Genomic DNA, 72,089 nt, shown 5'->3' with positions numbered 1-72,089 from the left:
GTAGCCAGTCAGAACTGATTATAAGGGGTACATATTTGGGGCGCCTGGGTGGCTCAGTCAGTTAAGCATTTGACTTCAGCTCAGGTCATGATCTCATGGTTTGTGGGTTCAAATCCCACACTGGGCTCTGTGCAAAGAGCTCAGAGCTCAGAGCCTGGAGTCTGCTTCGGATTCTGTGTCTCCCTCACTCTCTGTCCCTCCCCTGCTCACACTCTGTCTCCTTCTCTCTCAAAAATAAACATAAAAAATTTTTTTAATTAAAAAAAATAAGCAGTATGTATTTTCTTTAGTTCTGTATAACCCAGGGTAAAAGTATCTGAACACAGCAACCCAGGAATGCAGCGAATGTTCTGATGACTGTTTGCATTGCATTTGTAGCTTATTTTAAAACCAGTGGTCTCTAAAATTTTCTGATCGCTTCTTGAACATGTATCTTCAATATGTGTATAGTATTATGTATAAACTTTATGGATTTGCTTTTTACAACGCATTATATGTATATATATAATGTATACAAAAAGAATTAAAAAACAGGTTACATTAAAATTAATATAAATAGAAATTTTAGCCTTTTCTTCTTCTTCCCTGATGGGTTGTCTTATGTGTCACTTGGGAGCTATGCATCCAGCTTTGGAGATGGCTGTGCTCATCTACATGTGGACAGGGGAAACAGGAAATGAGAGGTCTGAACATCTCTCAAGGAAACATCCTAGTTTCAAAAGGGTGACTGGTTTGGATATGCTTCATTCAACAAGGATAAGTTTTTTGACCTTGTACTTGCCTTACCATACTTACCATACCCATCTTACATGGGTTCCTCCTATTACGAGGGAAGTGGAACAGCAGAATGGAAAAAGAGTTGATAAGGCTTTTGAAATTACAGCTTTGCCATTAATTAACCTGGAGGTTTTGTACAAATAACCTGACCTATTTTAGCCTTGGTTTTCTCTGATGAAGAGGGCTCAAGCCGGAAGAATCTATGATGGGTTCATGAAACACATTCTTTTCCCGACAGTGTACAGTACTGTCAGATGTCTGATGAGAAGTTGGTGGATAAAGAGAGATATTCCTTGGTTGGGAAGAAGGTAGTGTTGGAACGAGGAGACTCCACTGAGCTGCAGACACCTGTGAGTGACTCTTCTGCACAAGTCACTATATTGATGCCAGAATATCATCTACTACATTCCTGACAGAGGGTCATCTAACTTCCAGCCCTTGCTATGGAAAACTCATTTGTTCTTAGAAGTAGACCATTCATCCAATTAAGAAAGATTTGAACTGAACATATTTAATGCTTGAAAACCATGAAACCATACGTAAATGTAGCCTAAAATAATTTATGTTTATAGATGTACAAGGCAACCCTCCAAAACATCCAAAGACACCTGCTATACTCCTCTTAGTCTCTTTACCCTTAAGATATACATGCTTGATTATTGAACAAGTCCTTACATGCAATGATTTGTAGAGCCTTTGTTATCCTCTACTACTCTGGGAATGCTCTGGAATAGGTTTGGGGGTTACTGATGCTCAAAAAGTAACTCCCGGAGTTGGTTTTTCTGAGCATGCACAGGCTCCTGGAGAGCACTGATTTAGGGTGGGAAGCATCCATTCCTACTCCTTCCAAACTACTCACTCCAAGGAGTCTGTTTGAAAGCAGGCAAGGCTTTGAGCCTTTGGAATGGAACCTCATTCTTCACTTGTTTCTAGATGGCTGGCTTGAAGACTAAAATCGTAGTACTGGATATATCTTTAGATTTAACTCCCACTGTGTTTTCTGCCTGACTGGGATCTCTAAAAGCCATATCTTGTCAGTTCTCTTGGATACTGAAAATCATGTTATTCAGTTTGCCCTGATAACCTGGATTCTGACCTCATCTTTGCCCTCAGGACACCCAAGAACATTCTGCTCCGTGTGCCCAAATTCCAGGCCAAATTTCTTAGAATTGCTTGTCTTATGGTCATCTCAGGACTGGAAACAGGCTCTCCTTCTTCCCACTCCCTCCACCTCTAAATGGCTGCACAATTGATTTCACATTTAAAATACACAGGCTTGAGGGGCAACTGGGTGGCTCAGTCGGTTATGCGTCTGACTTTGGCTCAGGTCATGATCTCACTGTTCGTGGGTTCAAGCCCTGCGTTGGGCTCTTTGCTGACAGCTCAAAGCCTGGAGCTGTTTCAGATTCTGTGTTACCCTCTCTCTCTGCCACTCTCCGGCTTGTGCTCTGTCTCTGTCTCTCTCTCAAAAATAAATAGACCTATAAAAAAATAAAATAAAACACACAGGCTTGAATTGTCAGTTTCCCTTATAAGCACATACCTTATTTACTCGCTTGGATGATATATATATTCTGTAGGCAGGAACTAGAGTTTTTTGCATCTTGATATTGCATATAATGCCTAGTGCAAATCCTTGAACATATTATATGCTTATAGTTATTTGTTGAGCTAAAACAATGGCAAGGTATTACTTCTACTTCAAGGGACTTTGGAAAATTATTCGATTTGTTGGATCCATCGCTATATTTATACCTTGAAGAATTTGCATGTTTCCTCTTTGCTGACTCTGTAAGTTGTATGACAGATTAGGTATCCCTTTTAGTTTTGGCTGTCAAGAAAATTATAGCTAAGTTCACTTACCATGTTGGCTCCCTGATCTATTTATCCTCCTCAATGCTAATTTCCCATTTCTGTTTCTATACTACTTTTGTCTTATGCTTTTCTCTCTTACTTTTTAGTATAACATCTTAAATCCTTTTTTGAGCAGGAAGAATATTATAAATACACTTGTATAAAGCTATTTTTAATAGAAATCAAATTATTTATATTTCTTTTCCATTTTGACATTCAGAACGTATTAAATGAAGTGAACTGAAGTTGTAAGAGGCAGAGAAGGTCTAGATGCCTACCCACTAAAGAAATATCCATCTTTTCTACAAAACAAACTAATTGTCATGCTTTTTTTCTTTTGAAAAGCCGTGTAATCTAAGATGAACTGAATAACTGGAACTGAAAATGGGAAAGAGACTTAAAGATTCATGTATTTCAAAAAACACTACCATTTTTTCAGAATAGAGCCATCTGGACAAAGTCCATGTTAATATATGAAAGAAAGACAAGTAATTTCCTTGAAGCATACCTGCATGAAATGCCTTCCAAAATAGAGAAAATATGAATTTGGTGACCAATGAGAAATACTGAACTTAATGTTAAATGACTCTAAGGAACATGGAGTAACTATAAAATAATCAGAAGTTTGGAGAGCTGTTTTTGAAGTTGTTCTCATTGGAGTCCCGTCTCCATATTACTGTAATGCCACGACAAGGTGAAAATGGCAAGCTACATATAATCAGTGCCAGAAATGAGAATATATTTCTTACCCAGGTTTCATAGGAGTTTATTTTATACTACTTATTTGGGGACTTTAATCTGACATTGTTCTCTAATTGACTCAATGGCATGTTTACATACAGGAGACACAAGTGGGAAAGACCTAGTCATTACCCTGTAATAGGGGAGCTCGTGGCCTGGAACTAATCTAATTATACTAGTTGTATTCCCCTCACCTATTCAAATGTCTGATGTGCGGCCCAAGAGAAGTATGGTCATGAGCTATGAAGCATCATCACAGATCCCAGTAGATCAGACATTTTGATTGCCATTCCAGTCTTGGTGCCCGTTGCAATAATTATATTCATCTTGCTTCTGACAGTTAAGTGCTGCCATTTCCCCCCTGCATTCCAGGATCCCACCATCCCCACTGATATACGGAATCCAAATCCACGTAGCATCCACACCATCATCTCCGGACTACAGAAGTCATCTAGAACAGGATTTCTCAAAGATGCAGCTGCCCTTTTCAAATGATTATAGTAACCATCGTTGTGAAGAGAATGTCCTACAGGCCCTGTCCTGGAAAAGATCTAGATGGAGGCCCTTAAACCATATACAATAATTCCATTTTAACATTTTTACCTCCCTGAGCTCTTTTCTTCAATACCATGCCAAAGATGTCCTATCACTCCTATTTCATTTACTGTAGGCCATAATTAAGTGTGCACTTCAAAGAACTTCCCTATGAAACCATGTAGAACTCTTCCATATGTTTTTGCCAAAATATTGAATCTTGAGTCAAGGGTTAGTGGTCCCTCATTAGTAAATTCTCCCCTATCTAGTCCTATATTCTGTGCCCCCATCCCACTCCTCATTGTTGAAATCCACTTCTACACATGTTCCCCTAATTTCTGCCAGGAAATATTTGTGGGTTCTGTAATTCCTTTGATGTACAGGCTATTTTCTTTGGAGCTTACACTTCTCTGCTCAAGCTATGTTAAGACCTGACTCAGCTTGTAGCCAGGAGGTGATGAGGAAGAGGCAAATTTTGTGGAGAACCAGACAAATTTCTGCTGTCATGCTGTTTTGCTTATTCCCTAGTAAAAAGTTCACTTACTTAATATACACTCACAACATGCTCATATTTTATGTCAAATTGTAAAGATATCAACTTAGTAATATTTCAGATATATACTTTTGGCCATGAGAAATTTTTTTGCAGTGGTAATTGTGGAAAATTGATCACAAAACATATGATTCCTAAATAGTAATCTCTTCCAGGAAGTTAAACTAATGATTGTTTAGTAAAAGAATATACTGACAAAACAAAATGATATTATCACTTTCCTAGTCTTTTCAGTGCAATTTTATTCAGAGACTATATTCCTATTGATCAAACGGAAGAAGAAGATAAAGATACTCATTTGGGATTGTTTTCAGCTGTGTTTCCCCAGAGGGGGACCCTAACAGAAGGAATGAAGTAAAACTGGCTTGTTTGGGACCTGTGTTCAGAAACACAGACTATAAGTGAGACTGGCAAGGGAAAAATGCTGATTCAGAGGTACATTGATGAGCAGTAGCCCGGGGCGGGGGGCGGGGGGGGGCAACTGGCACCTGATCCCTGTGCGATATCTGGGAGATGATGTGCATATGGAACCCCTCAGAATGACCTAACCCAAGGAGCAAGGGAGTTGAGGCACTATTCTGCAATTCTCAACTGTCACTGAAGGCTGCCTCTAAGGGCCTTGAGTCCCTAGCACTTCAGGCCATCCCAGGTCACCTTCAAAATGTCCTTAGGTGGAGAGTTAGTTACAAGTGCCTACAGTTCGGCACTGTTGCCTGGATGAAAACGAGTACCGGGGGTTTGAGGCGAGATCTCAATAAATTTCACTTGGACAAATAAGTGATTCCCACATTGTTTAGCATTTAGCTCTCAAAATCACAATTTAACGATATTGGTTGCTCTTTTATCAGTGAAGCACAGAGAAGTGAATAGAAGGATACTTTAATACTGACATGCAAACTCTTCCCCTACCAGATTACAAGTACCAAGAGAGAAAGGAATTTGTTTCCTTTGGTCACTGTGATAGTCCCAGGAGTCAGTAGAACACCCAATTAATATTTTTGACAGCATTCTAATGTCCACTAACATTACTGAAATGGAAAGTTTCTCTCTCTTTTTTTAATTTTCAAAATTACGGTCTAATATTTAAATAAATACTTTCTACAAAGTATTAAGCAGCTAACCAGAGCTTGGTAAAAAGTAAGCACCTAGTAAATGTTAGTAAAATGAATACATGGACCAAAAGATGTCATTTTTAGTTCTGCTATATTTGTTTTAATTAATTCTAATATTTAGCAATTAGAAATATTATATTAAATTTTAATGGGAACTGGGGTACTTGATCTGCTGATAAATACCAGCAGATACAATTCTTTTATAAATGATACATGAGTATTTAATCTGCATATACTTTCTATTATTTTTAGTATATTTAGAATTTCAGATTATCCAGGTTCGGTCTACACTACTGAGTATTTTGGCTTCAGAAATGCAAATACACACACACACACATGCGCGCACACACACACACACACACGCACACACCCTTAGCCATTTTCCTTTATTCTCTCCATAGAGATGTAGAAAATTCTGAGTTCAGAATAATTTATGTTTGTCACTGAATTGTATTAAATAATTTTTTCTTGCAAAACTTTTTCTTAAAGCTTTTCCCCGTAGGTTCTGCAAGTTGGCTTGTATGTAGTGAACATGTATCAGTTGAAAGTGGAGGGGAGTCTAACCCAGAAAAATTTGGGGTAGAGAGGAGAAGCCAACCTGAAATTAAACATGGACTTCACATGATCCACAAAATACAGATCCACGAAAGCTATATTTTCTTTGTTTTGCACCTATTTTAGAGCTTCTGGTATCTTCTTCATCTTAGTTCCTCCCCCCACCCTTTGGCCAAGACTATATCTGTCTATACACAGTTTTATTGGCCTGTGACGTGGCTAATTCCCCTGATTCTTTCCAAATAGGAAAGTAATGAAGCTAATTTGATGTCTGTTACCCTGTTGAAAGGGGGTTCTCTGCGGGATAAGGGTACATAGATTTTTCTCTACTGTTTCCACCCCCCCCCCCCCAAGTATCTACAAATAATTAGCAGATTTAACACTGGCACCTTGAGCTCAAGATTGTTTCCAATTACAAATTAGCTACCTAAAATTATTGATAAGTAACACTTCTGGTGGCACATTTATTGCAAATGTTTGTGGCTGTATTATGCAATATATATATATAGCTTTATAACAAGTTGTTTTGTGAAAAATAACTCAAAATTCAACACAGGATGAATCTCTGTTTCGTGGAGCCCAAAGATTATAATTTTGAGTGCCCTCTCCCGCTCTGTTAGAATACACTGTTATAAATACAAAATTAGGTACAAAAGCAAGTATTTATTTAGAATGAGAAATTACAATGTATTATAAATTTATCAAAAGTAAAAAATCCTACCTAATCACAAAATTTGGAGAAATAGCATAACCTGTTACTATTAACTACTTGACACATACGTATACTATTTTTTCCTACATTTTTGAGTACACACTTTTGCAAGTCTCATCTCACTATAGCTGTGTGATTTAATTTTTAAATTCCTTATTCCTTGGTTGTATTATCAGTTACCTCTATATTTCGTCAAACCATAATATTGATAGTTACTCGATATTCTGTTCTCATCACCCCAATACCTGAATTTTTTGCAGCACGATTCTGTTCACTATCGATTTTGTTGCTTTCTGTATGGTGCCATATCACTTGTGTGTTTTGGTTTTGACTATAAGCTCGCATTTTCTGGAACTTTATCTACGGGAATATTTTAAGACCTCCATTGAAGGTGCATAGATTCAGAGAAAATTTTTGTTTTCTTCTGCATAGTCATCAGAAAACTTAGGACTACTGTAAATTTAATTCTCAGTTCAAGGTTTGATTATTTTTATTTTTACTTTCTTTTTCTCACAAGTAATGTGAGTTTGCATGGATGGCAGCTTGTGTTTCTGACTTCTTAGGGAGGAATTCCCCCCTTGACTTAGCACTAAAGTTAGGACAAGTATGTTATCCCGAGATCCCCTTCAGCATGTGGGCTCCTTTCTAGTTCTCTCTCATATTAAAGGTGAATCTCATTGACATCCTATGTTGTGGGGGCTCCTTATTGGACTCCGCATCTTGCATTGGCCCCGCACTGGGTCTTCTTTGCTTCATTCCCAGGGCTGTCAAAACTCAAGCTCAAGTTCACCAGGGCTCAGCTGATACTGTCAGCATGAAGTGTGTCAGTGGTCTGCTTGCTCTTCTCAAATTTCCCTTTCACTGGTTTTCTACCCTCTGAGCATCACTTATTTCGTTTCCAGAACCGCAATACTTTAAACATGATGTTAAAAATGTCCAGTGTATTTATTGTTCTCAGCTAGAGACAGTTTTTCAGTACTGTGTAAACAGCCATCTCTTTGTGTTTAAAATATGAAGGCTGTGGAACTAGGATGGGTTTTGGGTTCCCCCAGCCCTGTGTTTGGATCCCAATTTCACTAGTTACTTTGCACCAATCACGTCTCCTCTGAATCTGTGTCCTCAAGTTTGAACCAGAGACAGTAATATCATCTATTCCACCTGATTGTTATAATCCTTATTGATAATGTAAAGTACCTAACTCAGTGTCTGACATGTTGAAGATATTCAACAAATGGTAGCTATCACCCTCATCATCCTGATATTACTATGTACGTAATTCCTTACAAGACTTACTGTTACGATCTTACTGTGTGTTTGTACATACAGAAAACATTTTAACATTTTATTGTAAAAATAATATCCGTACTATTTTATATAGTTTATATATAATATATAATGTATGTAATCTCCATACAAGCATGCATACATACATATATAAATTTATCTTAAATGTCTTTGGTTTATGACATACAATCATAGACAATAACTCTGTAAAACAACACTTCCCCAAGTAATATTCCACTACCATTTCCCAGGTCCAAGCCACCTTCAGCCCTCATCTTTATTATTACTACAGCCTCTTACATCACTATTTCTACCCCCACTCTTGGCCACTCTCAATCCATGTTGTATACCTCAATGATAATTACCCTTCTGAAATGTAAGCCTGTTCATTTGACCCCTCTGCTTAATGGCTGTCACTGCCCTTGGGACAACATTAAATTCCTTTACGTGGCTGATGAGGCCCTTTGACACGTGCCCCCACTCCTCCTCTCCAGGCTCCCCTGGTGCCCTGTTTCACCTTCGATGCTTCAACCACGGTGAGGTCTTTCTGGTCCTCAGGCTTCCTTTCACTTCCAGGTCTTGGCACAAGGTTTACTCCTCTTGTCTGGAATATCCTTCCCCCTCATTCGCTTTATGTGGATAATTCCTATTCATTGTATAGGTATCCTCTTAAAGGTTCCATTCTCCAAGAAGCGTTCCCTGAATTCTTGTCCACTGAGTTAAAATTGGGTGCTCCTGCTTCCTATTTCCACGAAACTCCACTCTTCTCATCCCATGACATTGTGTGAGCTTCGTGGGAGCAGAGCCATGTGTATTTTGTGGAACACCAACGCTAGCAAAGAGCCTTCCGCAGTGTGGGTGCTCAAAATCTCAAAATGCATGAAGCACTGAAGCAAAAATCATCACGGCTCTCTGCCTCCAGCCTCATTTCCCACCCCTTCCCACCTCCCGCTGCTCTCCCAAACTACACATAGGTTCGTTCCTCAATGGGGCCACGTGCTCTTTCTCTCCCAGGCTTGGCACAGGCTGTTCCCCGGGACAACACTCTTCTTCTTCCTCCTTACCTTGCTAAGTCCTCCTCAGCCTGCAGCTGTGGGCTTACACGCCCCCTCCTCCAGGACGCCTCGCTCGCCCTCTGCTGCTCTTCGGTTGGATGTTGTGCTTTTGCCTCCTAACACTACCCACAGGTTTATCAACACTTGTTGAGATATTCTTCCTGTTCCCTGTTGCACCTCTATTGCCCATCCCTGTGACTGCCACAGACTCTGTGCACCGTCAATTTTGGTGGAATGAATAAATGAGCGAGTGACTCAGTCTTCTCCTAAACACTTTGTGGAAGAAAACCCTTTAGAAATAGTGGCCTCGGGGTATTTATTTCCTGCGTTTTGAATTCGTGGGCAGACAAAACCATAAACAAAACCTATTTATTTCCTGCATTTTGAATTCGTGGGCAAACAAAACCTAAAAGGAATTTAAATTTGATTTACAGGACATAATATTTCATTCGGAGTGTGAAGTAGTAAATCATAAAAAGATTCCTAAAAACTTTGGATTGGTATCTTGCTTGTAAAACAATTTTGAGCATGTGTCATATTTTTATATGCATGTGTTTATACAAAAACAGGCATTTAAAAAATTATTTATTTATTTTGAGAGAGACAGAGACAGTGTAAGTGGGGAACGGACAGAGAGAGAATCCCAAGCTGGCTCCGTGCTGTCAGCACAGAGCCCAAAGCAGAGCTCGAACTCATGAAACTGAGATCATGACCTACCAAACCCAAGAGTCAGACACAACCTACTGAGCCACCCAGGCGCCCCCAAACACAGGCATTTTTATATACATATGCATACAATATAAAACACAAAAACAAGAATAGGATAAACTATTAAGATAAATACAAATAGAAGTTATCATTTTCCCCCGCACTCCATCTCGAATACAGGCTAGAGATGAACTTAAGGACACTAATGAGACCTTGGTAGGTACATAATTCATAAATTCACAAGAAGAATGACTTAGGTCAGAAACTCTAGGCCTCTATTCAGTATGTGTAAAATCGGAATAATAGCTATTATGTGTGGGTTTTCAGTGATTAAAGAAGGTATTGTATGAGAACATGTTTGGTAGCATGCTAGGCACACAGCAAGTGCTAACTGTTATCCGACTTAAAATATTCCTTCTGACAAATTATTGTTAGATAATTTCAGGTATTCTTAACTTATTTCAGAGGTAACGTGTGTCCATGTACTGCAAAGCTCATTTTCAGTTAGTGAAATATTATATCATGAAGTGGAAATACAACTATTTCATTAACCAATCTTATTATGCTATCAGGAAATAATTGGAATAGTGCAATAATCTTAATTGTGTGACATGAAACATTTTAATTCTTTTGATATGAACTACAAAAATAGAGTACAATGTATGCATTTCCTAAACATATAGATATGAAAATACAGAACTATATTTTATTAGTATATGCAAATATCTGCCTTTTTAAAAAGAATATGGCGATGGAAAAGTTCTTTGGTAAAACTATAACAATATTTTATTTTTAGTCACTGGATGATCTACAAAACTCCTTCTGAGCTAATGGAAAATTAAACTACATGGCAGGCTTATCTATAGATTTTAATATTCCATGGAAAAACCTGTGTAAATAAAATAGAATTTTTAATGCCATCAATTTTTCATTTTGATATAATTTGCTCATGTGGAAGTTTTTTGGAAACACAGCAAAAATATCTGTGTGTATGCAGAAGATACAGGACTTGATTACTCGATTAAAGAGAAAATTTTAATTTGGACATCATGACAACATTGCCTAGTGTTTTATGGTCATCATACTTCTGTATATTAGTCAAGAAAAATTTAAATTGCATTAAAAATGGAAACCTCTCTACAAAAGGTTGCAGGAAAGTTTACAGACATGTGGAACAGAATGTGTGACATAAACACTTATTTATTTATCATTTTTTAATTAAAAAGACTTTTTGTGAGTATCAGTGGGTCCCAGGCACTGTTCTAGGCCCTGGCGGTACAGCAATGACCATAGAAAATCACAGAGCTCACATGAGGAGGCAACTGGTTTCAAACGGTTAACAACACTCAGACAAACATACCATAGCGTCATGTAGTGAAATATACTTTGCAGAAAACCGTATCAGGTAAATGGATAGAGAATCAGGGGTGATGGAGGAAGCTGTTATTACAGGCAGGTTGGTCAGAGAATACTTCTTTGACGAGGAGAAATTTGAGCTGAGACCTAAAGGAAGTGAAGGAACAAGCCATGCAATAACCCAGGCAACGGGGAGAGCAAATGCAAATGTACCTGAGGTGTGAAAGCTCACCTGATAATGTTGAAGGAATAGTAGAGAAATCAGAGTAGCTGGAAGCGAATAAGTGAGCGAAGACTGGTACATGATTTTGCAGAGGTATCTAGGGACTAAATTATGTCAGGCCTTGTAGTCCACGGCTAAGCACTTTACACCTTACTTTAAATGTGATGGGAGATCACCCTTAGGTGATTTTGAGTAAGGGCAGGAAGAAATAAGATGCAGGCTTTAAAAGGATTTCTCTAGGTGTTGCTTGGCCAATATACCAGGGAGGGGGAGAGGAGGAGTAGAAGCAGGGAGACAGCAAGCAGGGAGATAGCATAAGGATTCAGGTAGGAGATATGGTGGCTTGGATTGGGAGGGTGGGGCTGCAGTGGTGGGAAATCTCTGCAGCCACGTCTATGCGTCCAATGCGTGAGTGTCTTTTAGTGGCACAGCCATCAGAATTTGCTTTTGGATTGAACACGAAGTGCAGGAGAAAGGGAAGTCAGACATGTCTCCAATATTCTTGGCCTAAGCGACTGAGTGAATGGCGGGATCATTTGCTGAAATAGCACTGTGAGATTAAAAATTTGGTTTTGGGTATTTTAATATGAGATGTTTCTTAGGCAAAAAAGTAGATAGGTCAGCAAGACAGTTGGATACATGTGTCACGGAATTTCAGAGCCATCCGTGACTCGTTAGTGTTAAAAAACTGGAGACTGTGAGATATCACAAGACTTCCTTTTCTATCACGTTCTTCTTGTAAACACTAAGTAATAATTCACATGATGTGAAAACATATGAAGAGGAAACTTGTACCACTTCCACCATAGAAGAGATAATCACCATTAAAATGTTGATGTTTTTATTTCAAGGCTTTTTTTTTCTGTGCGTGCACATGAAAACACACACACATACACACACAAACTTTTTTTTTAATGTTTATTTATTTTTGAGAGGGACAGAGACAGAACGCAAGTGGGTTAGGGGCAGAGAGAGAGGGAGACACAGATTCCGAAGCAGGCTCCAGGCTCTGCGCTGTCAGCACAGAGCCTGACTTGGGGCTCTAACTCACAAGCTGTGAGATCATGACCTGAGCTGAAGTCGGACGCTCAACCGACTGAGCCACTTAGGTGCCCCAATACACACACAAACTTTAAAAAAAAAAAAGACAAATATAGAAACATGACAGAATGGCAAGGCCATAGTATGCAACAGACATTTAAACATAGGGACTAATAAGTAGAGATCGATATTTTTTGCATTAACTGCTAACTATTACATTGGTAGGAAAATCATCACTTACTTAGCAAATCTCCAATTGGTGGATATTTCAATGATTTCATTTTCTTCCATTAGAATCAGTCATGTAAAAGGATACTATATACATTAAAAATTTTGATGTCAAGTGACAAATTGTCTTCTGCACACTGCGCCAGTATATATATATATTCTTATTCGTCTTATTGGTAGAATATAAAAGTGCCCATTTCCTCCAATACTTTCCAGCATCGTGTTTTATGATTTCTGTCCATTTTACTCAGTGAAAAAATACCATTTCCATATCTTTGGTTAAATACGATTTTTCATTTGAGCCTGGCAAATTAGAAGTTATTCCTTTGTTAATTTGTAGACTTTGTCCTCATTTCCTTGTGACATTTACTTCTTTAGTTTGTTTGCATATCTATGAGAATTTTACACAGTAAAGATACCAATCTTTGGTTGTCATAGATTGTAACTATTCTCCCCACTCTCTCCATCCTTTGTCTTTTATTTTGTACATGGTGTTTTAGTCCGTCAAAGTTTTGTTTGATTGTTTGTTTTTTGTTTTGTTTTGTAATGTTTTTGCTTTTCCTGCTGACAATTTTCTTTTTAAAAAGTTTTTTTATTTTTAAGTAATCTCTGCACCCAATATAGGGCTTCAACTTACAACCCCAAGATCAAGAGTTGCATGCTCTACTGAGGGAGCCAGCCAGGTGCCCCAATGGCCCATCAAAGTTTTATCGTTTGGTGTACCTCAATCTCTCTTTCATACATTTTTTGATTTGATACTGTATTACTTACTGTTTCATTTTTAGTCTTTGGTGTCAAGATTTAGCACTTTCATTAAGCAACATAATAATACCCTGTGGGTCTTTTTTAAAAATTTTTTTTACATTTATTTATTTTTTGAGAGACATAGAGAGACAGAGCACAAGTTGGGGAGGGGCAGAGAGAGAAGGAGACACAGAATCCGAAGCAGGCTCCAGGCTCTGAGCTGTCAGCACAGAGCCCAACGCGGGGTTAGAACTCACAAACTGTGAGATCATGACCTGAGCCGAAGTCGGACACTTAACTGACTGAGCCACCCAGGCACCCCTCTTTCATGGTTTTAGAAGTGCTTTCTTATATAGCATCTCATTTTATCTTCACAATAACTCAGAGAAGTAGGAAGAATAGGCATTATTTTCTCATTCTATTGACGAGGAAGTTGAGACACAGAAAGGGAAGAAACAAACATGAGTTAACACAGCTAGTAGGTGTTCAGACTAGAAAAAGTACATCGACTTCAACTCCTATGTTCTCTCCACATCAGTGAAAGTCTTGTTCAATAACTATGTGTGCAAGACTTCCAGTCTGTGTCCATGTCTTCTAGTCCTATTTTGTCCTTTTAGCACTTAGCAGCAATTGGAGGTACACAGTAGGTACTCACTAAATGCTTCATGGTGGATGCTCTTCATCAGTGAGGACAATGGTTTCACGCTGAGTGAATATCTCACCAATTGGTAATGGCTGCCTCGAAGGCCGTGAGAACCATTCTGCAGTTACATCTGGACTCAGCTAGAAAAGTGTGTTGACTGATGAGTGACATCTGTAGTTGTGTAGTGGAAGGCCACGTATTCATGCTATTGAAGAGAATAATGTTGTGTGCAATTTATGTTTTGCTCTGGAATCCTTATCTGATTTTTAAAGCAGTCTTTCTTCCTAGTGCTTTAATTTATGGCATAAATTTATTCAACTCTAAAAAACTTAGAAGAGATCCACAGTTGTTTCAAAACAATAATTGTGTAAGTTATGCATACTCTGTGTGTATGTGTGTGTGCTATATAATTGAATTCCCTGAGGGAAGGTTCTTGACTTTCTTGTTCACTACTATATCCCCAGAACCTGCATACATTAGGTGCTCAATCAATACTTATTAAATGAATGCATGAAAATCTAATGATTTCCATTTTTCAAAAAAAGCCATGGTTTCTTTATGTGCTGCTTTTCACTGATCGCTACGCTCAATCTATCCTTGCCTAGGAATTAGATGGGCTCTGAAACTATGAGAATAAAATGAGTGAAACAGGACATTTAACTTTAGTGAATTTCCAGAGTTGTCTTATAGAGCCCTGTGATTACATGTATCACAATTTTAAAACTGGTTCCTGACCTATTGATTAAATTAATGCATATGTAGTAGACTCACATAGTTTAGTTTTAGCCTTGGAAGGAGCCTGATAGTTGACTCATTTGCCATTTTCTTCATAAGGATGAGCTGTTTGAGGGTTGTAATACTGTTCTTTATATCACTGGCATATGGCCTGGTACCTCTTTAGGAGAGAAATTCTGTAGTTTAAGTTCATCTTCCTTCAAAAATGGAAGAAGAATTAGTAAATCAATTGGTTAGAGCCACATGTTATTACATGGTTGGATTAAAGGACATTAAAACCCAGCACTGAACTCATACCCTATGTTATTCATATGTCTATATGCACATCTACACCTACACCTACGTCTCGATCTGTATTACATCTGCATCTACGTCATCTATATGTATTTTCTTCCTGTCTCTTTCTTAGGAAAGTCAAGGCCATAAGGTGAATGTTTTTCATTTTCTTCTCTCTTGTTCATTGCAATGAAGTAGTTAGATGGATTCAAGGCCATCCTGTGGCCTGATCATCTCTCTTTCTCTGAAGGCAACTAATACACACCAGACCCCAAATTTAGATTAGAGATAATGGTAGTAATGGAAAATAAAGTGTCCCAATTGGGTCTCCAAATTAAGCGTTTGACGACAGAGTATTGATAATAAATTGACATTTTGCTTTCTGTTCTGCTACTGCCCCTTGAGCGTAGGGTGGTTGATCTAAAATCCTTTAGGGAGGAAAGATGAGTAACAGGGAGTTATTGGGGGCATTCCAATACCGTTGGTTTTCCTTCTTTTTGGCAGCAATGAAACTAGCCTCATCATCTATTATAGCTCACCGTATTCACTACATAAATGTTTGTTGAGGGGTGCCTGGGTGGCTCAGTTGGTTAAGCGCCGGACTTCAGCTCAGCTCATGATCTCACGGTCTGTGAGTTTGAGCCCTGCATTGGGCTCCGTGCTGACAGCTCAGAGCCTGGAGTCTGCTTCGGATTCTGTGTCTCCCTCTCTCTGCCCTTCCCCCCCTCCCCACACACTCTGTCTCTTTGTCTCTGAGCAAAGAATAAACCTTAAAAACAAAATTAAAAAATTAAAAAAATGTTTGTTGAATGAATCAATAGCTCATATCCAGCTTATAACCTGACACTTTCTCCCTTCAAGAATATCTCTCCCAAATGATTGGCCTCTGCCTGAATGGTAAAATATCACCTACGTTAATAAGACTGAAATTTTAAGTTAGAAAGTAAGCGTTCTGTACTCTTTATTTTAGGGGAAAAAATGATCATTGTAGAGCCAGATGGTAGAATTCTCACCTTTAAAAAAAACACAAACAGGAGTTTTAGGAGCCTAGTGAGAAAAATCACATAAGAATAAAAATTAAGGAAGGAAAGTTGTAACCTAAGGGATTATTTTTATGCACTTTAGATATTTCCAATTCTCTAAATGATGATTGAATTTATCAGTCTTCAGTCGCAAGTACATAAATTTTGTAAATGGACAATCAGATAATCTCTAAATTATCAAAGACTGAAAAAATCCCATCCAGCTGCTGAAAGCACCCCAGCCCACGTGGAAAAAATGAAAATAAACATGAGCAAATGAAATGAAAATCACTGGATTAAAGATATGCTTTATTACACTCCATGAGGAAAAATGTGAATGTCTGATACAATTGAGAATAACGTCTATTGACATTGCAGCAGATATTTTATAAGAAATAAAGGACTACAATAGAAATCAAGGAATAAGCAAAGCAGGAATTTTCACATTTTATTTTACCTCACAGTTCCATCTTTCTTCCCCTCTCGCCACCCACCCCCAGTTTGAACACTGTAATTTGGTGATTTCTGTAATCCTTATGACCCATTGAATCACTCTACCAAAAATGTTTAGAGACTTCCATCCATTTGGAATGAAGACAGTGACGATGTGATTTCTATTGTTGGAGAAACGGGGGAAAGGAAGCAAATGAGAAGACACTGGGGAGGAGCCAGGGAGAGGGTATCATGTCCTGGAAGAGAGGCACTTATCAGAAATGGATGAAGGCAAGAGACCATGAACACAAACAGGTGTTTCTTTTCGGCCTCCTTGCCCTGAACTTCCCTCAAAAGAGTTTCCTTCTAAGTAGGATGACTATATAACTTACTGTCAAAACAGAGATACTTTTCCGAATGAGAAGGAGTGCTACATTAATAATTATGCCTGGACAATGGTGTAAATCCAACCTCGCTACACAAACAGGAATGAATGTCCACTCCACACCAGGTTTCCTGTGGCGTGATCTCCACCTTCTGTGATTACTACCTTCATCCTCTCTTGTAGACATTATTACAGTTTGATCAGTGTTCTCAATCACACAGGCTCCCGAAGGGTGGATGCTCTGCCTTTGTTACCTTTGTTCTTCTCATAGCACACAGCCTAATGGGACTGGTATATAAGATGCCACCTTTCCAGAGAAACACCCAAAATCTTTTACTTTGGCTTCTTCTTTGCATTTTTATGACTCTTTCAATGCTCTGTGTTACTGGAGCAAGACACTCAAAGGAGGGGCTCTCCCATCCGTGGGCTGAGAGCTATCTCTGCAAATTCTTCTGCTATTGATGGTATGTTTGCTCTGGACAGGGCTTTCTTCACCAGAAGTCCAAGAGGCAGTTGTGAGCTTATGAAAGACACTAAACCCATTTCGCCTGCCATTGCTTTAGGTAGTTGGGCTCATGTAAGCCTCAGGAAAAATAATGCACCCAATGGGTGAGTCTAGTTTATCAGGATCCTGCACTGAGATTTGAGATCAAAATTCCAGCTGATAATAAATTATTCCTTTACCTAACTTCTATATAAAATAGATCAATATATAGCGAGTCTTTTCGCTTTAGCTTCCTTTCAGTTTCCATTTTAACTATCCTGGTGCTCATAGTGTGATCTTCTGGAATATTCTGCTTTTACCTGCCTAGAATCTTCAGGCAATATCAAAAGTTTCTGAAGGTGTTTTAACTGGTCTGTATCACTTTCTCAGAAGCCTGTAATTCTCCAGCTGGGGGCTATTCACAAATATTTCAGAGACACGGGTAATTCTTTTTATTTACTTCCAGACATCAACTTTTTCTGCTCAGCCATATATCTTTGGTTGTATTTCTTTACTGGTAGACTGAACATTGTTTCCAGCTCTTTGGGGATGCCTTTTCTTTCCATTCTGTTTATTCCATATGCATCTCTCCAATACATGCCATTGATTTTGCTGTTTGTCTTTTTTTAATATTTTTATCTTTACTTTTTAAAATATGAAATATACTTCTATAAGGATGTGTGAGCATATATGCACCTTTTAAAGAATAAGAATAAGAAGTCAAATAATGGGTACCCACTCCAAAGTTCGTTGGCTTAAAATAATAATTATTTGCTCATAATTTTTAAGTCAATAAAAATAGGTTATTTAATTGGGACATTAAGCTCTGATTTTTTTCTGTATAAAACACAATCTTTCTTAAAAGATAAAATATAGTCTTTCTGCGATTCCTCTGGACATTATTCTCAAATACTTTTATTATAATATAAAATACTATTGATGAATGATGTGAACTTTTTTCACAGATGAAAAATTGACATCATAATACCATGGTCTTGCAATAAAACCAAGCCAAAAAAAAAACCAATAAAAACAATGACAAAGTGAATACAAATTGCTTTTTGGTATGATACGTTTAAGCTTTTTTCTTCACTTAAGTTTTCAAAGACAACAGTATATACTCTGATGTGATATTAAGGCTAAAAAACCAAAAACATTTTTGTACACTTTGAAATAATACTGTATAATATTCATGTACTATTGCCTGATTGGATCTTTCACATTCCCCAACTTTCTTTGTTTTTTTTTTTTAATTTTTTTTAACGTTTATTTATTTTTGAGAGAGAGAGAGACAGAGCATGAACAGGGGAAGGGCAGAGAGAGAGGGAGACACAGAATCTGAAACAGGCTCCAGGCTCTGAGCTGTCAGCACAGAGCCCGACGTGGGGCTCGAACTCATGGACCGTGAGATCATGACCTGAGCCGAAGTCGGACGCTTAACCGACCAAGCCACCCAGGCGCCCCACCCCAACTTTCTTTGAATAAGCTCTTAAAAATTGCATTTAACAGTAGAAAAGTTGAAGTCTTTTAAAAGAGTTTTTTTTTTTTAATTTGAGTGTAGTTGACACACAATATTACATTCGTTTCAGGAGTACAACATAGTCAACATAGTGATTCAACTTCTTCATGTGTTATGCTGTGCCCACCACAAGTATAGCTACCATCTGTCACCATGCAACGCTATTACAGTATCATTGACTATGTTCCTTATGCTGTACCTTTTATTCCTGTGACTTATTCATTCCATAACTGGAGGCCTGTAACTCTCCCTCCTCTTCACCCATTTTGCTTATCTTCCCACCCCCTTTCCCTCTGACCACCAGCTTGTTCTCTGATTCTGCTTTTGGTTTGTTTGTTTCTTCATTTGTTTTATTTTGGATTCCTTATATGAGGGAAATCATATAGTATTTGTCTTTCTCAGTCTGACTTATTTCACTTAGCATAATACCCTCTAGGTCCATCAATGTTGTCACAAATGGCAAGATCTCATCCTTTTAAGGTGGTAAAAATTCCTGTGTGTGTGTGTGTGTGTGTGTGTGTGTGTGTGTGTATCTTGGCTGTTGTAAATAATGCTGCACTAAACATAGGGGTGCATATATCTTTCTGAATTACTGTTTTTGTTTTCTTTGGGTAAATGCCCAGTAGTGGAATTATTGAATTATATGGGATATGCATTTTTACTTTTTTTGAGGAAACTTCATACTTTTCCACAGTGGCTGTACCAGTTTACATTCCCACCAACAGTGCACAAGGGTTCCTTTTTCTCCACATTCTTATCAACACTTGTTATTTCTTGTCCTTTTGAATTTAGCCATTCTGAAAAGTGTAAGGTAATATCTCAATGTGGTTTTGATTTGCATTTTCCTGATGAGTAGTGATGTTGAGCATTTTTTTCATGTGTCTGTTGACCATCTGTAGGTCTTCTTTGGAAAAATGTCTAGTTAGGTCCTCTGCCCATTTTTTTAATCAGATTTTTTTTTGGTATTGAGTTGTATAAATTCTTTATACATTTTGGATATTAACCCCTTATCAAATACATTATTTGCAAATATCTTCTCCCATTGCATTTTTGTTTACACATTTTGGATATTAACCCTGTATCTAATATATCATTTGCAAATTGCCTTTTTGTTTTGCTGATGTTTTCCTCCACTGTGCAAAATATTCTTATTTTGATGTAGTCCCAATAGCTTGTTTTTGCTTTTGTTTCTCTTGCCTTAGAAGACATATCTAGACAAATGTTGCTACAGCTGATGTTAAGGAAATTACTGCCTGTGTTCTCATGAAAAGTTGAAAACTATAAGAGCAAAATCAAATAAGACAAAAGCTGCTTAAAGTCTTATTGTCGATGTTCCAAACATCACTTTTTTGCCCTCAGTCCAAAAGTGAATGTTCCATTCTGAAGTTTTTATAATGCACATATTTTCTGCTTCTCTCTAGCTCTCGCTTAAACACACACACACACACACACACACACTGAAAACACTAATGGATTCCACATAGGAGAAATGGTTTAATTGTTTTTTAATAGTAGGATAAAATTAAGAAGATACAAAAGCAGCTTATGTTTTATATATAAGATCCCAAGAGAAATTAAATGGATCCATAATGAGCTGATCACAGGAATTGCCTTCCACACATTAGAAGCTAAGCATCGATAGCTCTCTAGAGTTTTTGAACATAATTAACTAATCCAAATAGAATAGTTGAACTATAATTTTAGGTAATGGTATCTAAACTGAATAAAATATAAACTACATTTCTCTTTAATCATACTAATGTTGATTAAGAAAATATAGATTTGCTAAACAGTTGTGTAACCTGTGAGGGCTCCCATTACAAAAAGAGTGACATCATTTTGCAGAATTATTAATTGCTTCCCTTGATGCATGTAAGTCTTGGCTAACAAGTCATTAACCACTTTGCAAAAACAAGGACAGGGAAAAACAGCAAGACTGAAATCTACACATTTAGTGCCATTGCTAAGAAAATAATTCAGCAATGGAGCTAAAGCATGCCTGAAACTATAAGGCAATAAAAAATACATTTTCAGCAACAAAATTGACTTCACACCACATCTTCAGAAATATAGCATTCAACAAATCCTTTTTCAACTTTCCTATTCTGTTCTACGTTTTAAGGGGTCTTTCTCTCCTCTTGTTTGAGGGTAGTTATATGATACTGTCGTGAAAACCTCCTACTTGGGTCCCTACCTGGGACCTAAGATCCATTTTTCTTCTTATGAGAAACCAATGAACAAGTGGGTGGTGACTATAGCATATTGTTATTCGAAAAGGAGTAAAAGGAAGGAGACCACATACCATCTGATAAGCTGTTGTTCAACGTTCTCTTCGTTTGGAGACAATCCTTATTTTCTTTTTATACTTTTTTGGAAAAATAAGATAAAATTTGCCCATCAGTGTCCTAACGTGACGTGAAGTACAGTGGAACATCTGAAACCTGGACTATCACAAAGGGCCATACTTTTTTTCAGTGAAGATAATAATAGACTCGTACTCTGTACGATGGTCACCCTGGCTTTACTGCACAAAGCCGTCGTTGATTCTGTTGTCTGAACCCACTATTCGAAGAGCATCCTGCTGTGGATTCTAAGACTCCTCAAATAGTTGACATGATCCTCCTCTCAACGGAGGGCAGAAGCTGGGTGGGTTTTAATGATCAGGGTACTACCTGTACTGCACGTGGTAGGAACCGAAAGGAGCATAAAGACTTTGGGCCACTCTTTACCTCTTAGTCTCCTCAGATTTTTCTCCCAGTGTTAATTAAAGGACTCAAAGTACTCTCCTGTCCCAGTTTGGGGAGGCATCTTAAATGTGATAGTTATTAAGGCAAATATACACTGAATTCTTATCTGGTAAATAGGAAGAAGAATGTAGTATACCACAACGGAATAAAATGATCCGAAACCGATTGTATGTGCGATTGTATTTTGCCTTGAATGCACAATGATTTTGTCCTCATTTCTGTAAATGGCATAATAACACAAAAGTTCTTGGGATAGGTGTTCAAAGGGAGAAATTATCTAAACCAGAATTATGGGCATATCCTCTCTACGAGGCTCTACGTCTTATGTATGGTGGTGATAGAAAAACAATGAAAGCATTGGATGCATCTTACTCTGTAAGAGGCAACTGTTTACATTTTTTATCATTATTATTTTACATTTTCTAGCTTTCAGCCTTCCATATTTCAAAAAAGTAAATTTTTTTTTCTGAGGAGCAGCTAATGGATGTCTTAGAGTACTTATTGGGAGAGAGAAAAAAGAGAAAAGAAATATTCACCTTGAAAGTTGCAATATTCACTTGAAATTTGCTTCATTACTATGCATCGTACTCTTCATATATTCCTTTTCTTAGATAGGAATGGTTACATAAGACTGGATATATACTATGAGGTGAAAGCCAAATAAGAAACATTTCTCTATGAGAAAAGTAAAATTACTTTTTGGCTTTTTTATAAGGCATAAATAGATGTGTATATCTAATGTATAGGCTTACAAAATAAGCTAGTGATGGAAACAGTTGGAATAGCAAAATCTGAAAATATGTATATGTAATTCATATAAACATGTAAAATATACCAGTATTTATCATGTTCATACCTTGTTTTCTTCTTGAGCATTAAATGACTTGATCTCAGTTTAGAGGAACAGTTTCTTGTCCTGACTCCCAGAATCCTTATATCTTAGAAAAAAATTACAAACCATATGAAACAAGATAACCTGATTTGAGAAATCAACTGTCTTATTATCCAGACTGAAAGCCTGTTGTAGATTCATCATGAAAGGCTGAGAGGCATTTTTGCATTCTTGTCCGTCTTGCAGGGTCAGCCAAGCATTTGTATTTGTAGGACCTAGGCCCATGTTTCTCCAAGTGTGGTCCGGGAACCACCTGTTTCCACTTCTTGCAAATTTCTGGGATCCACTCAAAACTGACTAACACATACTTGCTAAAAGATACTTCAAGTGATTCTAATGCACAGTATGTTTTGAGAATGATTTATCTCTCTTTCCTTTTGCACATCATTTCAGTTTCAGCCATATAGCTTTTGTTGGGGAAGTCAGGCTCAACAGGAGATGGAGTGAAGTTGCCCAGAAGAGAGTTGATGAGGGGAGAGAGGCTGATACTTGGAAAGAAGAGAGTGGCCAGAGGAGAGATTCACCAAACCAGGTTAAGTTGATAGGGAATAGATTCTGTGGACAAAGATTTGCATAGCTCCTCAGGAGGTAGTGGGCTGCTGATGGCAATGACTCCTGGATGCTGGAAGATTGACCCCTATGGCCAGGCTGGCACTCTGTGAAGACAAATGCTGGGAGGGCAACTTTCTAGCTTGCTCTGAGAAGCAGTATCATCAGGGACTTGATGGCGCCATCAATTATAGCAGAAAGAAAGACAATAAATATGGAAACCACCATCGATGAAAGATCAGGTAAACCTTCAATTTCCTGACATTGCATAAGGATTCGGTGAATGGTGGGGGATTGAGAACAAACATTAAAACTCAGTTACACTCTTGAGTTTAAAATGTTCCAAAGACACTCCCAAGAAGACCAACTAACAACTCTCCATAGACAAGACACTATTGTGAAAATCCCAGAACCCAGGGGTGTGGCTGAAGCACTCACTCAGATGACAGACACCAAGAAGGACTGATTTAGAAAGGTAGGAGGAACAGTTTCTCTTTAACTACATTGCCCCTCCCCCAGGCTGGCACAGCACTGCACCAAGAGCCCCCCCTTCCCCAAGGCCTGCAATTTCTTCAGTGGGAAAACAGAGCTCAATGTGGACACCCAGCTTCCTAGGCATTGCAGGACACTGCCCAGGAGGCCCACTCAGGTCTCACTTCATGGGGATGACTGGGGGAATCTTCAGGGTTTGACCACTAAGGATCAGATAGAGATGAAGAAAGTGGGGCTTATAGCAACCAGGGTTCAGATCTCAGTGGACCACATTCCTGCTTACAGCAGTGCCTGTGCAGATATCTCAGCCAGTAGGACCCCATTCTGGCCAGATGGGCAGATCAAGGCAGTGGACCCATTTGGCCAGGGAGCTTGGTTGGCAGTTCTACCTGATTTGAGTGCCTAGCCAATGAGCCCTACCACCACAGAGTCTATTCTATGGTTGCACTTGGGCAGGGAAACCAGTTCACAAATCCACCCAACTGCAGAGCACAGCTTCCAGTCCTTTCCAACCAGGGACCCTGGTCAAGGAATCCAGGTAGCCGAAGAACCCATCATACATTCCCACTTGGGCAAGGAGCCAAGCCAACAATCTTGCCTAACTGTTGAGAATAACGTTTGGCTCTGTACAATCAGAGAGCATCAACATTGACCCTGGGAAGCCTTGAAGCTCAGCCTACAGGTCTACCCAATTGCTGAACACAGCCTGTGGCCTTGCCCAGGTAGGGAGCCGAGCCAGTGACCTCACCCAATTATGAAGCATCACCTGCTGCCCCATCTGACCAGGGAACCTGGACAGTGACCCTCCCAATATGGAGCACAGCCTCCAGTGTCATCCAACTGTGAAATATAGCTAGAGGCCCTGCCTAATCACAGTACCTGGCCAGCAACCTTAACCAACAGAACAGCACAGCCAGTAGCCAGTAGCCAGTAGTCTACCTGTGTGCAAGGCCCAACCTGTGGCTGTGACAAACTTTGGGACACAGCCTATGAGCCCCACCCGATCACAGAACACAGACTGTACCCTGTCCATGAGGAAGGCCTGCTCACATCCCACTTGAACTAGAAGTCCAGCAAGCAGCACCATCCAATTGAGGCCCCACCAGTTTAGGAGCAACTGTGGAGCCCAGCCTGCAGCCCTGCCCAATTGCAGAATTCAACCAGTGGTACCACCCTGCCAGGGAACACAGCTTGATGCTCCACCTGACCACAGGTGATTGCAGAGCCCAGTCAGAGGCCTCACTTGAGTGTGGAGCACAACCAGAAGTCACTCTCAACCAGGGAGCTCATCTTGTAGTCTTGCTTCAACAAAGAGACCAGCCAGCAGGCTCACTTAACTATGGAGCTCAGCCAGAGGGGCGTGCTCCCTCCCCTCCCCAAGTGCAGAGCATAGGCAGTGGTCTCACCCAAATAGAGACCCTGATAGCAAGCCCTGTCTGCCCATGGGCTCTAACAGTTAACCCACCCAGTACCCCAAGCTGAACTGACTAATGAATGGCTTTCCTGACAATGTGGGCCTGTAAAGTCTGGAAGAGGAGACAACTTACATGAATGTGCAGATACCAATGCAAGGATATAAGGATCACAAAGAATTAGGTAGACATGACACCACCAAAGTAAACTACTAAACCTCCAAGTACTGATGCTAAAAAAAAAAAAATGGATATCTATGAACTGTCTGATGAAGTATTCAAAATAATCCTTGTAAAGAAGTTCAACAAACTATAAGGACACACAGAGAAACCATTTAACAGAATTTAAAAAACAATGCATGAACAAAACCAGAAGTTCAACAAAGGAATAGAAACCATTAACCAAAACCAAACAGAGATTTTTCCAGAAGATAGCAAAGCGGGAGGATCCTGAGCCCACCTCCTCCCACAGACACACTGATGCTACAACTACATATAATGCAATCCACTCTAAAGATGACCTGAAGACTTACAGAATGGCTTTTTCCAAAGAAAAAGTCATATCAAGAAGGGTAGGAAGGACAGAGATGCAACCAGGAACAAAAACCCCCACATGGCAACTCGCAAGAGGGAGAGATATTACAGGCACGGAGGGCCTTCCCGGGGAGTGAGGAAATCAAAGCATACCCAGCCCTGGGGACCTGCACCAGGAAGATGAGCTCCTATAAGGTCTGGCCTTGAAAATCAGTAGGGCTCACCTCTGGGAGAGCTGGAGGTCTATAGGAAACCAAGACTCCACTCTGAAAGGGCCAATGCACTATTATCACTCAATCCGAGACCTAGCACGGATCAGCAATTTGAAAATCACCTGGGCTATATGTGAAAGAGCAAAATTGTCTAATTTTAGAGCATGTGCCAGAGGGGCAGGGATCTATAAGAGTGTTCTCCAAGATTGGAAGCGTTGGTGGGTGCCATTTTTCTTGCCCTCCTTCAGCCAAACTGGCTGGATAGTTCTCACACTCTTCCATGTACCTTGCTAGTGCTGCTTGCCCTGCCCTGGTGGAGCTCTGTAGAATCACCTCATCCAACACACCTGCCCTCCCCAAAACAGCTCCTGCCCCACCATGCCCAGCGGGCAGCCTTGACCTGGACTGGCATCCCACAAAGTGACTCCTGTCCCAGGGCGTTGAGAAGGTTGCCCTGCCCGCCAGCACACCTGCAGCAGTTGCAACCAGGCCTCTCATCCAGCTGCATCAGGTGTAGACACCTACTAGTGTGTCCACAGCTGCTATGGCCAGGCATCTTAGCCAGCTGAGCCAGGGGGCCAACCCCTGCCCACCAGTGCGTCCATAACAAACAGTATCAACAATGGTCATTGCAGCTAGCCACAACGAACATGCTACTAAACAACCAATGGGTCAATGAAGAAATCAAAGAGGAAATTAAAAATACTGTGAGGCAAATGAAAATGGAAAACAATGGTCCAAAATCTTTGGGATGAAGCAAAAGCGGTTCAACAGGGAAGTTTACAGCCTCAAATAAACAATGTAACCTTACAGTCTCAAATCTTACACCTAAAGGAACTGAAAGAAGAACCAACAAAACCCCAAGTTAGTAGAAGGAAGGAAATAACAAGGATCAGAGCAGAAATAAATGAAATAAAGACTAAAAGAAAAAAAGAAACAATAGAAAAGATCAACGAAACTAAGAACTGGTTCTTCGAATTTCAGTAATATTTCAATATCTTTGGAAAATCATCAAGTTATCCCTTAGGGATTTACCTCTCTCTCTCTCTCTCTCTCTCTCTCTCTCTCTGTCTCTCTCTGTCTCTCTTTTAAGTAGGCTTCACACCTAGCGCATAGCCCAACATGGGACTGGAACTCAGGATCCTGAGATCAAGACCTGAGCTGAGATGAAGAGTTGGACGCTTAACCAACTGAGACACCCCAGTGGCCCTACCTATCTCTCAGGCTATTGATTCAAGAACCTATATTTCTAAAACTAAATAGTATAAGCATACAATGAGGTAACTAAAATACTCTTTAGATTTCATTTTCCTCAGTTCTTATATAATAGGATGGAAACTGAGTTATTTTGATTATACTAATAAAATCATTAAACACTTTCCCTCTATTATCTGGACAGTTGGAAATTATTCTGAAAGGCTTTATCTTGAACTCTAAATAACTATAAATTCTCTGGTTTGTGTCTGAAATATGGCCCAAATGTTCTGACCAAGGTTTATGCCTGATTTTTTTTCTCTTTTATGAGAAAGGCAGTCTGAATCATGGCATTCTAGGCTATTCTAAGCTTCCCACACACACACCTTTTTTGTGTGTATTATGGAAAGCTTCAATTAATTCCTTGAGTATGAATGGAAGCCTTTGATTTGAAAAAACAAATGTTTCTAGCTGGTTAGGATGTCATCCTAGAAAGAGTAGCACATGATGAGTAAGAGAGCCAGGCTGTTTGTCCCAGCACCGACACCCATTAACTATGTGACTTTGAAGTAAGTCACATCATGTCTCTGTGACTTAGTTTTTCCATCTACACAACAGAGACCATACCTTTTTTATGCTAATATGCAGGATTATGGTAAGTGTAATGATTATTGTTAAGTTAAGCTTCTCTCCAAGGGTCAAGGACTTCCTGAGATAAAGACAACATGGATATCAGCAGTGGAGAGAGGAAAAATTAATGAATGGACCTAGGATCCACAGGGACTCCAACAGGCACCAAGAGATGAAGAGTCAGGACACGCTGAAGGCATGGATTCAAATCATACAGAACTTGCGAGAGAAAGAGAATGCAAAGTCAACAGCAGCAGGAGCTAGGACCCCAGACAATGGGAGCTGGGGTCTCTGGAGCCTCAAATATTCTTTCCTTGGGTTTAGCCGAGGACATCGTCAGTGGCAAGTATCAACTCCAAATGGGAGTTTTCAAGGATCGAATGACAAGAAGGAACTGAGAAGTTGGAGGTGAAGAATAAGAAGTAAAGGCAAAGGGAAGAAAGATACTTCTGGTTGTTCCCATTTCGTCTTCTGTTAGGGCTCCAGGATGAGAGAAGGAGGGGAAAAACAGAGGAAGTGAGACATACGTGGCTTCTCTGAGGGAACAGAAGTAGGGAGACCCTTCCAGGGAAAGATATATTTAGTTTTAAGGAGCGGAGTAGCAAGAGGATATGTAGTGGAGAACTGACTATATATTCAATCTGAACGAGCACAAGAAGCATATTTGCTATAATCCTAATTCTGGAAACAGGAACAAATACATTTTCAATCATCAGAGAAGCTAGTTCTAATTTGAACATCAATTTAAGAGAGACAGGACTAGAATCCAGAGATCTTGGTGTAAGACTTCATCATCAGTCAACCTAGACTGACTAGCGTAATGGTCTCTATTTTTTAGTTCCTATTGCTAGTCACCTCTTGTTATTTATTCTAGGCATTACTGTCAGAGTGATCTTTAAAACACACACACACACACACACAAACACACATCTGATCATTGTTTAAAAGTATTTATTACCTGTAGAATAAAGTCCAGATACTTCAGTGTGACATTGGTAGTTTGGGTCATACTCCATCCAGCCTTCCTTTCCAAACCCCTTGATCACAGAAAGTTCAGTCTATTACCAATCTTCTCACCCCACAAAGCTACTGGAAACTGCGAGAGCAGATCTACTCTGGGTGTCTTTTGCAGACCCAGCACCAGCCAGCTCCAGACTTCTGGTCTCTATGCTGCCTATTTAGTCCACATAAGATCACTTTCTATCATCTCTATAACAGTTTTACTCGGATTGTAGCTGATGTTAAGTGTGCAGCTGTGAAGAGTCTGAAATGTGACCCTACTTACAAGCTAACAAGTTCACCTGCCATAGTTTTACATCTCTATCTCTATCTCAGTCAGCCTGTCTCCTCCACGTCCATGTTTATCATCTCTGTCTCTACCCATAAACATGACATCTCAGGGTCAAGGAACAGACCTTTCTTATAGAACAGCTTGCATTGGGTCCCCAAGCCCTAATTCTTCGTGGGGTGGCACAGTGAACGCTCTCAGTACCTGCTCCTGTGGGATTTTGCATACGGGGGACGAACCTCCAAATTATGAAACTTGGAGTTTATATCAGAGTTGTTGGCACATCTGCCCATCTCCACCACACCCCTCCCCCGCCCCAGGAGGGGGCTTGGAGGGACATGGGGGACAAGGAAAGGAGAGAAAGTAAGAGAGAGAGAGAGGCAGAGAGAGAAGGTAAAGGAGAGGGGATTTTGTTTTGGAATGTAAAGAAATCCTCTCTGGGGACAGGAGGGAAAGGTGTCTCCACCACTCTGCAGTGTAAACACATGGGTCCCGGGAGATAAATCTCTCTGTCTCTCCAGATGTTTCTAATTTTAGTTGCTCTTCATTCATCCTTTAACATAGGTACCAACACTCTTTTCTCAGAAAGCCCTGACTGGAGAAACAGGAAAATATTTATGGAGACTTGTCTCCCAGCAGCTGCCCTGCCTTGTACGATTTCATCTCATTACTTTTTTGTATCTTGTCTTATTTCTGTTGGTGAAAGATGAGGCAAGTCTATAAAACTCAGCACGATTTTAATGGAGGCTTGGGGATGATGGGAGGGAAGCACGATGCCGAGAGTAATTTATGATTGGTTCTGAATGTGGTCATTTTCAGAATCCAGACCCTAAAACAGGCCCATCCTCCAGGAATGCCTTTCAGATGATTTGCTGCCTACATCACAGGAACCAGGTGCCTGGGGCCATCCCACCTTCTGCAGGTAAGACCGCTATTGTGCTTGTCTCTCACCAATAACACAGAGACGGTCAAACAGTGCAGGGGGCATAACAGAGCATGTCTCAATTTCAGCTTCATATATGATAAAGCCCACGCTGCAGGTCAGTGAGGGAGAGACATGTGATTTAATAAATGGCTTTGGAACAGTTTTTCATATGGAAGGAAATTAAAATATATGCCACTTCACACCATAGGCAAAATTTAATTTCAGGTAGGTTAATTAGGTGCGAAAGGTAAACATATTCTTTTTTTGGTAACTATTAACAAATCTGTCTCAATACCAGACTGTTTTCTGTCACATAGTATGTGCTTATTATACGCTGTTTGAAAATATGTTTTGAGATTCAGGAAGATGTCTCTATGTCTCTAGAGCTCTTTGACTATATATATATATATATATATATATATATATATATATATACACACACACACACACATACATGTGTGTATATATATATATATACATATATATGTGTGTATATATATATACATATATATGTGTGTATATATATAGTTTGATATTTCTCTATTGCCTTCATTTTTAAATTGGTGATATTTTCAATATGATCCATAAGAATTGAAGAGGAACAAATATCATAGATATGAAAAAACTTGGAAAAGAAGGTAAATACAAAAAAATTCAGGGGCGCCTGGGTGCCTCAGTCAGTTGAGTATTCAACTCTTGATTTTGGCTCAGGTCGTGTTCTCACAGTTCGTGAGATCAAGCCCCAGGTCAAGCCCCGGAACAGAGCCTGCTTGGGATTCTCTCTACCCCTCTCTCCTTGCTCCTCCCCACACTCTCTCTCTCAAAATAAATAAATGAAGCTTAAAAAAAATCATGGGTATAGTAGAATTGTAAAACTGTATTTTTTCTAAATTTTTTTCTTTAATAAGTAATTTTAGGATGTTTAATAAAATCTTTATGTAAGGCATTCTACATTGCTTTTCAGCTCTCCTAACTCTATATTAGTACTAAATACCACGAGTTAAGGTTTTCACTTATAAGTACTTACTGAGTGGATTGAATTCATGAATTTAAAGACATTTTTCATGACAATGAAATTTAATTTAAATTTAAATTTAAATTTAATTCATCAGATTTAAATTTCTATTCATCAGACAATTATATTGCTGTATCTCTTGGTTCCCTGGTAGAAAATGAAGGTGATGGTAACAAGACTAACATTTCATTGTCTTATAAGACATCACCATATTCAGGGGCACCTGGGGAGCTCAGTTGGTTGAGCCTCTGACTCTTGATTTCAGCTCAGGTCATGATTCCAGGGTTGTGGGATCGAACCCTGCACCAGGTTCCATGCTGAGCATCAAACCAGCTTGGGATTCTCTGCCCCTCTCCCCCAGTCATGTTCTCTCTCTCTCTCTCTCTCTCTCTCTCTCTCTCAAGAAAAAAAAAAAAGACACAACCATATTTAAAATGATCTTAGAATGTGCAGTGGGGATTTGTCATTGTTTAGTCTATCCAAATTCCTTCTCAAGTTTGGGGTCCCCCCCCCAGCGGGAGTGGGTTGGTGAGGAGGGACTGTGGGCTAAGACCTTCTCCCTCTAAAGGAGCTGTAAGTGCCCCCCACTGGCTTGTTGGGTCTGCCTCGCAATTAGACTGCAGACAGATTACCCAAGGTCTGCCCCTCAGAAACCCTCACATCCGATGTCTCAGGAGCCAGTGACATGAGGGGGGAGGGTCGGCAGCTCTCTCTGTGGACACAGTAGAGGCAGTAGTAACTACAAGTTTGGGCTCCTGACTGTGGAAGTGCGTCTGGTGGTGAAAATGGCTGCAGCAAAAAGAAGTGATTGACGAACTGGTGCTGGTAGGACCCTCCGTCTCCTGAGGGGAGCCTCCTCACAACTCCGCCCCCACCTCCACCCCATCACAGTCTTGTCCTGGGGCCTCCAAAGATAATCACACCCCAACAGTGTCAAAAAATAAGTATACTTTCCACATTCTGTGTTATTCCCTTTTGAGCAATGCCATGTATAGAGCGTTATATTTCCAGTTTCTTTTTAGTCTCTTGTCTGCCCATAGTAAATATCATATTTCTTTAATTTTTAGAGTCTTTGCTCCCAAATTGCCTCTGAGAAAGTGCTTGAACTTGAGTACACACACACACACACCCCACACATCTCCCAAACAATAATACAACGACATAGGGCAGTTTCTATCCTTCCAGAAAAGAAGAAATATTTATCTCCACAAGCCAACTAAATCTTCAGAGACATAACTCTACTAGAAACATCTGTACTCAGGATGGATGCTTGAATAGAGGTGGGCTTTTTCCATGAAAATGAAGGAGGGATTTGCCTCAAAGTTTAATTCGATTCTTCATCTGTCAGGAGACAGAAGTACTTGCAGTTTCAAATGGCATTTTTTCCAGTTTCTAGCCACAAGATTAAAAGGAAAAAAAAAACAGGCTAAGCACCGCTTATAAAAAAGGAAGTAGAAAAGTAAGATTAATAGGACTTAAGGGGCAAGAAAGAACATGGTGTTAATATAATGGATATATGCTTCTTTGGGCCAGGCAGGCAGCCCAACACCCAACCAGTTTGATTTTTAAGTGATCTCATTACGTGGGTCTCAGTGGGAAACAGATCCATCCATACCTTTCACTACGGAAATTGAAAAAAGCCAGAAAAAATTCCCTGACCCTATCTCTGGCAGCCAGAACATGCACACCTGATTTCAGCTCCACCATTAGGTTACTCCTGCCTGGGAACCTGACCCTTGAGAAAAAGCTGTGGAGCCGTGAGCTTTGAGCCAGGCATGGTCAAGGTTGCAGCCTGCTGTTGGCTTCCAGACCCCCTTACCTCCTGTTTACATTTCAAACTTACTCCTCTACTTTGTGAACACCTGTACGATTTTATTAATCTCACCTATGCATTACCGAGCCAGAGTTCCTTTCTACTGCTTGCAACCAAGAATGTAGACCAGAGAAAACGATAATAACTTTTTTGAGCCCTGAAATTGAAAACTTTATGACATGGTCATTGTTGGGATAAGAGGGGATAATAAAATGGCACCTCTGTGTTCCTTGCCCGAGTTCTTGACCTACAAACTTTTATTTGTTTATCTTGTTCATCTCCCCCAAGCTTCATGTTAGCACCATAGATCAACGAACACAGTTTTGTTTTGTTTTGTTTTGTTTCGTTTTGTTGTCTATTTTGTTCATGGCTGTATCCCCAGCGTGTTAGATAGGACGCGATCTAAAACAGGCTTTCAATCGTTACAGGTTGAATTTATTTATACAGCTTTATTACAGACATAAGATTATATCAGAGAATTGGGCAGATGTATACTCTTAGGTGCAGACCTTTCACCACTGGCAGATAGAAGAGCAAGACATAGGTTCTCCACAGGCAGACCAGCTGCCAGGAAGAACAAGGAGGAGCAGTGCCAACTATGCCAACTTATCACTCCTAAATCTGCTTGCTGATAGTTGGGGAAGGGTGGCCAGGGGGTGGAAAGAAGCCACGAGCGTTATAAAAGGGAAGCTCCTACCACAAGAAAAAAAAACACCAGGGCTGGGAAGCACTGCTCTCTGATAATTAGCGGCGATGTCCAGATTTACTGCTGTCCAGGCGGTGTTGAATGGGGTTACAAGGATGGGTCTATTTACATTTAGAATTTGATTTAAGTTTGGACCCTAAGTAGGGAGGAACTTTTCCCACTAACATGGCTTTAAAAGCTCCCTTTCCCCGAAACTATGAGCAATAAAAGAAAAAACAGATTAAAACTTCATCAAAATGAAAACTTTTATGCATCAAAAGACATTATCAAGAAAGTGAAAAAAGCAACCTACAGAATGGAAGAAAGTATTTGCAGGTAATATATCTGATAAGGAAGGGCGTAGTATTCAGAATGTGTAAAGAACTCTTTCTATTCAACAATAAAAAGACAAAAACCCAATTAAAAAGGGAGCAAAGGACTTGGATAGACACCTCTCCAAAGATATGCGAATGGCCGATGAGCACATGAAGAGATGCTCAGCATCGTTGATCAGTCATCAGTCACCACAATGAAATGCTTCACACCTTGTGGGATGCTATAATAAAAATTTAAAAGTGGAAACTAACAAGTGTTGACAGGATGTGGAGAAATTGGAACCCTGGCACATTGCTGGTAGAAATGTAAAATGTGGAAAACAGTTTGGTGGTTTCTCAAAAAGTTAAGCATAAAATTATCATATGGCCCAGCAACTCTACTCCTAGGTATATACCCAAAAGAAATGAAAACACCCAAGAATTGTAGCACCTAAGCAGCTACATGTATACACATGTTCCTAGCAGCTCTTCATAATAGCTAAAAGGTAGAAAAAGCCCAAATGACCATCAATGGCTAAAGGATAAACAAAGTATAATATATAAATGAAATATTATTCAGCCATAAAAGAAATGAAGTGCTGATACATGCAAAAATGTGGCATGTATCAAAAACATTATACTAAGTGAAAGAAACCCACATAAAATGCCAGGTATTGTACACTTCCATTTATATAAAATATCCAGAATATGTAAACCCACAGAGAAAGAATGAAGATTGGTGGTTGCCAGGGGCTGGGAGCAGGGGGGAATAGAAAGGGATACCTTAATGGGTATGAGCTTTTCTTTTGGTGTGAGGAAAATATTTTGGATCTAGATAGAGGTGGTGGCTATACAACATTGTGAATGTACTAACTGCCACTGAATTGTTCACTTTGGAATGGCTCATTTTATGTTATATGACTCTCCCCTCAGTAAAAATGACAACGGAAAAAATCCTATGTTTGGCAGAATACACAAAAATCTTTTAATCTCCTGGGAGTGGTTAGTCACCAAGGAAGATAGAACAAGGAAGAGAGTGTCCAGGTTAGAGAGACAGCACTACCAAAGCCAAATATTCAATGGATATTTATTGAGCACCTTCTATGCTCCAGGTTCTATTTTATGTACTTGGGATACATTATTGAAAAAAATCAAACAAAGTCCCTCCTTTCATGGAATATCTTATAATCGGGAGAGATGCATAATAAATGAGATAATTTATGTAGGATAGTCAAAGAAGAGAAGTGCTATGAAAAATAAAAAACCTATATATAGTAGAGCACATGAGATCAAGAGTACCAAGTGAGGTTTTCAATTTCAAATAGGTGATCAGGGTAAGTCCCATTGAGCAGGTGACATTTGAGCAGATTCGAAAGAGGTGAGGGAGTTAGTTATATGGATATCTGGGGAAAGAGTGTTTCAAACAGAAAGAAAATGCTTGGAATCTTCTAAGAACAGCAAGGATCCTGGAATGCAGTGAGACTAGGAGATTGAACAGTGGGAAGGTCAAAGCCTATAGTGTTCTGGAGATGGCTATACGATTTGGACTTTTACTACATATTGCACGAGAAGTGTTTTGAGCATAGGAATGGATAACCTGACTTTATGTTTTATGAAGATGACTCTGGCTGCTGAACTGAGAACAGACTAAAGGGAGGCAATGATGGAAACAGGGAGACATGTTAGGTATCACTTGCAGTTGCCCCAGTGAGAGGTGAGAGTGGGTAGGACCAGGATGTTAGCAATGCAGTGGGGATAAGCAGTCAGATTCTGGATATATGTTGACATGGTGTTGACAGGATTGGCTTGCTGAATTGGCTATTCTTTGTGAGAGAAAGAAACAGTCAAGGACCACTTGAAGTTTGACCTAAAGACTGGAAAGATATGGAGTGACCTTGAATTAATGTGGGAAGACCATGGATGGAGTCGTTTGGGGAAGGAAGATCAGGGGTAGAGTTTTGGACATGTTCGGTGTAAGGCATCCTTTAAATAGCAACAGGAGTTGTCATATAGGCTGTTGGGTATCTCAGGATGGAGCTTGGGAGAGAAATCCAAGCTTGGATGTATAAATTGGGAGTTGTTGGAATGTAAGTGGTATTTAAAGTCAGAAGGTCACAAGACTGGATGAGATCACCAGAGAGCCTGAGTGTAGACAAAGAAGTGAGGAGGACTAGGTCATGGCTTTGAGAGAGCTCCCACGTTAAGAGGCCCGAGAGATAAAGAGGCACAAGCACAGTAGATGAGGAGGAGCAACCAGTGAGATGGGAGGAAAGGCAGGAAAGTGTGGTGTCCTGGAAATTCCAAAGGAAATCACAGATATATAGTCACAGATGATATAGTGATCCAGTCTGTCAAACACTGCTATCTATTCAGTCAGGCATGGACTGAGAATTGACCATTGGATTTGTCAATGTGATGGTAATTTGGGACTTTTACAAGAGAAGTTTCAGTGTAGCAATGGGGGAAACCCCTGCTCAGGTGGGCTTAGGAGATAATAGCAGAAGAGGGATTGCAGACAATGAGGGCAGATGATTTTCTGGATAAATTTTTCTACAAAGCAGGGCATCAGTTGGCAAAGGAAGTGGTTTCAAGAGAAATTACCTGAAGATGGGAAAAATAAGAGCATTCTATAAGACACATTGAGGAAAAGCAAAAATAAACCAGGAAAGATTGCTGTCTTAAAGACTATAGTGGTTCATTAAGTAAAGATTAAGATCAGAATTAATCAATTAATGATTCAGAATTAATATCCAAAATAGAACTTGTGCAACTCAACACCAAAAAAAATAATAATAATCTGATTTAAAAATGGGTAGAAGGCCTGAATACACATTTTTTCCTAAGAAGATAAACAAATGGCCAACAGACACATGAAAAGATGCTCAACATCACTCATTATCAGGAAAATGCAAATCAAAACCACAGTGAAATATCCTACCTTACACCTGTCAGAATGGCTAAATTCAAAAAAGACAAGAAATAACAAGTATTGGTGAAGATGTGGAGAAAAGGAAACCCTCATGCACTGATGGTGGGAATGTAAACTGGCACAGCCACTGTGGAGAACACTAGGTTCCTCAAAAAATTAAAAACAGAAATACCATATGATTTGATAATTCCACCACTAGGTATTTATCCAAAGGAAACAAAAACACTCATTCAAAAAGATATAGGCACCCCTATGTTTATGGCAGCATTATTTACAATAGCCAAGATATGGAAGCAGCCCAAGAGTCCATTGATAGATGAATGGATAAAGATGTGGTATACATATATACAATGGAATATTGCTCAATCTTAAAAAGGCTGATTATCTTGCCATTTGTGACAACATGAACAGACCTAGAGGGTATTACACTAAGTGAAATAATTCAGACAGAGAAAGACAAATGCCATATAGTTTCGCTTCTAAGCGGACTCTAAAAAACAAAAAAAATGAACAAACAAACAAAAACCTGAAATAGACCCATAAATACAGAGAACAAACTGACGGCTGCCAGGGGCAGGGGGTGGGAGACGGGCAAAACAGATGAAGGGGATTGAAAGATACAGACCTCAGATTGTGGAATGAATAAATCAAAAGGATAAAAGGTACAACACAAAGAATATGGTTAGCAATACTGTAGCCGTGTTGTAGAGTGAGAGCCGGTAGGAACACACCTGGTGAGCAGGGCGTAATGTACAGGCTTGTGAATCACCATGTCATACACTTGAAACTAATGTAACATTGTGTGTCAACTATACTTCAATTTTAAAATAAATGGCTGAGGATTAATAAGGAGGGCTTGAAGAAAGAACTGATCTTCGTACTGATTAGATCACATGGGACATGAACAAGATGGAGATACTATGGAGAGACTCATGGAGCCCATTCTACTGTCCTAACCACATAAACATGGAGACCCGGGAAATTCTCATCAGAATCTGCTGCCTAATAAGTTGTCTATTCTCATTTCAGTTGGTAGAGATGCATTTCTGGCAACATCACTTATTATCTCTACGTTTTGGCTTCTTCAGCTATAAAATAGAGATAATAATAGGGCACACCTCATAGGCACACTGTATGTTCCTTTCTCATCTTTATAAAATCCTAAAATAAGAAATTTCTCTAATTTCTGTATGATGTATGTAGGACCAACACTCAAAGTAACTGCTGATTCATCACCTACTAATCAGTGCGGCCACCAGCTGTACTGCTGGAGCGGGATTCTGGGGGTTCCCTGTGGTGTGAGGCATTACCCCTTTAGTGGATGAACTGTGCAGAGGTCAGTATATAGATGGAATCAGGGTGGGGGAACTTGTGGGGATCAACAGACATTTATAAACACGATGGGATATTTCACTGTTATAACAGCCTGGTGACTATAGTGTTCCCAGCTGAATATTACCCCAGTGGATTCTATCGGAGTCAGGGAAAAAAAAATTCTGACTTCCGGAGTGGGAAAAATCAGGTAAATAGCACCCCTTACAGAAATGTGTGGTAAGAGAGCTTATTTCTTTCTGGCTAGCCTAACTTTTCAGAGGCAGGGAAAGTTAGCAGAAGTAAAAACTTCAGGAGAATACAAAATTGCCTCCACATGGGGAGGGGGGAGCGGTGCGCGCGCGCGCGCTGGTACGCACATATGGGGGCTGTGGTTCCTTGCCAGCCCTTTCTGCCTACTCTCTTTCTTGCTCCTCTCTAGAACATTCTAAGGGATTGCTTCTGGTAATGCTGAGATCACGCTGTGTAAAAGTTTGTGCATTTACCTGTGCGTTGCTTCTATTCCAGCTTCCATCGGGTAAACATATGCATGAGGTCATCTGTCTTTCTCCTTTTTTTTTTTTCTCTCGGTTTTTGGGCCTCAATGCACTAGTCATTCTTTAGAATTAGGTCATAATAAGAGCTGGGGTTGCATTGTGATGAGATTTTTAGTCTAGATCAAGTTGTTCTGCTTCTGCCTTTGCCTGATTTGAAACAGTATCTTGTACACTGTGTTGTTTAATTCTTTGAATTTTTGTTTTTTGTGGGGGAATCCATGGGCCTAGAGTGATTGACTGACTAGACATAATTAAGGCACTTCTAGTTTCTCTAATTAACACCACTAAAATTTCATTCTAACTGCTAACAAATAGAAGAACCTTTAAAATATAAGAAGGTTGATAAAAGGAAGACTTGGTCCTTTTAAAAAAGTGACAGAACTGTCAGGGGACATATTTAAAAAACGAGGAGTAAATCAAGGTGAAGAAAAAAATCACAGATACTTTAAGGAACACAGTAGATATTTGTATAAGCTAATGCAATCAGTGGAGATTATAGATGGATATAAAAGGCTAAAATAATCGTGTATAGGGAACATCTGAATATAAAGAAGGTAATAAAGTTAATAAAAGGAAGACAGAAATAGTCAACAACAACACAATGAACAACAAAGTGCACAACAGGTGTCCTAAAATTTTCAAGAAGAAGGGAAGATGAATGGTTAAATTAAGAGATAAGAAACACTGGTCAATAAGGCATTTGCAAAGAAATGATGGAGAACACACTCGTTATTAACTAAACTATTAGTGCACACAATGTGGATGACTGAAAGTTACAAATATGTATTATAATCACTTTGTCCTTTTCCACTTTAAAGGTTTAGAAGTTGATATTTATAATACTAAATGCTTTCAGAGTTTGGCAATCTCCTAATCTAGAGTGTCTACAAAAACACATAATAACAGAGGGGCATCTGGATGGCTCAGTCAGTTGAGTCTCCAACTGCAGCTCAGGTCATGATCTCACAGTTGGTGGGTTCAAGCCCCTCACTGGGCTCTGTGCTGACAGCTCAGAGCCTGGAGCCTGCTTCTAATTCTGTGTCTCCCTCTCTCTCTGCCCCTCCCCTGCTCGCACTCTGTCTCCTGTTTAAAAAAATGGTTCTTAAACGTGTAATACCAGTTATCTCAGATGATGTTCCCTGGAGACCAGACATGGAGATACTGAGAATGTGCGTGCAGGGAGTTTAGTTGGGGTGCTCTTGGGATTGACACCATTGAGGGAGTGAGGGAAGCAGATGTGGGCAAAGGAAGAAGTGGAACTGTGGTATAGTTTCCACAGAGGCCTCCACTGGAGCTGAAGAAATGTGGAATCTGCGTGGCCCTGTAGAGTTGTCCAGATTCAGGGCAGGAGCAAAGCGAGGAGTCTGACTTTCTCTCCATATCTGCCAGTCACTGCATGCGGCTTGTCCTCGAGAATGGTGCATACACTTGGATGAGGCAGTGTTTCTGGCCCAGGGAGGGTCTCAGCTGCCATTGGTCAACACCAGCTCCCCCGCAGCTCATAGAATGGGTACCCTGAACTTGAAGGGGGGATCTGGGTGGCACAGCACAGTACTCACGGTGTCAGTTTTTATGAAATTCTCTTGGGGAGGAGAATACTTCTTGATATTATCCTTCTCTCCTAAAGAATAGTATCTGTTAACATTAGGCAGCCAGGCAGATTATATTGAAGGAGATCTTGTTATGACTGTCTGAATAATGTATAAAGGAAGAAAATAAGATTAAAAAAATCGAATTACTGCTGTCCTAGGGCATATTCTCCTAATAGATACATTTCTGGACATTCAGTAATCTGTGTTTATTCTCTTATACCATTTACTACAACATCTGACCCAGTGACCTGAAAGATTGAATACAGTGACTAAATATGCCTAATTTTCACCAGGCAATGGCTGAAGCTTTATCATTGCCATGCTAATGTTATGCTATGCTAATGTTGGTTTTACTTGTGACTTTCAGCTTTACCAATTAAAACAGAGGTGATGTATGGCCCCTATGAATGTCATTATTCCATAGCTGTGAAAATAAGAAAGTCATATTCTGGAACATTTGGAATATATTTACCTGTTCGTGATGAAAATTGGGCTGAAGAGAAATAAATTATTAGAGCTGAGAAGAAATTAAAACAGCAGCTTAACTCAAATCTTCCATATCTCACACTGGTTTTCTTCCCTTAGTAAAGCAGGAGAAAATCCACCAGAGGATTTTGGTCCCATATAACTAGACTTCTGTTGAGTATTAACGCTGGGATCTGTCTCTCTCTTTCTGGAGATTTTCTTCCCTTGCCTTTCAAGACATTAGTTTCTTCCTGATTATTACAGCATACCACTCCATTCTGGCGGCTCTTCTCAGCTCTGTGAGGTCCTCTTTCTTTCTCCACTATTTACATGTAGATGTTTTCCCAGTTTCCTTGTCACTTTTCTTCTTCATTCACTGAATACTGGCCCACATTGATGTGATCTATTGTATGGCTTCAAATCTACTGCAATTATGGCGATATTTAAATACCTTTCTCCAAAGTTCCAGACCAGTAAATCCAGTGACCTGCTAGACAACTTCATTGCATGTTCCACAGACATCTTGACTCAATGCATATAAAATAACATACCAACTAATAACAATCCTCCGGTATTCTCTACCTGGGTCAATATCTTCATCACTCATTGCCCTAGTGAGAAAATAAAATTATTTTTGACCCCATCACTCCTTCCCCAAAGCTGGTACCCAATCCATCTTCAACTACTGTTAATTCTGGCTTATTATCTCTTGAAACAATCTTTTTATCGGCACTGCTATTGTGTTAGCCTTTTTAAAATTTTTCCCTTGTATTTCTGCACCAACTATTTCTTTTTTCCATTGCAACTTTGCCTCCTTTCAATCATTTTTATAACGATGAAAAAGATCTAACTCTCCTAAAAATTGTTGTGAGAGTTTCTTCTGAGAAAGAAATACTCTTTATGAGAATATGCCTTGCCATGGGGTCAGCTGAATCACCCCAAGACAGAGATGTCTGCAGGATTCAGACAACAAAACAGAGGGCACACTGGTCAAATAGAGGGAAAGTCATTCCTAGTTCCTGGAATATTCCAAAAAGAAGTGTGGAAATCACAGTGGTCCAATAATGAAAAGCAGAGATGCATGCTCAAGGCAACCCGGTGAAGCTCGAGGGCAGTGGAAATCTAAGGGTGTTTTGACAATAAGGCCTCTTTTTCCCATCAATTTTGCATCACTGACGTGTAAACCTTTCTGTGTCTTCCCTAAGAAATCTTCAGGGCAGTGTTCAAAACCAAACCAAACCCTCAAAACTAAAAAACAATAGCAACAAAAATCCCAAAGACTGTGTAAATGAAGTGAAACTGTTGTTTTATTGTGTGTTTGAAACCAAGGGAGAGAACTGGATGTCTGATTAGGATTGATGTTGAAAGAGAAGAGAGGCCTGAGGGACTGGGGAGGCCAAACAGGAACTCCCTGGGAAACAGCAGAGGTCTATGAGAGAACCGGAGATTTGGGGCAACCCAAAGGCATTTCCATTGTGTCACTAGTCAGGGTCAATGCTGCTGACATCTGGGTTAAACACAGGTCACTGTGGTCAGAGCCATTATGCTTTCTTTTTTTTTTTTAATGTTTATTTTATTTTTGAGAGAGAGGGAGAGTGTGTGTGCACAGAAGTGGGGAAGGGGCAGAGAGAGAGAGGGAGATGCAGAATCTCAAGCAGGCTCCAGGCTCTGAGCCGTCAGCACAGAGCTCAATGCAGGGCTTGAACCCATGAACCGCGAGATCATGACCTGAGCTGAGGCCGGATGCTTAACCAACTGAGCCACCCAGACACCTCCTGTTATGCTTTCTAAAACACAAGTACATCTTTTCCAAAATTCTATGACTCTGTAGCTTCCAGATAGAACCTAAATTTCTTACTAGGGAACACATGATCTTCAACCTGCACCATCATCTCCTGTCATTTCCTCCTCAGCTTCTAAACTCTAGTTAGGTACAACTGTTCTCTGTGCATTGATGTTCACCTTCTCTTCTATGTATAGCTAAGCTCATATTTCGATAAATTTAAACATATTTCCCTATCCTTCCCCTCTTCTTTTACCCTTCCTCCTTGTTTCATTCATTCGGCATGTGAATCATCTGCTTCTGCCTATTTGTCAAGGTGGGAGTTAGAGAAAGGGTATTTTCATTTCTTTGAATGCATACGTACCAAAATATTTGAATAGACATGTAGCAAAACAGATAATGGTGACATCAGATGGAGAAAATAACATCCATTGGAAATGTTTTGTAGGAAACCTCGTATTTAGAAGAAACTTAGTAGGTATACTCATATAATTAGAGATGGTAGCTAAGAAGTCAAAAGCTAGTTATGTATATGTAAAAAGACAATTACAGTGGCTCTCTCTCTCCCAGGCTGTACAAAGAATAGGTCATATGAGTACCCAGCCCCAAGGGGGCCATCTGTAAGAGCTCTCACTAGAACCAAAAAAGCTTCCGCCTTGTTTTTGGACTCCTCAGCCTCCAGAACTGTTAAGTAATAAATGCTTGTTGCTAAAGCAAAAAATAAAAAACAAAAAAACAATAACTACAACGCAACATGGAAAATGTGATGGAAAGAGCCTGCAGAAAGTCCTAAAGGATTAGGTAAAAAGGGCACCTGATCCAGTTTCATGGACCAGCAAACTCCATTGTTTCGGAAACTTAGGTGCCCAGATCCACAGGACAACTGGAAGCTATTTTCAGTATTTCAGCATAAAAAGCCAGGAGAGATGACTCATTTACTATGGCGAAGTTGCGCATGCTAATTAAGAGGTCAACTTTCTTTGCTTTAGCCTGGAATTATAATTACCACACTGTGGATATATTAGTTATCCCAAGCTCATTAGAGGCTTTGATGGGCAGTTATATCTTTGATGAGTAAAAAACTCAGCAAATAAACTGATTTACTTAATAAATGAAGTTTGGTAGATAAAGATCTTTCAAAACAAGGGTCTCATTGTAACTATAAGGAAAGAGGTCCTTATAAAATTTTATGTCAACTATACTTCAGTTAAAGAAGAAAGAAAAGAGCTCCTTGTTGGTAGACAAACTGGAAAAAAATGCACTTACACCACCATTTTTGTACCTTGGAAGCCAGAAAAATGGCATTTGTTGATGTAACAGTACTTTGTACATATCAGCTGGACTTCGCCTCTCCCAGAGTGGGTTTGGTTCTTCTTTTACATTTGGATCCCTCCTGAGCAGTGACACAAAGCTGCCCAAGCAAATCCTCCACTGACCTAAATGTCCACTGCCTCACTTCAAACCCACACTCTAACCCTGTTTCTATCCCTCTGAGCAGCAGTGTGGAGCTGGGGGTGGGGCCCTGTCCTATTATCAGGCATTTTGCAGTTGATTAACTTGACCGTGTGTTCACCCTGTAGGAAACTACAAAAAGAAGAGACTTAACTGCTTGGTTTAACATGCTTGAGAGTCACCTCTCTTGAGATAGACAAGAGTCAACTGTCCCCGGGTGGGTGACTGTATCTTCAGCACCTGAGCCAGGAGTTATGGCTGCGCTAACACTGACACTCACTCTTGTGCACCACAGGACACTTTTCTACCCCTGCCCCCATCCTCCACAGCTATCAAAATGGAGATTTCAGTGATGAATATAGGAATGGGGAGAAGAAGGATTTGAGGAATCACTAAGTGTTTTTAGGGTAGCGTTGAAGAGTCTGTTTCTACTTACTCCCTATGTTACTGGAGTAATTCATCTCTCCTAGGCTTCACTTTCTTCTATGAAGCGGGGATTCTAATATCTATGTTGCTCGGTTATTTTAAATCAATGTAGGTAGAGTCCCTTATAGATAGTTGGACTTTTTCTTAATGTTCTATCATGTGCATCTACCCTCACCAAGCTCATTTGCCATGTTATCCCCCGTTATTAAGTCTGACCCTCCCCTCTCTTGGCTGCATTCTATCCCTAGTTCTTTTCCTCCTGCACAAATTCTGTCCATTTCTCTAAAGACAGTGCCTACTTCTTAGACTTCTATTTTAACTGCTGTGATAAGGTAGAATTTCAAACTGATACTTCTCTTTTCCCAGTTCTCTGATTTAGCAAAACCTATCTGTTTCATTACCCTCCTGTTGAGTTCTATTTGCCTTGCTATAGATCACAGGTGCAACTTCCATTTGTGACAATGGGAGTGTTCTTCCTGGGGAAATCAATTCAAAGGAACCCTGGCTGGGGAAGAAAAGAGTCTCAGGGAAAAATAACAACAGCAGAGACATTTGCTTTTTAAGGATTTTCTAGGCCTTTTGATGTTTCCTTGGGAGCTATTTTGGGTGGAGGTGCCCTCAGAGGGGACCAAAGTGGGAAATGACGGGGATCTTGTGTTTTTAAGACATTTAGAACTAGTTTGCTATGATTTTCATCTAATAATACATTTCCAGGCATGCAGTAAAATGTTTTAAAGTAGTTTCGCATCTTATTTGATTCTCCAAGCAGCCCTTTCCAAGAGCTGTGAAATTCTGGAGCTGAGAGGTAGCTTGAGGTCATTTAGGTAAATGTGTTCCTCTTACAGCAAAGGAAGCCCATTCTAGAGACATTAAGTAATGAAAATCTAGGACAAGAACCATTGCTGACAGCTCTAGGGCCGTGTCCTTTATTGGAAAACCTGCTTGTATCTTCCTCAAGCTGATCATCAAAGTCTCACATCCCTCCATCCCTCCCACTTCCCATTATGGAAGAGCACACTCTGGGTTCCAGGTTGGTTCTAGATTTTTTGCTGGAAGTGGAACCAAAGGCTTTACATTTCTTCTACTAAAAAAAGGTTTTGATTAAGTATTCTTGCTCCAGGACGTGTTCAGTGCTTTGCATTTTTTAATTTTTTTTAAAGTTTATTTATTTTTGAGATAGAGAGAGACGGAGCATGAACAGGGGAGGGGCAGAGAGAGAGGGAGACACAGAATCGGAAGCAGGCTCCAGGCTCCGAGCCATCAGCCCAGAGCCCAACGCGGGGCTTGAACTCACGGACCGTGAGATCATGACTTGAGCTGAAGTTGGACGCTTAACCGACTGAGCCACCCAGGCGCCCCAGTGCTTTGCATTTTAACTGTGTGCCAGTGATACCTTACCTAACCCAGCTATAATTTGGTTCCCTCATTTGACTCCTGGAGAGAGAAAGTCATTTACTGTTAGGGAAATAGAAGGAAGGTAGGTTTGGTAATCTGCCACTCATTCTAATTCCCAAAGGAGTTTCTAACCAAGATACTTACTTGATTAGGAAAATACCCAAAATGGGAACTAAGGAGCCACTTTATAAATATCTGGAAGAGTTTCCGGTAACCTACATCCTGGATGCCGGTAAAATCTCAGATGAAAATGTGACATGGTCCAGGGAGCAAACATGAGGCCTTTTATTCCTTGGCTTTTCAATGAATTAGCTGGACTAGCCACCCTGTCTTGTCATGGAGGAGGTGAAAGAGAAAAAAATGGCTGGTGATCTGACTCAGGAGACAGACTTTGTCCAGGTCACTTTACCACAAGAAGTCTCATGGGGGTCCCATGGTAACTTTAAGGAAGTGTAATCTTATCTACTGTAAACAAAGCCCTGTGCCTCTGGTTCTGAACTCAGACCAGCAACTCCTCCAGCACAGGAGAGGGGTTGGTTAGACCAGGGTGGGGTTAGGAGGGGAGCAGTGGGGCAAAGTAGCTCCCCACCCACCAGCAAGTCTGACCTCAGCAGTTGTGAGATTTGAAAGCGTTAATGCAAGCCAACTCCTTAAGACGTAAGAAAGGCCCACCACGGTTTAGTTACTATCATTTCTGGGCGCTCCTTATCCTCTAGGGGAATGTGAGAACACCACGATTACTCCCAGCATGCAGGAAATGCAAACATGTGAACTGGACTAGGGAAGTGAGTCCACAGATAAGATGAAATCTTTATACTTACTATTATGGAGGATTCTAGTTTTGGTGAGCAGTGATAAAGGAAGCTGCAAGGATCTTTTCATTTTTACAGATTGAAGTAATGAGAAGTCATCTACCATTTTCTACAGTTTTAGCAGGTTTTTGTTCAGTTAGAGACTACATGTTTACCCCAGAAATCCTTTTAAAGGGCTTATCTCCTGTTCTTCTTGATGCTTTTGCAATAAAATATTTATTTTGTATGTCTCTGAATCATTCTAAGTTGATAGAAAACTCTCCCTCCTATTAATACCCCTGAAGAGTCTCTTCTAATAATGCCTTCTCCTATTAATATCCTCTCTAAGCTATTAATATCCCCTGGCTTTAGGGTATACAAGTGCTCTATTAAGTTCTGGACATTTATTAAAAATTCAGGGGTTCATGACTCCAAATGTGTTCTAGATCTTGCCATAAAACATCATAAAAAGGAATCTAAAAGCACATACACCGAGCCAGGCAGCTGGAGTTCACTCCAAGCTCTACTATTTACTTGCTCTGGGGCCCAGGGCAAGTTACGAAGTCTCTGTTTGTGTTAGTTTCCACATCTGCAAAATGGAGGTAATAATAGCACAGTCTAATAGGATTAAAAGAGTTAATTAATATAAGCATGCCTAATGCTTATAGTAAACATTACCATTACTCTTATTTCATAACTAAAAATAATACTAAGATCCCTTTCTCTGATTCCTTATAAGAACCATGTAATTTATGAAATATACTGTGACCTTACTTCCTTGCCCTTTAGCAACATCCACTCTGGGTTTTTGGTTACTTTATTGATGAAAGGTTGCCACTAAGTACAAGGAAATAGCAAGCAGTTTTGGAAATAAACAGTATAAATAAAAAAGAAAAAGGGGCACCTGGGTGGCTCAGTTGGTTAAGCATCCAACTCCGGCTCAGGTCATGATCTCGCCAGTTTGTGGGTTCAAGGCCTGCGTTAGGCTCTGTGCTGACAGCTCAGAGCCTGAAGCCTGCTTCAGGTTCTGTGTTGCCCTCTCTCTCTGCCCCTCCCATGCCCATGCTCTGTCTCTCTGTCTCTCAGTAATAAATAAATGTTAAAAAAAAATTTTTTTTAAAAGAATAAGAAAAAGAATATAGTGGCAAAGTCAAGGAAAGCCTGAGACCTGAAACATATTACATGTCTGTCCTAGCGTGTTCCATGTATGCAGGGTAACAGAGGAGCCTGACATGACAGACTAAACTCTGAGACTCGGAAAATCCTGAGATGTTTAGACATCTGTGTCCAATTGGGCTGTACTTAAATCATCCACGTCGAATCCAATCTATGTCCATTTTCAGAGCAATAATCTGTCTATTCTTGTGGTGTATAAGGTTTTACCAACCTCTAGTGAGTTTCCGTGTAATGTTCCCTTAAGTGCTTCTTGTTAGTTTTATCCCACTAGCACCTTGAGTGGTCATCTATGAAAAGATAGAGGTCCTGGTCAGCACCAACCACACATTTTTTAAAATATATATTTCACTTATCTCTTGACTAAGAGCCTTTACTCTAACACAATCTTAGTTTTAAACTAATACTGCTGTTAGCCCTCAAGAGGTTATTAAGTTTAGTTTGGATCCCAATCTGGCAAGAAATGGGAAAATCGAATGCTGAAAACATTGGCAATATAAAATGTCACTAATCAGGGGCCATTTACGTAATTATCTAGAGCCAGGCCTGGCGGTTGAGTAGTTGGTCTTGGGAGTCAAATGTATGAGTTTCAAACCCACCAGCTAAGTGAGGCTGAATAATTTTTTGTGGCTCTGTTTTCTCTTATCTCAATAGTGATGAGACCACCTACTGGGGTAAGAAGGAGCCGTCCTAGTACAGTGTTTGGCACAAAGGGAGCTCCGCTCACCAGCAGGCATGCTGAACCAGACTCTATCCCGCTCCTGCCGAGTCCACCGTCAGTGGCTTCCCATTGGTCTTGGAATTACATCCAAATGCCTACTGTGGCCCACATGTCCATGTGATCTGCCTCCTGCCCACCCCTCACTCTCATCCTGCCCCTCTGTGCTTCATGGATGACTTTCTATTGATCAAACAGCCATGTTCTTTCCTGCCTTAGGAATTTGGCATGTTCCGTACTTGGAAAGCCTTTACCCATGCTCTTTAAACAACAGGCTCTTTCTCATCTTCAGGTGTAAATTCAACTATCTCCTCTGGGAAGCCTTCCTTGACTTCTCTGCTGAAGATGGTTCCCCTGTTCCATCACCCATGTTACTTCTCATGTCTCCTGTTTGTTTCCTTCTGTGCATGCGTTACAATCTGTTACCCATATTAATTGTTTGTCATTTCTTCTACTTGCTTATTGTTGTCCTCCAGCTTCTAAGGAGGTAATCCATAAAGCCAGGGATCTTGTCTTCTTTATTCACTGCTGTATGTGCAGCACTAAGAAGTGTCTGAAACATAAAAGGGGCTCAATAAATAATCTTAATATTTTTTGAATATTCTATATTCAAAAGTAAATCATCAATTGCTAAATATTACATTATAATTTCTTACATTAAAATGTCATCCTTCATAATAATGTTATATTACTATCCAAATAATGGTTAGGGGCGCCTGGGTGGCTCACTCGGTTGAGCGTCTGACTTCGGTTCAGGTCATGATCTCACAGCTCGTGAGAGTTCAAGCCCCAAGTCGGGCTCTGTGCTGACAGCTCAGAGCCTGGAGTCTGCCTCGGATTCTGTGTGTGTGTGTGTCTCTCTCTCTGCCCCTAACCCACTCGCATTCTGTCTCTGTCTCTCTCAAAAATAAAGAAACATTTTAAAAAATGTAAATAACAGTTAAAAACTAATAAAATACTTTTAAGCTGTTGTAACAACTAACAGTTAAACTTATTTTCAGGGCTTATGAAGGAAACTTATTTCCCAGGATTAAGAAGGAAAGCCCAAAATGCCAACACTTGGCTGGGTAAACCAGTTGAACCAGTCATTGTTGCAGTGAAATCAGAGGGTTGTTAACTAGGGGATTGGGTGAGGGAAACAGGATATTTGGGAATATTACAATTAGAATAACAATAGGTAACCCTATTATTGTTGGGGTACTGAGAGAGGCAAATAGATTTTCATTCGTTTTTCTTCCCAGGGATTAGGTTGTTTTAGCGTTATTGCAGATTTAGGTTCTGGATTTCATGGATATGAATGGTTTGACATTTTTTGGTTGAAATATAATGAGCAGTGTTATAATTATTGATATAATAGTGATAAATCAGGTTGGTGTATCTAGTTGTGACATGTCATTAAGAGGAGGCTTAGACTCCCCATCTTTAACTTAGAAGGTTAATGCTTATTTAGCTTCTTAATGATTTTACCGTATAGATGCTGATCATTTTTCGAAATATGGTAGTGGAACCAATTCAAGGACAACAGGTATAAAACTGTGGTTTGAGCCGCAGATTTCTGAGCATTGGCCGTAGTATAACCCAGGCCGTGTGCCCATTAGGGTTGTTTGGTTTAGTCTGCCTGGGATGGCATCAGTTTTTAGGCCTAGGGATGGAACAGCCCATGAATTCAGGACATCTTCCGATGAGATTAGTACGAGGACAGTCAATTCTGTTGGCGGTGCTACTCGATTATCGACTTCTAGTAGCCGGAGTTCTCCGGGTTTTAATTCTTGAGTGGGAATTATGTAAGGAGTCAAAGTTTAAGTCTTCATAATCAGTATATTCATAGTTTCAGTATCACTGATGTCCTATAGTTTTCACAGTTAGGGAAGGGTTGTTGATCTCATCTATCATATATAGGATTTATAAAGAAGGTAGGGCAATAAGAATTAAAATGATGGCTGGCAGAATAGTTCAGATAGTTTCTACTTCTTGAGCATCTATTGTGCTTGTATGTGTAAGCCTAGTTGTCAGTATTAGTGAAATAGAGAACTAAGGAGCTGATTAGGAATGCAGTTATTAATGTATGGTCATGAAAGTGAGGAAGTTCTTCTATAATAGGGGATGTAGCATCTTGAAAACCTAGTTGATATGCCATAGAGATACAAAGGATTTAAACCTATAATTTAACTTTGACCAAGTTATGTAATTTTTTTACTAATACCTCTTTATTGAGAAAGACATAGTGGTTATGGTATTGGCTTGGAACCAGCTTAAAAGGGTTCGATTCCTTCCTTTCTTATTTTAAGGGCACATAAGGTTGGCTCCTCAAATGTGTGATATGGAGGAGGACATCCATGCAATCATTCGAGATTAGTTGTAGTTAATTCTACTATTGCTACTTCTTGTTTAGATGCGAAGGCTTCTCAGACTATGAAGATTATTAACATTACTGCTGTTAATGAGCTGAAAAAGAATCTATTGAGGACATTGCATTTCAAGTTGTGTATACATCTGGGTAATCGGAATAATGTCGAGGTATTCCAGACAATCCTAGGAAATGTTGAGGGAAAAATGTTATGTTGACACCTACGAACAAAATCGTGAGGTGGATTTTTGCCCAGGTGTTGCCGAGGGTATACCCTGAAAACAGGGGGAATCAGTGAACAACACCTCCTATAATAGCGAATACTGCTCCTATTGACAATACATAGTGGAAGTGGGCTACTACATAATATGTATCGTGAAGAACAATATCTAATGAGGAGTTTGCTAGTACAATGCCCGTTAGGCCCCCTATGGCAAATAGGAAAATAAAGCCCAGGGCTCATAAGATAGCAGGAGACCATTTAATATTTCCTCCGTGAAGGGTAGCGAGTCAGCTGTATACTTTTTACTCCAGTAGGAATAGCAATAATTATAGTGGCTGATGTGAAGTATGCTCATCTGTCAACGTCCATCCCTACAGTGAACGTGTGGTGAGCTCATACAATGAAACCTAAGAAGCCAATAGATATTATTGCTTAAACTATTCCTATATAGTGAAAGGGCTCTTTCTTACCTGAGTAGTTGGTGACAATATGTGAGATCATTCCGAATCCCGGTAAACCAAGTTAGACTGAAATAATTGTCATTCCCGAAGCATATGAGTAAATCTAGTCAGATGAATTGCAAACTTATATTTACAACAATATCCAGAACGATGTAATGCCACAATATTTCTAATAACATCTGGAACCAGGTAATGCTGATATATGGGCATGCATAAATAGAACCATTAGATAAATGTTTGAGAGGCTGATTTCATGCCTATTTTTAACAAGTGTATATGAAGAAGCAAGTAAATTTTTATATTTTACTTAAGGTTTAACTTGACGACTAAATGTCAGATTAAAAAAATTTTTTTAATATTTATTTATTTGGAGAGAGAGAGAGACAGAGAGGCAGAGTGTTAGTAGGGGAGGGACAGAGAAAGAAGGAGACACAGAATCCTAAGCAGGCTCCAGACTTTGAGCTGTCAGCGCAGAGCCTGATGCGGGGCTTGATTGAACTCATGAGCTGTGAGATCATGACTTGAGCCAAAGTTGGGCATTCAACCGACTGAGCCACCCAGGCGCCTCTCAGATAGTTTTTTAAGATATACAGAGGCAAGAGAAGGACATAGAGCCTTAGATTCAAAAGAGCAGTGATTTATTTCTGGTATCGTTTTTCCCAAGATGCACGGACCAAGGTAAATGACTTCATCTCTTAAAGTCCGAGTTTTCTCATCTAGGATGAATATCATAGAATTATTATAAGAATTAAATCAGACAATGGATAGGAATTTTCTTGGTCCATAGTAGTTTTCTTCTAATGAGGTGATAAAGGAAAAATGATGTATTTGACTCTTTAATAGACATTTCTTATTAATAATTTTTCTTCTTTCATTGTAATATTTCACATGTCATTTTCTATTTGACTACAAAATAGCCCTTGGCCAAGAAACCAAAAGCAAAGCAAAGCTCAAATGTCATATGAAAACAAAAATAATTCAGTAGTTTTTATTACACCAACAATTGTTACCTGTGAAAACTGAACAAAGTTCATTTAACTTAAGAACTGATCCAATTCTTCCAACAACAAACCTATTAATAAATATTCGTGCTATAGAGATTTTCTAGTAAAAGAGAATAGAGTAAGCTCTCAGGCTCTCATTCATGCAGTGATTTCAGTGTGTTTTTTAAAATTTGTTTAATGTTTATTTATTTTTGAGAGAGAGAGACAGAGCGTGATCTGAGGAGGGGCAGAGAGAGAGGGAGACACAGAATCTGAAGCAGCACAGAGCCCGATGTGGGGCTCAAACCCATGAACCATGAGATTGTGACCTGAGCCAAAGTCTCAAAGTCAGATGCTTAACTGACTGAGCCACCCTGGCACCCTTCAGTGTTGTTTTAAAAACCAAATGCTTTGAATGCTGGGTATTTCTCTATAGACTTAACCTTTTTCCACCCTTCAGCCTACCTCAGTGATTCTCTCTCTCTTTCTCTCTCTCTCTCTTTTTTATTTTTAAATGTTTATTTATTTTTGAGAGAGAAATAGAGGAAGAGCATGCACTCATGAGCCCACGGGGGACTCAATCCCACCGACCATGAGATCATGACCTGAGCCAAAATCAAGGGTCAAGCACTTAACTGTCTAGGCCACCCAGGGGCCCCAGTGATTCTCTCTTTTAATGTGCATAAAATTACTGTGCAGAATTCTATATATAAACCATGTATACTGTGCTTTGGGTAAATTTAAGGGATTTTTCAAAGGTAGTTTTAATTATATACAATTATGACTTTACCTGCTGAGAGGCAAGAATTAACTTGCCCAACACTGATCCTTTACAGGCTGGTTTCACAGTAAAAAAAAAAAAAAAAAAAAAAAAGGATTTTCCTTGAAGCTCCCTTCAAACTAGCTTTGTATCAGTGCTTAAGATAATCAGTCCTAGTCAACTGCAAGTTTGGACACCAGCTTTCTCTTCCCAGACCATCATGGCCAGGAGAGACTGGAGTTACCCTCAACAGTGAATGCTTAAGATGGCAGGATAGGGTGGGAGCCAAGGTTCTGTCAACTAATATTGTTATTGTATCTTGGCCCTTGAACAACGAGGGGAGGAGCCATGCTTCCCTAATCATGCAATATAAAGCCATTGAGCCCAAAGGTTGGAGTCTCTTTCTTAGAATCTGCAATCCAGGCCTGCTAGACTTCTAGGCACAGCCCTAGCAGGTCTGGTATATGGAATGATAGGCTATTTGCATTGATTTCCATGACACCCATTGACTTAGGGTCTCCTTCTTCCTTTATAAGATACTACTCTACTGTACTAACTTCTTACCACCTGTTCACCCCCTTCCCACTAAAATAATAGATGGAACAGTAAGTATAAACAAATAGTAAGCATTTACAAAGTTTACTTTTTAAATCTTGGAGACAAAAATTTCTCCAATTCTTTATCTCTTTTCCAACAGAGTTAGAAAGTAGTTAAGGAATATTTGAGACTAAAACCCTAAACCTCAGTTTTTCAGCCTCCAGTACTCTTCTGCCTATATTGCTATGCTACTGAAATCCAGCTCTGGCACGTGATTAGATTCTATTGGATCAGAGCAGCAGTAACAACAATAACAACAATAATGTAGACATCATTTTCAAAAGTGCTTTTGACAAGAGCTTCAAAATATTATCTTATTTAATTTTCATGAGTACCCTCCAAAGAAGCTATTATATTTGTGTTTTACAAGTGAGTGAATTGAAGCTCAGAGAGGGTAAGGAACTTGTCTGTGCATACATAACAAAAAGATGATCAATCTCTAAATCAAACCCAAATCTAACCTCGGATTCCAAGCATTAAAAAAAGATTTTCTACCACCTTTACACTCTGGAGGTGAGAGGGATATCCGGATCTGCCATGTTACCCCAGTCTCTGTTTATGTCCTCAATATGTTGGAAACCTACTTTATTTTAAGAAGCTTATGCTTTATTTTTCTTTAAATATTTGAGGCATTGCCTATGTAGTTACTGGCCAAATTTTTCATAGAAATATTATTTCTTAATACTTCAGCCATACAAAAAAATCATTTTCAGTAATAAATGTATTTGAAGTTCATTTACAAAAAGACCAGTCTCAGAAGCATTGATTGAACATATCTACACCTCTCAAGGATGACCAGTTATCTGATTTCTAAGTTCACTATACTTTTGAAGCATCAAACAGCATAATAGCAGAGCTCATTGATGGAGGCTAGTGGTGGTAGATGACCACTCTTTTATCCTAGTAAAACTATCATTTTATTTTGTTTTTTAGGTTGTCTTGAGATGAGGGAAGTGACAGAAAAATAACAAGAGCTGATAGGAAAACTTAAATTTGAGATATGGGTAAATACTTCTACTACCCTCCAGAGACTCTATTGTTGTAAATTATATTGTTGTACATCATAATAGCTAATGTTTATGTTGATGACTTGGAGCCATTACATTCTATATAAATGCTCTCTTAAAAATGGTAAGAACACTTTAAATATACTTTAGAAAATTTTAATTACAGGTTAAATTGAATAGTAAACATTTTTATAATTATGATGGCAAACCCTAGATTAGAAATCCATGATTCAGAGACACAGATTTTCTAGGGATCTCTACTTCTGTAGTAGAGTGCACCAAACCCCATAAAGAACTGAGGCTACCATTTAATTTACTCCCAAAGTATTTTGGAGACATTTGGTGGACCTAACTTCAGTCTTCTCTCCTTAGGTAGTTTGACTGTCTGTTCCTCCCTTTCTTCTTTAGGGTAGGAGGGAATGGGATTTGGAGTCAGTTCAGGTGACAATGAATCCCAGCAATGTAGTCTTGGGCAAGATTTTCACTTCCCTTTACAAGAATGTGGTAACTACAGAGTTTGTTTGTTCGTTTGTTTGTCGCCAAACAATGGCGAAATGATTTCCTTTTCAACTTGTCATAGTCACTGAACTCTTCTGTGGGGACCTTCTTCATATGATCAGACCACATCCTCTCACCACAGAAGTGGACGACATGACCCAGGCCTGGCCAGAGCACATTGTTCAAGTGATTGGTTCAGATACGAGGATGTGATCCAAGCCAAAACAATTAATCTTCTTCGGGGCTTTTTTTTCTAGAGTTTTCAGAAAAAAAAGGCACTCTTTCTCCCTGTTGGAATTACTAGCTATGGGGGTAATATCAGCCTGGAACTTCAGTGTTCATCTTTGATACACTGGAAAGAGCCTATCTGAAAATAAAGCCAACTCAGAGGGAAACAGAGCTGAGACACAAAGATGAAGTGCCAGAAAAATGATGATAACCTTCAACCCTGTGGACTCAGCCAGGCCTGAAGGCAACATCCTAGGTTTTCCAGTTATTTGAGCCAACTAAATTCTCTTTTACTTAAAATAGCTGGCATTGGATTTCTGGCAATGTCATCTAAAGAATCCTTATTCATATATTCCCTAAATGTCATTTTCTAATTTATAAAATGGTGATGAAATTCACTATGTCATCGAGTAAGATTTAAATAAAATGGTGAATGCCAATGACAGAGCACACATTGCATCCTCAATAAATGAACTCTGAATTCAACAATGAAGTGCATTTTCTCTACAACAAGAACTTTCGCTGTGATTTTATTCTGCCCACTTCCCAGCTGATAGACGTTCTCGCCTCCCGTGGATGGGCCACTAGATGTTGGGCCTGCCTTTTCCATGGCCATGTTGGTCAGGATGCTTCATACTGCTCTTGGCAGGCAGATGTTCTTAGAAGAAAAGGTCTCCGTCCTGCTGTGCCCTGGAATTATGAGACATCTCACCTAGAGAAGATAGAGATTTCCCAAGAAGACCACATTTAAAGCACAGATGAGCTGATTTTGGTCCTGATTCAGGAACATCTGGAGGAACAGCTGTGGATGAGAAGAACATGTTTATCTCTTTTGAAAAGAAAAGTAGTGAAAAGGCAGGGAGTACACAGGGACAAAATAAGAGATCTCTTTCCATCATCCAAACTTGGAGTGGGAAATGATGAGTAAAAACACAGCTTATTTTAATTTGTTAATTCGACGATAGTAGACACACAGTGTTACATTAGTTTCAGGTAAATCTACACCTGTGATTCCACAAGTCTATGCATTATGCTATGCTCTCAAGTGTGGCCACCGTCTATCTCATATGTAGATGACAAACTGATGGTTGTCAGAGGGGAAGGGAGAGGGGAAGATGGGCAAAATGGGTGAGAGGGAGAAAGAGATAAAAGCTTCCAGTTATAGTAGAGCTTGTGTTTAAATCAGATATTTTAATGAGTTGAGAAGGTAGAAAAGAGAACTAAAGTCTTAAAGCCATTAGCCTTTGTGCCTCCCACCCACAGCTAATATTAGTTATAAGGGTCTAGAAAGTATATCAGTATTTGATCTCCAAATATTTCCAACTGGCAAAACCTAAACTTCTTTCTTTTTTTTTAAGCTTTTTGTTTTATGTTTATTTATTTTTGAGACAGAGAGAAATAGACAGAGCACAAGCAGGAGAGGGGCAGAGAGAGAGCGAGACACAGAATCTGAAGAAGGCTCCAGGCTCTGAGCTGTCAGCACAGAGCTTGATGCAGGGCTTGAACCCATGAACCATGGGATCATGACCTAAGCTAAAGTCGGACACTTAACCAACTGAGCCACCCAGGTGCCCCCCTAAACTTCTTTCTTATTATTAGAAGGCTAACTCCCTTAGGATTACATTTGGGCGATTATGTCCTAAAAAAGTCCCTAAAATGTACTCTACTTTCGTAAGTCAGTAGTTTTTCCTTTCTTTTGGCAAGATTAAAAAGACCATATACTATGACTTTTTCACAAATAAATTCAGTAGTTTGGGCTCAACTTCACAAACTTATGATCATGGCTTTTTTTTTTTTAATTTTTTTTTCAACGTTTTTTATTTATTTTTGGGACAGAGAGAGACAGAGCATGAATGGGGGAGGGGCAGAGAGAGAGGGAGACACAGAATCGGAAGCAGGCTCCAGACTCCGAGCCATCAGCCCAGAGCCTGACGCGGGGCTCCAACTCACGGACCGTGAGATCGTGACCTGGCTGAAGTCGGATGCTTAACCGACTGCGCCACCCAGGCGCCCCTATGATCATGGCTTTTAAAAGAACTTTTTTTTAAGTGCCTGGCTCTATGGAGAGAGCCCAAATGTCCATTGAATGATGAATGGATAGAGAAGATGTGATATATATATATATATATATATATATATATATATATATATACACACACACACACACACATACATACAATGGAATATTACCCAGCCATCAAAAAGAATGAAATCTTGCCATTTGCAACAACGTGGATGGAGCTAGAGTGTATTATGCTAAGCGAAATAAGTCAGAGAAAGCCAAATCCCATGATTTCACTCATATGTGGAATTTAAGAAACAAAATAGGTGAACATATGGGAAGAGGGGAAAAAAGAGAGAGGGAAACAAACCATAAGAGACTCTTAACAAGAGACAGCAAACTGAGGGTTGATGGAAGGAGGTGAGTGGGGAATGGGCTAGACGGGTGATGGGCATTAAGGATGACGAGCACTGGGTGTTGTGTGTAAGTGATGAATCGTTGAATCTACTCCTGAAACCAATATTGCACTGTATGTTAACTAGCTAGAATTTCAATAAAAATTTAAAAAGAAAAGAAAGGTGATAAAATAAATAAATAATAAATTAGAAGTGCCTGCCTCATATTTACCCAAACTAGGAAAAATAAAATTTAAACCTCCCCTGGGGGAAAAAAAGAGACTAGTTGCAGTTTTATGGTCTAAACTCTATGTATTTTTTTTTTACTGCAGCCAAGTTACTGAGGTGTTTTTCTCACAGAAAAGTTAGAACCTGATCATAAACAAACTGTAAAGGCATGTTAGATTAGTTGTTATTATGCATTTTCTAATCCTCCTTCGCGTGGAGACTTTCTAGAAGACAGTTCTAGAATACTCATCCATGCTAGTGAAAAGGAGAAATTCAGGTTTCTTTTCAAGAGGGAGTAAAAGCCTTGCAAAACATATGGGTTTAGCTTTATTGCAAACAGTTTCTAGACAAACATAGATGAGCGATTTCACAGCAGCAGGGCACCCATGTAAGTAAATACTGAACTGTGGGACTCAAAAAAACAAATTCAAAGAAAAACATTAATCAGCTTGAGTTTCTCCCCCCACCCCACAACATTCTAAAAGAATAAACAGATCAACATTAAGGAATGCTTTCAACAAGAACAACAAGCAAAGCACAGTTTCGTGTTGCCCTTGATAAAAATTTTCAGCTATTTGGAGACTTTCTCTTAGCTATTGTTCATTTTGGGTCATCATGTATGTGAAATAGTCAAACATCAAAATACTGTAATGTCCTAATTACTTTGCCTTTGAAATACTGCCTATTCAACTTCTGGTTGACCCAGAAAATATGCTGCACCCCTTATTGGATGAAAGTAGGTACTAAGTGTATACCTGACTCAGAGAGTAGCTTACATACCAATATTCAGAGTTCCTTACTGAGAAGTACTTTTTTTATAGAAAGACATGATAAAGAGTCTCAGCTTGAGATCTTACAGTAACTAAATATACAACGTAAAGCAGAGACTTAAAATATTCTGAGTAATCTAGGTTTGAAACATTTTCATCTAAAATAATCAGGTAATGGGCAAGGAATAATTTTTGTTTCTTGGTTTATCACTGTAATTTTCTTCACTGTCTGCTTAGTGTAGCCAAAAATCTGTGCAAATGTAGCTGTTCTGAGAACCACACACCCGGACTCCAGGCACCCATTAGACAATGTTCAGCAACTCTCATCTTACCAAGCAGAAGACGGGGTCACTGGCTCAGTTCCTCTGCGGCCAATCGTTTCCATACTTTTCTTCTTGAGATAATTTTGCTTACATGAAAAGACATTCATTGCAGGGTTAAAATGGGGAGCAACTTTCTGACATAAAAGCAAAACTGTATATGTTCCTAAAATAGCATTATTGACAATGAGGCTAATGCATTTAGATTATTGAGTGGCCCATGTTAATTTGAATCTGTATTTGAATGTCGTTTTATACATGTCTTGTTTAGGGCTAAAGGTTGTATGTAATGGTAATTGTTAATGCCAGCAATGCTTTTATTTTATTCTCATAAATAAGTATAAACACATACAAAAAGTTCAGTAAATTATAATAGGTAAATAATTTTTCAAACACATTTTATCGGCATTTATGAAAACCTAATCCCTGTTCAAAAAGTTTTCTCACTAAAAAGATTGCATAAAAAAAATAACTTCTCAATAAGACTACCATTTTCAGTGTTGAGATTAGAGATCTATCTGGTAGGTAGATATAATTTTCTAGATCAAAGGCTTGTATAACTTAATATTACTGAAAACTGATCATCTTAAATGTGTGTGTGTGTGTGTTGGTAAACCCAACTTTAGAAAAAATAAGCATTCTTATTGGCTTAGTTTTATATTATTTTTATGATTACTTTTATACTGAATCTTTACAACACTTAATAAGCAATCATTTTTCTACCATTAAGGATTCCTAGTAATAAGCATTTTCAACTATTTGAGAATATGTTACAAATGAGATTTTGTAAACTATTACAGAGTAATCCTTTGGAGAATGGTATTAGTTACCTAGTTTTTGCTTGTATGACAAAAAACAATTAGCAACTTTCCACAGTCAAATAGCTAGTTTTTGAAGAGTATTTTAGTAGTTATGATCATGTGTACAGTTTTAAATGCCATTTAAACAGTATTACAACAGTGAAAAATATTTTAAATCATTTTACCTGCAATATTCTCTTTTCAACAAATCAAGCTATTTTAATTTTTTCTGACCTTTCTTCTAATTCTCTACCTGCTTACAACATTTTAAGTAGATTTATTTACAAACCATGCTTTTGTGAGGAATCTGTATATACCATAAGGCATATTTAAATGTCTCCTATTATTATCTATGCTGTTTGCTATTGTGTTTCTGTGTTCTTGGAGGGCTCTGTATGTATTTGGGAGAAAATAGATTCAAATATGGCTCACTTTTCTCTGTGTAGGTGATCTAGAGGTTTATGAGATGAAAGAGAAGATAACATTGATGATACTCTTTTCATGTCACTGCCCAGTATTATAGCTGCATGTTTAGCCTTTGTTATAAATGATGCAGCTAGCTCAATATAGTGAAGGTCCCAGAGCCTGTGTTACGTGACATGTCTAATACTAGGAGTCCGGAAGGTCAAGGAAGGTCACCATTCTTCCCAGAGTGAGTGGATAGTAGTCAAATCATCATACATAGCTACTCTAGAGTCTAGAGCAATTTAAAGAAATATTTTCAGCTCAGCCTCTTAGGGAGTCAGTGAAGAAGAAAAGCAACAATTCATCTGTAACTACTTAGAATCCTGGAGTATGTTAATAACTATTCCTATAGAGAGGCATTTTACAAAAGAGTTTACTATCCATGAATGCACTTCTTTTTAACTAAGGACTAGAATTGGCAAAGTTTGTCTTTGTCTGGAAAGTTTGTCTTTGGTGGCTAAAAGACAGGTGCCAATACAGTTCTGTGAAGGCTCTTGAACGGTCTGAGGATGACAAAAAAAAAATCAACTAGAAAAGCTATCAAAATTATGAGTTAGCTAGAAGTCATTCAAGAAATAACTAAGTGAAAGCTTTTTTAAGATGTATTTACAGATAGAAGTAGAATAAATTTAACTAGAAATTAAAATACAGATTTCTTAAAAATATCTTCATGATGTTCTGCATTTATGTATTGTTAATATCCACTTTGATTAATTTCTCTACTTGGTTCTGTTTACATAATTTTAAAATGTGTCTAACTAAAGGGATCATAATAATTACTCCAGAACCGTCAGCCCCTTTGTGTCTCCAGCAGCAAAGAATGGTATGCTTTAGTATTTTAAGTTATTTAATTTCTAACTAACAAAATATTTTAAAACTAATATAGATTTTATAGTCTATTTTATAGTCCAAATAACACTATATTTAATCATGGAACACATTTTTTTCAATAATTTCTTCTGAATATGAACACTCTGAGTAAAAGACAATCAGATAAAGGCATTAAATTTTTGTGAAGAGATTTCACTAGGAAACCATCTAAGAATTTATTGTGTGACTCATTAAGGATTTATTCAATATTTACAATGAATTGTCCATTTGATTTACTATCTAGAGGGAAAATGGCACTGGATTACATGATGGAAGTTTAGGGGCCCATAAAAATTAAGATTTCAAGAAATACTATATTTGCTTTCAAATAGCTTATCATTTTAGATCAGTGAATTAAAATCTCAGTGAAACACAATACGCTGTTATATATAAAGAGCTGATATCATAAACTATTAGTGTGGCATGCGTTGCACAGTGGTCTTGATTTACTTTGTCAAGAATCTAATCTTCAGTATCTTTAACAACTGGTAGCAGGGAGGTGTGAAACCACACACAGGTAAGGTAATAAGTTCTCTCCCTAAAGTCTTAGCTTTAGAAGTTTCTTGAACTGGGTTAGGTTGAGTGGGAAGTGATAAAATAGGTAAGGAAGTAGTTTAATTTACTAGATATTCTGATTGAAACAAAGACTACTTCTCTCTCTCTCTTTCTCTCTCCCTTTTATTTTTCTCCCAATCACTGTTATTGAGTAATGCATATTTTGTAATATGGAAAGATGTGTGGCCATATCTGTGTGGATTCAATACAGACATGTTCACTGTCAACATTTCATTTCTCTCTCTATCCTTTCTAATTTAGACCTAAAACTGGCTTAGCATAGGATGCTGAGGTTGCCTATAAGAAAGAAAAAAAAAATTCCTCTTCTTTCCATGTCTATGTTTGAAAATAATAAATCTATTGTATAACGTAGTAAAAAATAAATTAGACTGGGAATCGATTGAGTATGGATTTAATTTCAGGTCTACTCATAAGTAGCCAATAATTAGCAGGGTGACTATGAGCAAGTTATTTCACCACTCTTCGTCTGGGTTTCCCTATTTGTTGAAGAGATTGGATGGAGAAACTTCTAAGACTTCTGTCACTGCTGTGATTCTCTGACTCTAAGAATTTACTGAGTTAGCCCTCTGTAAGCATTGTGGACAATACAGAAATAGTATTAGATATTATCTCTGCCCTCAAGGCCTTTGCAATCTAATCATGATTGAACAATAAGACTAATGTGACAAGTTGCTGGGAAAAAAATACAAATCTAATAGATACAGCTGTATGCTTTGTCTCCTAAGAGCTTTGTAAAGAGCTCTCTCTTTTCTGAAACACCCCTCATTCCAAGATACCCCACTCTCCCGGTTTTCCTCCTACTTCACCAACTGCTCCCTCTCATTCACTTTGCTGACACCTTTTTTCCTCACTAAGTATTTCTGTTCCTTGTGTGAGACCTCTTCCATCTTTGCATACTTTCTCCATTTATGATCCTATTGATACTCTTGCCTTTAAATGCTATCTATATTCCGCTGATTCCCACATCTATGTTTAGCCTAGATTTTTCCTTTGAGCTTCTGGCTCATGTTTTAAACTACCTACTTGATCTCTTCATGTGGTTGGTTTATAGAAGCTTTGATTTTAACACATCTTATACCGAATTCTTGCTTTCTCTCCTCTCTCAGTCCTCTTAGTAAATATCAAGTCCATCCATCTTACCATTGTTGTTCAAGCCAGAAATCTTAGACCCATTCTTGATTTCTTCCTTTCTTTCTTCCTTTCATGGCCAAGCTATCAGTATATCCTGTTTCTTCCTCTGAGGTTTATTGTGCCCCTATTCACTTCTCTTCATCACTACCCTGCCATCTTGGTCCAGACAATTACTGTTTCTCATTTGGACCATCACAGAACACTAATTGACATTTCACATCCACTCTTGTCATTTACAGTTTTTTCCCAAACAGCAGTTGGAGTAATCTTCTTAATACAGAAATCAGATTATATCAAACATCACAGCACAGTCTGCACATCACTCTTGAAAATTAAGCATTTTGCCATGGCCAGTAAAGCCTTGAATAATGAAGTTTTGGACCAGCTCTATGGTTTCATGTTGCAGCTCCTTCCCAGGGCCCTTTTCTCACACTCAAGCTCCACTAGCTTTTCTTCATTCTGTGAACAACCCAGGTTCTTTTCTGCCTCAAAGCCTTTGCATTTTTTTTTCTTCCTTCTGCCTGGATTACTTTTCCTTCTATCATATGCAAGACTGACTCTTTCTCATCTTTCTTTCCATCAACTTTGTCACCTCTTTAAGAGGTTTTCTGGGGCCTCCTGTCTAATATAGTTCCATTCCCTATTAGTCTTAACAACATTTGCTACCCTTTTCCACTGCACTCATTACAACTTTTATTTATTTATTTGTTTGTTTGTTTATTTATTTTTGTAGATAGTCCTCCTGAGGCTGACACTATTAGATAACTACCCAATATTCAGCCCTACTTCTTATTAAGAAACACTTGATAGTCTTTGGGTGACCACTGCACCCAGATAAACAAAATTACCCACTCTCCTAAGCTCTCTTGCTGTGAGGGGTGGCAATGTGATACAGGTCTGGTCATTGAGTCATCAGCTGATGACTTCAGAGGAAGGTCTTGCTTACCTGTACTTCTGGGGAGTTCTTGCTTACAAATATCCTCCTCCTTCTAGAACTCCTTGCTCATTCCTACATGAAGTATAGACTTGATGTCTGGATATTCAATAGCAATTGTGCAATCATGAGTATGAAAGTCATGAACTAAACTTGATGGAACAGAAAGAGAAGAGTCTGGGTCTTTGACAACAAAAGCTCAGTTATATTAGGCCTGGACCAACTTAACTTTGAATCTTTTGTTAAACTTATACCCCAAGCGCTTACAGCATTGATTTCTAGTTTTTTTGTTATTTGACCATCTATGCATTCTTAACAGCTGTATTTCTTTCTCGAATGCAACTGTACAAGAACAGCAACCATAACATCTTATAGCCCCAGCATGCTGGCAAATGCCTGATGTACAGTAAGCTCTTAATTAATATTTGTTAATCTGGGTGCCTGGGTGGCTCAGTCGGGTAAGAGTCTGACTTTGGTTCAGGTCATGATCTCACAGTTTGTGGGTTTGAACACTGCGTGGGGCTCTGTGTTGACAGCTCAGAGCTGGAATCTGTTTCCGATTTTGTGTCTGTCTCTCTCTGCTCCCCATCCCCCCCCCCCCCCGGCTTTTTCTCTGTCTCTCTGTCTCTCTGTCTCTCAAAAAAAAAAAAAGAAAAAAAACATTAAAAAAATTTTTAAGTTAAAAAAATATTTGTTAATTTAAGTCTACAATTTGAAACATAAAAACAACTACAAAAAAAAAAGCCAAAGCACACCTTAGGGGAGAATATTTTCAGCATATATGACAGAAATGATTTAATATTTTTAAAATATGAAGATTTTATAAAGCAGTAGGAAGACCATTATGATTACAGCAGATAAATGAGCAAAATATACAAAAACACCATTCACTTGAGGTAATAAGATTAATAAATGAAATAAAGAAAGAATATTATGAATAATGAAAATAATAAGGATTAAAAATAATAAACTGGCATATTTAGCAAAATATTTGAAAGAACTGAATGTTGTAAAATGCAAAGTGAAACTGATAATTTTAATTCACACTGTTTATAGTATAAGCTGGTTCAACATATTTGGAAAGAATTTTAGTGTTACACACCAAAAACCCTAAAAGTTACTTCCCTTTGATCCAGTAATCCATTTCCTTAGAAGGAAACTGTGAAAATGGACAATGTTTTACACAAGAAAATCATGACCGCATAATTATTTATCAATGGAAAGAGAGGAAGCAGTTTAAATATCACTCTAGGGTTGCCTGGGTGGCTTATTTAGCTAAGCATCTGACTTTGGCTCAGGTCATGACCTCACAGTTTGTGAGTTTGAGCCCCACATCGGGCTCTGAGCTGACAGCTTGGAGCCTGGACCCTGCTTTGGATTCTGTGTCTCCCTCTGTCTCTCTACCCCTCCCCTACTTGCACTCTGTCTGTCTGGCTCTCTCTCAAAAATAAATAAACTTTTTTTTAAAAAAAAATTCAAAAATATATCAAACTCTAGAAGAAAGGTTGTCCCTCGGCTTCCCTAACATATTATGTGGCCGTTAGATTTCACTATGAAGACTTTGTAGAAATATAAGAATGATTCTTCCAGGTACTGGCACAACTGAAGAAGTGGGCATCAGAGTCTTCTCTTTGGCAGGTCACGGATGACCGTGGTAAGGCCTTCTTTATGGGTACCATAGGTGGTGCCATCACTTAAGCAGTCAAAGGTTTTAAGAATTGTCCAATAAGTCATAGAATATGGGGGATTTGATTATATTGCAACCAGAGCACCACAGTTAAGAAGTAACTTAAAATGTGAGAAGACCTAAAGTGTGCTCAATATCTTAACAGTAGCCTTACAAGCAGTGAAACATGGAGCTAGGCAGGGTTGGGTCAGTAGTGGTGGGCAACACTCTCTCAGTTTATCACAAAGAACTGGAATCGTGTTGATGATTCCTTCCTCTTCCCAATATTCCAATGGTGTTCAGCTTGCTGGAGATCTTTCCCCATTGCCTCTAGCCCAGTTATGCCCTTGCCACTCATACACTTCAGGAAATCTAATAATTAATAACCCTGAGGTCCCAAGGTTGACATGCATAATATCATATAAATTGTCTTCTAAATAACTAACGCACGTGGATTTGAAATAAGCATCTGTTTTCTCCATCCTAAGAGTTTTGTGATCAATTAGGAAATAGCTATTTCCTAATTAAGCATTTGAGCAAGTATTTTGGCATTGGCTTAGGTAGGCACTGTAAGCTGGCAATCTGGATAATTCAAAATTCAGTCCTTATTTCAAACTATCCTAACTCAAAATCACTTACATAGCATCAGAAAATGTTTCTTACGATGTTGATTGGCTCTGATGAAAACATACCTATGAAGTTGGAAAATATAGGAAGGAATGGAAGAAAAGAAAGTGGCTAAGTGGAATGGGTGAATTGCTGATTCTGTGATGTATGAATGAAACAAATAATTATCCAAATGACTCTTTGTAGGATTCAATTCAGAGAGTAATCAGCTCAATTGTATTTCCTTCCTCTGAATAGTTTTTCCTGTTTTGTGCACGATCTGGTTCAGTTGAGACTAAGGTAATTCTAACTTATTTTATTATTTTATTTTATTTTATATTTTATCACTTGGGCTCCTGTTTTTTGTCTACACAAGTCAAATTAAATGGTGAATTCTGTCCGTGAAACAATTTAATAAAAAGAGCTGCCATTTACTGAAGGTCTATTAGGTACCCATCTTTTCCTGTGGATTATTTCAATTAACCCTCACAATAGTTCTGAAAGCTAGATGTTATATTATTATTGCATATTTCATAAGTAAAGAATCAGAGGCTCAAAAAGTTAAATTGTGACTTCTGACAAGGGACTCTGGTTTATCTGGTTCTAAAGGCCATGCTGTTTGAATCCCATATGCAGCCTTTAAAAGAATTTTTTTTCTTTTCTTTTTTTTTTTTTTTGAGACTTAGCTTTGCCTGTGAAGATGCAATTTTAGCTTTTTATTAAAGACAAGGGTGAAGAAGAGTTATTACACATGTATGGCATTTGCAGATCTTAGTATCTCTGGTTTAGGAAAGAATTGTAATCTTGCCACTCAAGATTCCACCTACCTCTGGTAAAAGGAAGATTAGAAGATTGGAAAATTTGACATGACTTTGATGTGTTAAATGCTAAATAGTGCTGCACAGGATGAAAATTCTTTGGAAGAAGACCACGGGTATAACTATTTTTGCAGGTGTTTTAGAGCAAAAATCTGTTCACTCAGTAATTCCACATTTTTGGGAAGGACATAACTAGGAAAAAGTTTAGTTTTTTTTTTCCAAGGAAGCATCATGAAAATGCCAGAAATATAGAGGTAATTATTTTGATCAAGCTTTTATGTTACTCATTATGATGGCAAAATCAGTTTGTACCATAGAGAATCATTGGTCAAAAAGCTTGGAAATATGGCACATTGCTAATTGTAGCAAAAGCAATTACATTTGCTTTCTTGATTGAGAAGAAAGAAAATGAGTATTACCCATTAATTAATAAAATTACAAAGAGTCTCAATTCAAATACACATTTATTTTCTTGGTAAATACAAGGTGATTTGACATTTGTAAAATCCCGTGGCAATCTGGGTAGAGAAGTCCAGACTTTCTCAATGTCAAGGGAAAATAAATTTAAAGTTTATTAGTGACTCATTCAATGAAATGCATAGAAAAAAAAATTAGAGGTTTCAAGAAGGAAAACATTAATCTACCAGGACAAATGGAATTATAGAGGAGAAAGGACCCTCATTAGAAATCTTTAACATAGTCTTGGAACATAGCTTTGTATGTTAGCTATAATCCAAATTACAGATCTGTGTTTAACCAGATGACAACTAAGGTCATGATCTGAATTGTCCAAACAGATTGATCTAGACCTTTGATGAGGCCCTTTTAGCCTTGGGACTTCCCTAAGCCTCTGAGTTGACACACAGAGAAGCACTGAATATCCTGCGACTGCATGGGCAAGCCTGCTCCCAAATCAAGCTCATTTCTTTTAAAACCAAGGAATAATTTCCATTAAGCATGTGAGAGTTCTTTTAGAAACTTTTTGTGTGGGCTGTAGCTCATTTTCATTCCCGGTTTTTTTTGGTTTTTTTTTTCCATCACTCAGGACAATTCATTAGAAAATCCACCAAATTTATTTGAAGTAACCAATTAATCCTTTGAGAAGCAACAATTAATATGCAAATTGCACCACATTAAGAGTCTCAGGAGGAATGGATTAAACTGAAAATATACAGCCCTTCAGAAATTAAAAAAGACATGGTTTTACTGTCACAGCTTTTCAAAATCCTTGTGATTTTTTTCCCTATGGTTCATTTTATTACCTCCTTGCCTAGAAATACCAAAACAAATGACCATGCCTGTCTTAAATGCATTACATCAGGAGACTAATAGAAGGATATTAAACATGATAGTCATATTGACGAAAGACCTGATGAAGCAAATAACAATATACATAAATAAATATGAATTCATAACAGAGTAATTACATCAAAAAGTAAATAATTATCATTGCCATTTCCTTCTCAGAAGTGCTTACAGAGAGATAAAGGACCGAGGTCATTTTGAGAACATCACCAACCAAGCAACATCTTTACTCGTGCGTGCAAATTCTGTGGTACAATCAGTTTTTAAATGTTTGTGGCTTTTTTTTTTCCTGACAACCAGATAACGTGAGGGAGATACTAATATTATCAACAAAACACTTTCAAAATGGTATCCAATACTCACTGTGTGCTTTCTATATACAATTTACTGCTCAGTGATTGGCCTGTCATCACCACCTCACAGCAGCTGTGTGAAATAGGAATTGTCATTCTTGGCAAAGTGATGGACCTGGGGCCGCCCAGGTAGCAGAGTCAAGATCTGAGCCCAAAGACTGAACACTGGAGACCACGTTTCTCACGACTGTGTTACTTCTAAGAAAGGTGCCGGAAAATATCACAGGCATTTTTTTTCTGAGATTAAGCAGTAAGCTGTTAGAAGCCTGGAAAGATGAATATTGCTGTTTAGATCATTGCCATCATGGTTACTTCTTGCCATTATTATTCTAAATATGCAATAAGAAATACGCCATAAGGATGAATACACAAGAGCTTTCTTTCCCACTGAGCTCAAGGAGTTTGAAATATCATCATCTCATGATCTTACCTTACATTTTCTCAGTAAGAGATTGGAAGAAGCCACATTCTTCCTCAGAGTGTGAATAAAAAATATTGAGTTGTCTATGGAGATATCGGTAGCTGATATTTGCAAAAGAATTCCATTAATTATCAACATTACTCTGGAAAATAGTTACTTTCCACAGAACTACCCAGCACTAGATTCTCTTTCTTTGTTTTTTGTATACCTACCATGATTTCCTTATCATTAACATTACTGTCATTATCATCATCATCATCATCATCATTTTCATCTTTTCCCCCAAAATTTGAGACAACTGCTTGGACTCTATCCTTCAGGCACAATTTTGGCATAAAGTATTAATTAATTCAATTAACAAGCAACCGTTAAGCATGTATCCCATGCAAAATACATTAGATGCTTTGTAAGAATAATTTTAAAATTCTCTTTCGAGGCTGCAATTTCATTAGGTCAACAAATCATATCCACCATTATAATACAAGGAGTTTTCAGATGAGTACTTCTAAAAGCTACAGAATTATATAGGAGTTCATAGGTTATTTCCAAGCAGGAATTAGGGATAGCTAGGAGGGAAACTTGAGAGTAGTCATTGAGAAGGGGGCTTTTAAATTGAGTTGAATTTGAATTGAATTGTGAGAAGAGTAAGTTGTGTCTCTGTGTGTGTTTATGTAAATATGTTTTTTATGTAATAACTTTGCTAATTTTTCCCTTAAAGTTGGACGAGTCTTTTATAAAAAAAAAAAAAAATACTGTGCTAGGCAGCCAGTCTAGCACAGCTTAAACCATAGCTCTGTTGCTTAGTCACTGTGTGATCTCAGGCAAATTATTATGTTCTGTTTCCTCATCTGTAAAATGAAGATGATGGTAATATCTGTATCTCATAGGGTTCTTCTGATAATTAAATGAATTAATGTGAGGAAAGCAACAATCACAATGCTTGGCACTATGTAAAAGTTAACTACTAGAATTATTATTTAAGTAGGGGTGGCAAATTCTAATCAGTGGTAGGCATTTAAGATGTATAGGTATAAGGCAAGAATTGTTTTGTATGTTTTAGCAATAGGAAAGAGGGCACTGTGAACTTAAGAAATGGCAAAAGCACAGATATGGAGAAATTGGGCTCATTTAATGCAACATTTCCATTTTGTTTTGTCTGGAGGAAAGTTTGTGTTTACTTTGGACTTTAAATCATGTTATATCCTATTTATCATGAGATATATTTATAGGTCAAACAAAGATAAAGTTTTTGAGGACTCATAAATATTAAATGTTGAGTCCTACTCTTTGCCTTAGAAAGTCTTAACCATCAACAAAACTAAAAGGCAACCGATGGAATGGGAGAAGATATTTGCAAATGACATATCAAATAAAAGGTTAGTATCCAAAATCTCTAAGGAACTTATCAAACTCAACACCCAGAAAACAAATACTGCAGTGAAGAAATGGGCAGAAGACATGAACAGACACTTTCCAAAGAAGACATCCAGATGGCTGAAAGATTCATGAAAAGATGCTCAACATCGCTTCATCATCAGGGAAATACAAATCAAAACCACAATGAGATACCACCTCACACCTGTCAGAATGGCTAAAATTAACAACTCTGGAAACAACAGATGTTGGTGAGGGTGTGAAGAAAGGGGAACCCTTTTGCATTGCTGGTGGGAATGAAAACTGGTGCAACCACTCCAGAATACATTATGGAGTTTCCTAAAACATTTAAAAATAGAACTACCCTATGACCCCAGTAATTGCACTACTAGGTATGGATCCAAAGGATACAAAAATGCTGACTAGAAGGGGTGCATGTACCCCAATGTTTATAGCAGTGCTATCAACAATAGCCAAATTATGGAAAGAGCCCAAATGTCCATCAACCGATGAATGGATGAAGAAGATGTGGTATATATATACAATGGAATACTATTTGGTGATGAAGAAGAATGAAATATTGCCATTTGCAACAACATGGATGGAACTAGATGGTATTTTGCTAAGCGAAATAAGTCAGAGAAATATAGATATCGTATGATTTCATTCATATGTGGAATTTGAGAAATACAACAGATGAACAGAGGTAAAAGGAAGGAAAAATAAGATAAAAGAAGAGAGGGAGGCAAACCATAAGAGACTCTTTTTTTTTTTTAATGCTTATTCATTTTTGAGAGAAAGAGACAGAGCTTGAGTGGGGGAGGGGCAGAGAGAGAGGGAGACACAGAATCCAAAGCAGGCTCCAGGCTCTGAGCTGACAGCCCAGAGCCCAATGTGGGGCTCGAACTCACAAACTGTGAGATCATGACCTGAGCTGAAGTCGGATGCTTAACCAACTGAGCCACCCAGGCACTCCCATAAGAGACTCTTAAATACAGAGAACAAACTGAGGGTTGCTGGAGGGGAGTCGGGTGAGGGGATGGGTTAAATGGGTGATGGGCATTGAGAGGGGGCACTTGTTGGGATGAGTACTGCGTGTCATATGTAAGAGATGAATCACTGGGTTCTACTCCTGAAGCCAAGACAACACTGTACGTTAACTAACTTCAATTTAAATTTAAGTTAAAAAATAATAATAATAAGCGGTGCCTGGGTGGCTCAGTCAGTTAAGAGTCTGACTTTGACTCAGGTTACAATCCCATGGTTCATGGGTTCGAGCCCCTCATTGGGCTCTGTGCTTATAGCTGAGAGCCTGGAGACTGTTTCAGATTCTGTGTCTCTCTGTCTCTGTCTCTCTCTCTCTGCCCCTCCCCTGCTTGTGCTCTGTGTGTCTCTCTCTCAAAAATAAATAAACATTAAAAACATTTTTTAAATAAATAAAAAAAGTAAAAATAATAAAAATAAAAAAGAAGTCTTACGTTTTTGATGAGACAGTAAGAGCAAACAGAGTCCCCACTATTGCCTACATGACGTGGATAAAGAACTAGAGATAAAACAGGGTCGAACCCACTGAAAATTAATTGTTCCTTTAAGAGGATTGAAAACAATTATTTCTACTGTTCCACATATTTATGTAACAAAAAGGAATTCTTATCCTTGTTCTTTCCAGAGAATAAAAACTGTT

The 72,089-nt window shown here is 38.8% G+C and overlaps 1 long non-coding RNA gene and 1 pseudogene across 1 annotated transcript; one reads left to right on the top strand and one right to left on the bottom strand.

The window, feature by feature from the left end:
• The first annotated feature begins 34,858 nt into the window (after positions 1–34,858).
• Positions 34,859–50,399, top strand: LOC122475750. Its single transcript, XR_006295299.1, has 2 exons — positions 34,859–34,897; positions 50,295–50,399. It is a non-coding gene; the product is annotated as an uncharacterized LOC122475750 (long non-coding RNA).
• Positions 50,400–50,519: 120 nt separating this feature from the next.
• Positions 50,520–51,353, bottom strand: LOC122475906 (annotated as a pseudogene).
• Positions 51,354–72,089: the final 20,736 nt, after the last annotated feature.

The sequence above is a fragment of the Prionailurus bengalensis genome, chromosome E4, assembly GCF_016509475.1.
Source record: "Prionailurus bengalensis isolate Pbe53 chromosome E4, Fcat_Pben_1.1_paternal_pri, whole genome shotgun sequence".
NCBI lineage: Eukaryota > Metazoa > Chordata > Mammalia > Carnivora > Felidae > Prionailurus > Prionailurus bengalensis.
The sequence above is the reverse complement of the archived record's forward strand: the minus strand, read 5'-3'. Positions and strand labels throughout refer to the sequence as shown.